The sequence below is a fragment of the Zeugodacus cucurbitae genome, chromosome 5 (genome assembly GCF_028554725.1).
Source record: "Zeugodacus cucurbitae isolate PBARC_wt_2022May chromosome 5, idZeuCucr1.2, whole genome shotgun sequence".
Taxonomy (NCBI): Eukaryota; Metazoa; Arthropoda; class Insecta; order Diptera; family Tephritidae; genus Zeugodacus; species Zeugodacus cucurbitae.
This window is the reverse complement of record NC_071670.1, coordinates 63,280,742-63,352,830: the sequence shown is the minus strand read 5'-3', so window position 1 is coordinate 63,352,830 and position 72,089 is coordinate 63,280,742. Positions and strand designations below refer to the sequence as shown.

General features: G+C 37.6%; 2 protein-coding genes across 3 annotated transcripts in view; both read left to right on the top strand.

The window, feature by feature from the left end:
• The window catches only part of Cyp6v1_1 (probable cytochrome P450 6v1), a 2,763-nt gene extending 587 nt beyond the window's left edge, over positions 1-2,176 (top strand). The window contains exons 1-3 of the mRNA XM_011178906.3: positions 1-404; positions 506-1,309; positions 1,379-2,176. The exon at positions 1-404 is cut by the window's left edge and continues 587 nt beyond it. Coding sequence (XP_011177208.1) covers positions 1-404; positions 506-1,309; positions 1,379-1,657 — 1,487 coding nt within the window. The 3' untranslated portion in view covers positions 1,658-2,176. The remainder of the gene's footprint in view (positions 405-505; positions 1,310-1,378) is intronic.
• Positions 2,177-55,035: 52,859 nt separating this feature from the next.
• On the top strand, positions 55,036-57,634 carry LOC105208843 (segmentation protein Runt). Of its 2 annotated transcripts, none has more exons than XM_029038171.2 (2): positions 55,036-56,074; positions 56,341-57,634. In XM_029038171.2, exons 1-2 carry the CDS (start codon positions 55,471-55,473, stop codon positions 57,201-57,203), a joined length of 1,467 nt encoding a protein of 488 aa, XP_028894004.2. In that variant the 5' UTR covers positions 55,036-55,470; the 3' UTR covers positions 57,204-57,634. The 2 variants fall into 2 exon arrangements, with proteins under 2 accessions (XP_028894004.2, XP_011177209.2); XM_011178907.3 differs by having other exon boundaries at positions 55,036-56,083.
• The last annotated feature ends 14,455 nt before the right edge of the window (positions 57,635-72,089 follow it).

Here is a 72,089-nt window from a genome sequence, read left to right as displayed (position 1 = left end):
CGCGTCGTACATATGTCTACTGGCAGCGACGACGCGTCAAGTTCGTGCAGCCCGTACATCTGCTGGGCAACCTGAAAGACGTGCTGTGGCTGCACACATCGTTTCCTTTGCTGCTGCGCGACTACTACTTCGACGCACAGTTCAAAGATGAGCCGGTGGTGGGCATCTACTTGTTCCACCAGCCGGCGTTGCTGATACGCGATCTCAATTTGGTGCGCACCATTTTGGTGGAGGACTTCGTCAGCTTCTCGATGCGGTTCTCCAAGTGCGACAAGCATGTGGACAAGCTGGCGGCGAACAGTTTGTTCTTCGTGCGCAATCCCGAATGGCGTGAGATACGGACGCGGCTTTCGCCGGCATTCACCAGCGGTAAGATCAAGCAGATGTTTGCACTCATGGAGGAGGTACTTTCACATGTTCAATCGCCTGTATTTTTCGACAATACAATCAACATACCAAAGCGTAAATTTATTTTGTTCTTTATTTGCTTGTCTACTCACCACAGGTGGGCTGTGATCTTGAAGCTTATCTGCAGCGCCTTACCGCCAACGGCAATCAGCGTCGCAACGCTGTGGTGAATGTCAAAGAGATTTGCGATCTCTACAATACCGATCTGATAGCCAGCATCGCATTCGGTTTGCGCTCGTATAGTTTGCGCAACAAGCAAACGGAGCTCGGCAGTCATTGTCGCGACGTCTATACGCTCACGTTCGCGCGCGTCATCGATTTGTGTGTCATCTACTTTCTACCCAAATTCGTATCGCTATTGCGACGCCATCTCTTGCCACCGGCACACTCGGACTTTTTGCGTCGCACGGTGTTGCAGGTGCTCGAGGAGCGCGAACGCAATGGCATACTACGTAATGATCTCGTCGAAATGTTGTTGACGCTGAAAATGGAGGCGGCGCTCAATCAGGATCGCACACATTTCACACATCAAGAAGACTATTTGGTCGCGCAGGCGGCCATGTTCGAGCTGACCGGCATCGAAAGCTGTGCCATGACCATGACATTTGCGTTGTACGAGCTCGCGAAGCAGCCGCTATTGCAAGCGCGGCTGCGCGCCGAGATACGTCAGACGTTGGGAGAAGCGCTAGATATTACGTATGACAAAGTGCAGGGTATGCATTATCTGGCGATGATTGTGGATGAGACACTGCGCAAGTATCCGAATGTGCCGATATTGGAGCGCGAATGCACGCCGATCAATAAGAAGCGCTTCGTTGCGCTACGTCCGTATGCGGACTGCTTCGTGCGCCGCGGCATGCCCGTCTACATATCCAATCTAGCGATACACCACGATCCACAGGTGAGCGCGCTCTTATATTATAATTTAATTTCTATATCTAATTTGTCTGCCTCTTCTTCTCTCCACCAGTATTGGCCCGAGCCGTCGCGTTTCGATCCTGAACGCTTCTCGTCCGAGAACCGCAAGCTGCATATGCCCATGTCGTATCTGCCCTTCGGCGCCGGTCCGCACAATTGCATCGGCATGGCCATCGCGCAGGTGCAGATCAAGCTCGGCCTCATACATTTTCTGCGCACGCATCGTGTGGAGATTTGCGAAAAGACTGTCGACAACATCGAATTCGATCGTAAGTTCCTGTTGTTGTCGAACCAAAGCGACATCTATCTGAGCGTTGAGCGTTGTTTGTGATGCGGCAGGAAGCGCTCAAGCTGTCACAACTTTGTGCTTATCAGTTTAAAACTCTTATGGATGATAACCGAGCACACATTCAAGTGCGCGCGTGTGCGCATCTCCAGCAGCGCGCCCGCGAGTTAATTTGTGTGTGTGTGTGCGTCTGTGTCTTCAATGAACCAAAGTAATTTCGCCCGCTAAAGCAAGAATTTATGCTAGCTTTTTAAGTCAAATGACCAGTGTAAAGCTCACCGTTGTGTCGCTATCAATGAGCTTTCCTATTTGTTATTGTCGCTTTTACAACAAACACACCTACATATCTACAACGTTTTTACTCTTCCGCTATATTTGTTTATTATTATTATTATTATTATGATTATTGCTGCTATTATTATTAATAAATGTTTGTATAAATTTTTTATTAGCGCTCATGTGTATTGTATTTGTAATTTTTATTGTATATACAAAAACAAAAAGAAAAACAAAAGTGAAAAAATAAAAATATTGTTAATATAGCATTTTTTTATGAATGAGTAAGCCACTTCTATTATTTATCTTCCATTTCTCCACTCTTTTTTTGTTTGCCATTTGTTGGTACGATCACGCCACCGATGACGTTGCCAGCGCTTATCTTTAAAAGGGGATTTCGATGACAAGCAAATAGCCATTTATATATGTAAATATGTTAAAATGTTTGTTGTACAACAAAAGCGTGAAAATTGTAGCGCGGGCGTGTATGTGTGTGTGTGTTTATCTATAATTGCTCATTTCATTGTTTGCTTGAATGCGTGTGTGTATGTGTGCGCCTAGTTTTTATGTTTATCGTTTCGTTGACTTGTTTTTTTTTGTTCTTTCTTTTTTCTAATTTTATGCGCTTCGCTGTATAGCAAGCACATTACTTAATTATTTCAAAGGTCGCAGTAAGACAAAGTTGTTGTGAATGATTCGAATTCTTGACGCTCAACGCGCTACACTCGGCATATACAGTACGATAGACAAGGGAAAATAATAATATTAAACGAAAATACAAGATTTAAAAAAACGAGCTACAACGTGTCAAGGCCCTCGGTATAGAATACGAGTATCTCAGTGACTATGCTTACTTTATTTACCAAAAACATCATTAATTCTTTAATAAACTTTTCTATAAAAATTCAGAGAGAAGGTTTTCCTTATATTAGTGTGTCTCTATCCCAAAATTGGATAAAATTGGATAATTATACCTCTAATTCCCATATACCTTCAGTCGACCCCTCACAAAACATGCAAACTCGACTTTCTTCTTCTTCAAAATATATGCAAACCCGACTTCACACATCACTTGATCCTTCAAAATTTAAGCTATTCCGAAGTCATTTGATCCCTCAGTATATAAACAAACCTTTTTTCATGAATCCCTCAAAATATAAGCAAACCCGACTTGAAGTGATGCCTCAATGTATAAACAACCCACTTCACTTGACATTAAACAAACCTGACCTCATTGCTCTCGACCAGAATGTAAATAAACCACGGTCAAAGGTCATTGTCCTCAGCCAGAATGTAAACAAACCCCCCCAAAGGTCAATGACTTCGACCAAAATGTGCACAACCCCCCCCCAAAGGTCAAAGACCTCGATCAAAATGTAAATAAACCACGGTCAAAGGTCAATGACTTTGACCAAAATGTAAAGAAACCCCGATCAAAGATCAATGACCTTAAGCTAGGGTTTGTTTACATTTTTTTGGGGTCACGTGATGCCAGGTTTGTTTACATTTTGTGGGATCACGTGATAACAGGTCTCGTCATATGCAAAGTGCGAGTAAATATAATGTTCGACTACGGTTCCTTGTATTAAAGGTGTTAGGCTACATCTTATTATCGAATTAGTAAATGTATGAACTTTCACAATATGAAACTGAACTGGTTAATAAGGGTCACAGTATAAAATATTTTCGGAAAGGCTTGCGATTTAATAAAATAAAACAGGGTTGGTTGGTTACTAATATAAAAACGTGCTAGAAATGTTTTTGTCGGAGACATTTTAACCGAGCATAGACTGTCCAATATCATTTCCAGTCTCTACAGAAATTAGTATAAAATTTGCTTTCACCAATAATCTTATCTGTGCGAATGAAATTATCAAAGCCGAGTAAAAGTATCCCAAGATTTGCCTCCTCTTCCACAAAATGAAATAGAAAAGTTAAGCAGCTATATTTTAAAATTTAAAGTAGGCCACTTAGGGCATAAATTATATAAACACATCCACATACTCAGAAAAGTCAACAAACACTCTCCCAACAGCAGAAAGTTATAAAAGTAACGAAGCAAAATTTAAATCGTTGACAAGCATGTAATGCAAATGATAACTACGAGAGTAAAAACAACGAGCGTTATTGAAAGACATTTGTAAAAAAAAGTGAAATGATAGACATAACAAGTTGATAACAAAATCTATACGAGCGTAACTAATCTCCATATATGCGATCTACGGTAGTACCTGAAGGGGCCTTGTGAAGAGCGTATAATGATGACATTTGTAATAAAAGCAAAAGGGGCGAGTGGAGGGTAAGTCAACGAGCATACGTTGGTAGTGGTGCTAGAAACGATTCTGTCATGTGATCTATGCGGCCCATGATACGAATTTGAGAGTTTGCACCACCTCACGTTACAAATATACCAACGAGTAGGGTAACGGTAAAGAGGATGTCACATGTATTACGTAATGCAATCATAACAAGGCTATGCTGATAGGTACAACAAAAACCAATTGAAACTCAACAACGGCGTTAATAACTGTCACAAAGGATAGGTGTTTAGGTGGTATAACGAGGAGGCATGGTGAAAAAGATCTCCATGCAAGGCGAATAATGTAAGATTTTTGGTTTCAATTTATTTAGGGGTTATTTTGGTATGTTGAGATGATAAACGTGTTTTCAAGCCGGGATCTACCACGGTCGACTACGGCACTAACAGTATGTATGGGGTCTACTTCATATTTTTTAATGTTTTTTTGAGACAATTTCTTCCAGCCTCACTCTAAATAGAGGTTACAGTTGATTTTAACGAAACCGACATTTAAGTATAACAGACACCGAAGTTCCTACTTTTTAGTCACTTAGTCTAAGTCACTGCAGGTCCCATTAACTCTGTCTAGATGTTTCAGTTGACTTTTAATCTACTCAATTATTAAGTTGAATACACTAATGACTAAAGAGAATATTGCTAATTGACTCAATTAAGGTGTTATTTAAATTTTTTGTATGGTAATCCCAACTCGTATAAAAAACGGTCCATATCAGGAAAGCTGCTTTATCATAATTGATTTTCATAGAAGTCAATTAGCATCTTTAAATCAATTAATATTGAGTAATCGAAATCAAGTTTAACCAATTTAACAACAAAAACGAAAGAAGAACTCAGGATGAGAATTATTCGGAATCAGGGTTTTAATAATGCTGATTTGGAAATTCTGGACCTGAGATTTCAGTTACTGACATCATTAGGGGGTTAGGCATTTATAGGTCAACTTCAGTGCATTCATATCGAACTTCACCTTAAAATACCATCTCACTGAGAGAGCGGAATAGAGCAACACTTAATATTCCATTTCTATGGTCTTACGAAGGAAATTTCTCAAACTCTTAGAGAAAAGGACTCTCTCTCTCTCGAATAAAAGGACTTTCTAATTAATAATTTCGCTTAATAATTTACCTTGATTTATTTCATGTAAATAATATATTTGTCACTTTCTGGTTCCTTTTTCCATTTCCATTTGCGGATCCTTAAACAAAAGTCCGCCTTCCAAGTGAAAATTATAAAATAATAATTCTTCGAAATCTTGCCAAGTGAAAATGTCCAAACAATTTGACAAAGCGAAATTTCCCAAACACCAGTAGCAATCACAAACAGCAGGCTCTACACACCTTTACCGTTTTCGCTAACTGCTTGCTGCTCACCTCTGTACACACTTCCCCTAGCCGGCCGCTTTGATCTTGCGCCGCACAAGCGAGAAATTAATTGCGAATTCATTTTCGTGATGATTTGCACATTTCCACTGACAACTCATTTAGCAAGCGATTACAATTGCTAATGGTTTCATTAGCGCGAACAAAACGTTTTCAACTCTTTTTACACTCCGCTTTTTTAGCGCTAAAATATTTTCCGAAAACGGAAAGGGCAAACAAAAAGGTTTGTTGCTAAAACGATGACTTGGAATTTGAACTGCAATGTCTGTCTGTGTGTGTTATAACGGAAAAATTGCGTATCATGCAATGTGTGTCAGTCGGTCGAGCGGGGGCAATGCGCTCTGGGACTAGAGTTCGGCGGAAGGCATGATGCTCGAACTATTTCACTTTGCAAATAAACGGTTCTCGAGCTCTTAATGATCTGCATTTATTATTGATTTCTTTTTGTTGATATTTTTGTTTTCTATTTTTTGGTGAAAATATTTGGCTACTGTGTGGCCGAGTAGCCTTAAATACATGCATTGTTTGCTGGCAACGGTGAACGCCTAGTAGCTAGGAACCGCACCACGACGGAGTGCGGCACTTTTGAGGTCGAGCAGCAGGCGTTCGGCTCGTGTGGCATTTGCTTAAGAAAACTTTTAAGATCTGTTTTAGGTGTTAAGGAATTGGTAAAGCGGCTTGTTTGAATATTCTGGATATTATTTGTATAGTAGCTGCACTAACTGTAAACATAATGAAAAAAGTAACGGAGAAGTGGTAATATTCGAAATGAAAGAGTGTTCAACTCTCTGTCTTAGAAAACCCTTTGATTTCTGGTAGCTAATTAATTACTATGACGAAGAGAGATCCCAACTCAGCTGAGGGTTTGAGGAATTCCATTCGTGAGACTTCAGAGGTTGGACATAAATTAATAATTGTTCTTGTTGTAATGGTTATCGTAAGTTTAGATTACAGACCATAAAGAAACTGTATACACTAAGGTCTAAGGTTCCTTGTAGCCTTGGCAGTTCGGGTAAGTTGAGATATATTTCAGCGAATGGGAATGGAAAGATTGAATTATGATATATTGATTAAATGGAAGAACTTATATTTTAGTTTATCGAAAGAATTTTGGAGGCGATAAATTTTCAAAAATTCCTTAGAATGTCTACAGCTTTACATATGCCTTCATCCACAAGTGATCGTACCGGAATTGTTTCAATGATGTATCCCTTAATTGAGAAGGCCTTACCTTACTAACACCAAATAGTTTGTTCTAATAGCTGTGTAGTTAGATCACTGAATGTATGTCTATCATGAATGAATCGGCCAGTCATCTAGCAGAGGTCTAAGATCATTTCATTTATTAAATCTTAAATCTTTTTTTGTCCTGGAGAATCATGCAGATATGCATGCATGTACATATGTACATATATACTATTTGGAAGGACTAACCGATGTTTCGAGGAAGACTTGATGTCAAAGATAGTCCGCTCTTGGAAGCTTCGAGATCATATTTCTGAAGAGAGTGTTTAGTACGATTATACCATATTAGATTCTTGATTATATAATATAAGTCCAAAAATAAAAAGAAAGATGCTTGAAGGTGAATGAAACTGTTTTGGGATCTCTCAAGATTTATAACTACTAGTCTGTAAACTGGTGAGACTGATGCTATCAAATGTTAAATTATTTACTAAAAGGAAGGATATATTCTATATAAGGTACATAAGAGAAAGCAAATGCCGCGTGCCAAATTTTAAACAAACTGAAATGTTTTATAATATTTCCAACAATCTCTTCTATAAAGACTGAAATCAGTTACTCTCCCTTCCGTTTCGTTTTTTTTTTTTTGCCCGATGTTCTTAAAAAGCGCCAACGGAATTCCGCATAATTTCGCTATTAATTTGAACTACTTACAGACGATTTGGCGCACAAATTAAATCACCGTCGAGCCACCGACAGTCACATCAAAAAAAAAAAAAAAAATAAAAAAAAAAAATACAAGGCAGAAAAGCAACAAGAATTGCTATTTGATGTTTCACAACAGACGGCAAGCAGGCTATCAAGGATATAGCATTACATTTGAGGAGCGCTGAAGTTAACAAGCAAAAAAAAAACGTGTGTGAGATGAACACTAAAAAATTACAAAAAAAAATGCAAAACGAAATGTCAAATTGACAAGCAACCGTCAACAGACACACAGAAATTACAATTTACCGACAAGCGGGTCGGTCGCTTGGCTGGGCTGGGGTACCCAAGGCAACTGGGGTGCTGTAAGGCAAGATGATAACAAGGATATGACGAGCATGATAGCGTATAGTCTGTTGTTACATTTGCAACAACAACAGCAGCAACAATAGTAGCGGTGCCTGTGGAAATTGTTGCGCCAGCGTGTAGATGAAAAGCCACCGCCGCTACGGTTCATTGACGAGCCAAATTGGTGCTTCCTTTTCGTCATTCTTCCTTTAGAGGAAGAATACTCTTCTTTTTATGTTTTTTTTTTCAATTTAACATGCTTGCCGGTTTTTGGAGCGCTGATGACAGGCAACATACACGAGCGATTTAAGGTGGCACGTTGGCTGAACTGGAGGGAGAGTGATTCAAATGTAGATAATATATGTAAATATATTCGAGACAGTCAGTCAGTCAATCTGCCTCGCAGTTAGACGTACGCTCAATGAGCCATGTGTGAGTAGCTGAAGCGGCCTATCAACGCAGCTCCCAATAGACCTGTTTGACGGTGTCGCTTGAACTCTTGAGTCGGGGGCTTTACGTATTTTTTTTTTTTTAAATCGTCGATTGGTTGCTTAAATCACAGAATTACACACTCGTAATAGAAAAATGAGCGCCGCGACACAGGTATATTTGGTTTAACAAGAAAAATTTATAAAAAAATACAATAACAGTAAAAACAAAAGACGGCGAAGATTTCGTAAGCAAAAGGTAATGTAGCAAAAATATTATTTGCAGGCTGTGAGCGCACCTGTAGACATACCTACATCCATATATGCCCCCGCCACTATGACAATCCTCTCTCCACCATATGATATGGCACAAACGGAAGTGCCTCATATCCATCAGATATAAGGATTACGTAATTGTATCCAATATTGTAATGATAACATTGCAAATGCAGAAATCTAGCTACTTGAATTACATTTGAAGTTAGTGAACAAAACGTAAAGCCTAGATGCGGAGCTCTGACACTCGGCTTTGTTTTGTCGGATTAACGATTTCGGTAACTCAAAAGGATTTAACAATTGTGTTTGTTTTCGCTCTTTATTATGCGCATATTTCCTGAAGAGCTCTTCGGTTGTATGAAAAGTGAGAAAGCGGAAGATTTCACTGGCGGTTTCGTTGCAGTTTGAGTATCTCTTAAGGAAGTGGCAGGTTTTATCGTCAGCATATTGATCTCGTTGTGTACTGCTTCTTTACTTATACTATCAGATTCAGAAGATGATTTGAGATCATATTGAATGTTTTACTTTACTTAGATCATTTACTTTGGTTGTGAAGGCTAATACACGTTTATATGGAGCGGAGATGCAAATACTCTGTTCATCGAGCTCGGAACTACACCTCGTGGATGCTTCAAAGAAAAGAAGTTAAATGTAGGAGATTAAGGTTAAGTCCAAACTTTATCCCTTTTGTCTTTCTTCAGAAGAGTAAATTTCTCAGTCCACCTTAAAGTAGATCTACATGCTCCGAGGAAGATATGTGTCCTTATTATCTAAGAGTATAATTAAAAGGCAGCCTATAAAATATTTAAAAAAAAAATTCTGATTATTTTATGCGAGAAATTGTGCTGAAATATGCCTATCCAGGCTCCTAATATTTTTTAGATCACCTTAATGGAACTTCCTACAAGGCATCCATGCTTCTTTGAACACCTACAACTTACCGCTTTCTTTGATGATTTTCGAGTCTACAAAATCTCAGACCTCACTTAAGTATTTTGTTCCATGAGAATATAGAGCTCAAAAATCATCTTTCATTCTTCTTTCTTTCTGGTATCTAATTTTAACTAAGAGCGCAGCTATCATTACCTAAGGAACATCTTGATGAGTTTTATTTTATATTTCAAGTTGAAGCTGGGGGTTTCTTCGCAATATTTAATTTTATCTCATTTTTGAATTACCATCTAAGTTATGAGAAATGGCAATACTTATACACCCGATCCGATCGCCGAGAGATCTGAGAGTGTGTTTTGTTTTCACCATATTTTGCTCGGATTTACTTTGATCCATTCTACCCAGAACTAACTTTTAAAAGCTGATACCATCGTCACTAGAAACTATTATTTTTGTCGGGTAACTTTTCCAATATCATCTCCATATGCCCCAATATACCATATCAAATATGTATCTACTACTTACATTCACTTTATTTCTCTGCAAGTGACTTTTGCCATTTAATGTGTTTACGGTAAGTAAATCGGTTCTCAGTGTTTCCTCAACATTTACGATGTTTACGCCAATAATTTGTTTAGCTACATTCGCGATTGTTCGTTAATTTCGTTTCGTATATTCCGCATTTGTTGCATTTGCCATACATTAACTGTAGTCCAGTGTATATACACTTGCCTTTATATAAAGTCCCGGCGCCGTTGCGTTAAGTTCCATTACGCCGGACATCAAAGTGTTCTCTTGTTTGTGGAGAATTTTTATTTGATTTTCGCCGCCAAATCCATCATAAACGCCACCGACTTTGTCGTCACCGCGCAATTCACCATACATCGGTTGCACATTGGTGGAAGCATAAAAACTGGGCTATAACGTAAACAGTGGCGGTAATTGTTTGTTTTGGATTTTTGCTTATATAGCGAAAATCGTTCTTTTTCGCAAAGTGTTTTTAGTGAATTGAGATATAGCATTGTTCTTGTCTTTGGAAACTTAGTTGATGATGAAATGAATTTGAAATTGAAATTTCATTTTAAAATCCCAATAACTTGAAGAGACATTGCCAGAACTTGGAGAGTAGCGAATCGAACAAACAACTGATATAAATTAAGGAATCAGGTTTCAATCAAGTTGAAAGAATGTAAATGGGCCTTTATGGAATTTATTCTTTAATTCACTTCATGATGATTTGTTAGGTATGATTCTAACAAGAGATAAACCCTTCGAAGACCAAAAAACTATGCAAAGCATTAACTTTTTCAGAAGATTATATATACTATTTCCAAGAAGACACTCTTCATTAAAGCAGACTTTAACTCATCTCTTCAACGAAAAGAACGCTTAACAAATTCTTCCGAAGATCCACTAACATTGCTATATTGGTTCGATGGGACTAATATGGGTCTAACCGTCGGAAATTTTGTTGAATTTTTTAACTGTTATTGAAGAGAGGACAATAAATCATCGGCAAACTTCTTTCCATTAACTTAAAGAGACACCTAGTTGTTTGAAAACTATATCTTATCTATATTATGAATCAAGGACCAACTACTCCTCTCTATATTTATTACCATTCAGATACTTTTCATTAAACTCTCCATTGCAGACCCTATCTGACAATTTTGTATTTTGGACTTTTCTGTGAAGCGGAAATTTATTTGGGGCCTTTCTAAATATCCGGAATTTTTTTATAAAGTTTTTGATAGATGGGCACATTAGACCGCTACTTCTGAAAGTATCGGCGATAAGAATTTTTCTAACTGTCGAGATTTTTTTGAATTTTCACCTTAAGGGAAAGACAAAATCAAATCCGTCTAATAATTAATTCTTCTCACATATGAGGTCTAGCTCAGATTCACGTTAGTTAAATGAATGGAGAGAAACAATGATTTTGAGATCGTAGGCTGTGAGTGCAGTCTCATACTGTCATGTATTCCATTAGTTAGTTGAATGTCGGATACTTTCAAAACGGTGGAGCGTACTGGATCTTACGAAGGATTGTATGAAAGTATTCGCGCTAAAGGGTTGCGTATCCAGGGGTTACAATCAACCTTGCGATTAAAGGAAGTCAAAGATAGTTCATATAGCTACAAAACACTTTATCTTTCGCTATTCAGTTTTCGCCAGGCTAGAACTGAAATATGTAGACAGCACTAGTTTTGGCGAATCAGAAGAATTAGCTCGAATAGACATCAATTGCCTCAACGAATTCGTAGTTTTGTCTTTTGAAAGTCTGGGATATTTATATTTAGGAGTTCGCGGTATTATACCAGATCAATCTTTTAACATAACCTAACCTTGTTCCGTTTTTTTTTCAATTTATTTTTCAAAAATAAATCAAAATGGTTCGAGTTTCTGCTTTCCAAGCGCATATTGTCTCTCCAAACCCAAAATATTTATATAAATTTCCTTTCAGATGCATTTCTGTGCCAAAAGAAAGCAAGTAAGAGCGGAGGTCGGTAGAAAAAAACCGTTTGCTAACGACTTTTCATAGTTTTGGCACTTGGATAATTTATTATTGCACATTGCATCCTGCGAGCCTTTCTTCCACAGCCAAACACAGCCAAACAAAAAATGAAACACACACACTCACACATTCTCATTTTGCAATTCAATTATGCTCAGCCTCTTTGGTTGCTTTTTTTGTACAATTTTATTACATTTCATTTGGCACTCGCATTGCCGTTAACCAATTTTTCGTTGTTGTTATTTATGAGCATGTTGTGGACCGTGTGTGTGTGTGCGTGTTGAGGGGTACAAAAGTTCTGTAATGACATCCTTTCTTTTTTTCTATTTTTCAATTTTCCCTCGTTGCCTCGGCTTCTGTTTTGTGCGTCTATTGAATCGGGAGTTGAATTGAAATTCGAAATTGGCATCCACCCTGTCATTAGTGTGAACAATAGTGCACTCACGCACACACCAATAACAACAACCACAGCAACCATACAGTGTGTGTATGTGTGCGTTTGGGTGTAGCATTTGAACTCGAGCCCCTTTTTCGGCGTGAATGACATGAGGATAAATGTTGTGATTTCTTAATTTTCTGTTTTTATTTTTCACCATTACATTTTAAATTCGAAATCGGAGAATGTGTTCATCGCCAAGGCTTATTACACTAATCACTCTGATATGAGGGATAATATTAACATTGACTTTCTGAATGCTGCGCTTGCATGCATCTATAAGTGTGTGTGTGTTGCATGTTCGTCGGAGTGTGCGTGTGTTGTGAGTGAGCAATTCGGAGCGTTTGATTAATGATGGCCGTAGTGAAGTTTAAGTTGTTTGTACAGCAAAATTAGTGGGAAACAAAGTGCGTATGTGTCTCCGAATATATTACAAAAAAACAACAACAACAACAATAAAAATAGCACAATATGTTGTTTGGTAAGCATTATCATTGGTTTTTGGTTTTAATGCTTTGGCTAACGGTAAAAATTCTGCATCGAAATAGTTTATGAAAAATGGTTTCTGGATAAGGAGTAATAATACTGGTAATATTAACGTCCGAGGATGAACTGGACCCTTGTGAAATCACAGGAACGAAAATAGAGTCGTGTGAGCAGGGCAAAGTAACAAAAATAAAACGTGTATAATTCTCCTTAAGAAACAGTTTTTGCTAAGAATATCCCTCCAAAGTCTCTCTATAGATCCGAGAGTAAGTGAGACAAATGAAAGTGTTAGCCTTTATAAATGATTTGAGTCATAATAAAGTGATTTTTGGACTCACAATCAGTTCCAAAGCAAAACTATAGCCCTGAAATCTCTTTAATATATATCTGAGATCACAGAATATCTTTGTGTATAATCGATTGACGAGTGTTCGGAAGTAATATTTATGAACGAGTTCCAGTAAGGGTTGGAGAATACAACAATCGATCGACTAAACAACCCGCTAGTCTGAAGAGTTTATGTCTTTCTGATGAATTCTACTGCTTTGATAGTTGTATGCCAGATGAAAAATGTCTATCATTCTCCAACCGGGAAGAATCTAATTCAGCAGGGTTTGACTTGGAACCATTGAAGCTTGCTATTTCCAAAACTCAAACAACAGGAAGACTTCACAATCCAAACAATCTTCACAAAATGTTTATGCTTCTTTTGCTTAATTTAACCTATACCCACTTAATCACTGAGAAAGATTAAAAAGATTTCTAATTAAAGACCTGAAAGAAAACGGATAACTCTCAATAAATTAAAGTTCTTAAACATAGGCATATCTGTTGAACAATGAAGAATGGCGAAACGAACATACAACTAGTTTAAGTCAAATAGACTGCTTTATAAAGGTATTCACACCGACAAATTTATTGTTTCTAGAAAAGCAAGGTTCATGTTTCTGCAATCCTAGAAGTGCTGACGGGACACTTCCCAATAGTCACGCAAGCTGTCACAGCTGTATGGAACTAGAATAATTCAGGTTCTTTCTCCTCCAAGTTCCAGCTTTCACCAAGCTGAGGTCGAAGCATCTCGGTAGGCATACCTTAGGCGAACCCAGTGAACTAGCTCGCATTGCTATTAGCCGAATGTTGTGAGACTCTAAGCGCTTTGCCTATATGTAAGGTTTATCTTGATCCAAAGGAAGAAGTATTTTCCTTGGTATCACAAAGGACTAGCATTTCTAGTCGTCTGAGTGGGATGCGCTGAGACTTCGAACGCAAGAATAAGACTGCTCGAAGAGAAGGAGACGATGATCAAAGATAGAAGAGAAAAAGGGCTTATAGAGAATCTGAAATAAGTATAGTTCAATAACTATAATTAGGTTAATAGGTCTAAAATTTTCATTGATTGGAGTAAAATCCATGCACTTTTAATAATAAAAAGCCTATTTTCATAATGAGTTATATAACTCGAGATGTCAAACTCTATTTGAAGGGAGATCCCAAGCTTGTATAGAGTATTTCGCACTACTGTCAAGTCTGCGGTAGATGCATTTCTGGGGATATTAGGTTTATATCTTGTTACAATCGCTGTAGAGAAACCGGATATACTAAAATTTTTTGACGGTTTAAGACTTAAGACAATAAATGGCTATAAAAGCAACTGAGAGAGGTTAGCTTGATGAGTGATGCTTTTATTTTCTTTCTAAAGAACAAATAGTTCAGATATTAGCAAGCAAGGGCCTATAGTATCTTTTCTCATCAAGTAAGACATAAATTTGCTACAAAATATTACACTAACTAAATGTGGGAAACGAACCCTTCACAAACCCCACGATAGCCACGTACCAAACATGCTTATCAACGATTTCGTTATTTTACAAGCTTATTGCCAATTTGTAGGAGCATCTAAAATACGTATTCCCAAACTTCAGTCCCAGAACACACTTCAATATTTGGAAAAAAGAAGGCATTAAATAAAACAAAATACCCAATCACACGCTGTCAATGGCAACGGCAAGCAGCGTTGCAGATTATTTTGCAACAAATTCATTTCCAGCAATTATTCGATGCCATCGAGAATGCAATGCGCAACTAATGTGGCAAATTGACCCCGGCTATGAGAACACTATGCTACCCTCTTACCAAGGGGCTACCCGCGTCATGCCACATCAGCGAACGAGCCACTGTTGTTGCAATAAGCGACAGCTGAGCGATTTTTCGCATTTTTTTTGCTTGTTTCCTTTTTGGTGATTTCTCCACACCAACCGACCGACCAACCGATGAGTGACCAGCAAACGTTATTGATTCGCATGTTGTCAGATTATTGTTATAGCCATTGATGATGTTGATGTCGCTGTTGTTGTTGTACTCAGTGTTTACGCTGTGCGAATTGATGACGTTATTTGCGCCCGTGTTTTTGCCATTTTTGGTGAGATTTTTCGCAATTGTGCTTATGGCAGGAAATCCCTTTGCTGAAGATCTTCAATTAGTCCTTCAGCCGAATGTCAACGAGACACTCGACTTTTGTGCCGACTGCTGTGGCGCATCTGTTAACGGGAACAACGGGACAGCTGGGTAGTGGAGTGGAGAGGAGAGGCGAGGGGTAGGGGTTAGCCACTCGCTGGTGGTAATGGCCCTGGTGGTGTAACAGCACAGGGGTGGCGTGCGGGTCCGGGGGCTGTGTAATCACACGAGTGGCAGTTGAATGAGAGTGTGTGAGTATGTGTTGCATTGCAAATCTGTGCAGTCACTCGAAATCATCATAATTTCAATTGATGTCCTGTTGCGTTTGTTTTTGTTGCACCGCGCACAATATTTACCTTTTAAATAATTGAAATGTATGAATGAAAGCCGGAGTGTGAATGCGGCCAAGTTGTTGGCCACCACCGTTGCTGTCATGCCACTTGGACGCATTGCTCAAGCAACTTGCAAAAATTCACGAAAACAAAAACAAAAATATTACAAAAAAATCTCATTCAATTTATAAATGTTTATGTCAACCAGCGACGCGCTGCACATTTGCCGCTGCGCTGTGTCCCGCTTGCCGCCCGGCTGGTGGTGGCTGACATGCTGCGTTTTTGTGCCGCCGGAAGTGTTGACTTCATTTGGCGCTTCATTTGCCTCATTGCATTGCGCGACACTTCAATTTTCCTCATATTTTTATTAATGTATACATTTATTTGAGTGTGTTCCATTATTAATATTTACGCCAAAGTCACAGCGTGTTGCAGCTTCTTAATTTGAAGCGAGTGCTGCACGCTTTGTGTTGCTTCAGTGATTACCGCGTTGAAGTTGTTCTTCCATGTTGCTGGTAATCATGTGAAGTGTAATTTGGTAATGTGATTGCTTAAGATTATTTAAGTACTGAAATTTGAATGCTCTTTAAGCATATTTGTCCTTCTATTAAACACAAACTAACTGGAGAATCTTACTGGTCTAATAAAATAGCTTATGTTTGGTCTAAAGATTGAGGTTCTCACATATTACTAGACCAATATAAACGAATTTCCTATATTCAAAAATTATCTAACTAATTGCTGATATTTCTTTTGTAGTTTATTTCCAAGCTTATCGAGTATATTATTCTAATCGAGTATATTATTCTACATAATTTCAGTAACCAAGTCGATAAGACTGTACATGACTCTTTAAACTTCCGGATTCGCCCCGATCACATAAACCCCACATTTATGGAAATGGTTGTAGTTCATACCCATATCGTTATCCATATTCGTTTCCGCATGACCCATTTCCGGTTCCGGCAACCTCATATCCGGTTACCCCATGAGGTCAATGACCCCACCCTGATCACGTGATGACATTTCAAGATCACGTGATATTTCTGTTTACAGGTCAATGACCCCACCCTGATCACGTGATGACATTTCAAGATCACGTGATATTTCTGTTTACAGGTTAATGACCCAGCCCTGATCACGTAATGTCACATCAACGTCACGCGATATTTTTGTTTACAGGTCAATGACCCCACCATGATCACGTGATGACATTTCAAGATCACGTGATATTTTTGTTAATATTTTTGGGTGAGGTCAATGACCCCACGCTGATCACGTGATGTATTAACAAGATCACGTGATATTTTTGTTTACAGGTCATTAACCCCGCCTAGATCACGTGATGTCAATTCAAGGTCACGAGATATTTTTGTTTATTTTTTTGATTGAGGTCAATGATCCCAGCCTGATCACGTTATGTAGTGACAAGATCATGTGATATTTTTGTTTACAGGTCAATGACCCCACCCTGCTCACGTGATATCATATCAAAATCACGTGATATTTTTGTTTACATTTTTGAGTGTGATCTTTGGTGTCCGATGTCTTTCTCTTGGATTATGAAGTGAGCTTGAATATTTGTAATATTTTGACGATTTTCAGTTTCAGATTAAGATTCTCCATCACGGATTCTTTTTGACACACTCGCCTGTGAACTATTTCCAAAAAGTTTAAATTATAGCAATAAATATAGCCTATGTTACTCGAGGTGAATGTAGCATTTCCAATATTCCTGCTCCATTGAAAAAAATTTACGTTACACCTGTAACATAAGTTTAAGTGTAAGAATTGTAGATCTAGATCTTTATAGTATTTGACTTCGTCTTTTCATTGGAGAATTTTGAGAAAAACTTTGCGCTCTAGTAGAATAAAGCTACAATATGTTCGATGTATATACAGCTAAAAAGAATGCAAGACAATTGGTAAGATCGTCCGAATATTTCTAAAATTACGAAATTTTCAAATTTTTTATAATAGTTTTATTTGTGTTTTATTGCCAAAGAGTAGTTTCTAAGAATAGGTTCCGAGATATTAAGCAGCCAGGCTTTGCCTAACACTAAGTATATAAGAAAATTCATAAGAAAAAACTAAAAAATATAAAAAACGAACATTTGGTAAGTATTACACGATCATACATAACGGTTTTCGGCGAATTTTTAATGTTGTTTTTTAGAGAAGCGTGACCCTTCCGAGTATTTCACGCATCAAATTACAGACTTTTTAGCAATTCTGCATTGCAAAAGAGTGTCTACAAACGCGGTAACGGCGGTTTTGTAGACACTTTTCAATGTTTCTTCCGCAAAATAGTAAAAGTCAAATTTTGTTTATGCAACGCCGCTTAAAACGGCAAGGTCAACGCGCAAAGGCTTAAAAAGTCAAAGAGTGAAGTAAAAACACAACAAAGCAAAGGCAATTTTTTATTAACTCCTTTGAAAGGCGCAACACACTCGGCGGAAAAACGCAAGAAAATTAATTACCACGGCCTTGCAACGCGCTCTGTTGCACCTTCTGTGTTGTATAATGTTGCGCTTTGCCTGTAAACTAAAAGTTGAAGAAGAATTCTGCAATAAATAGAAGTCTTCGCCTACAAATTACGGTAAAAAGTGTTAATATATTCGCAAAACTGCCGTTTTTTTGTCAATGGAAAAAAACAAAACAGTAAAAAAGGATAAGAAAGGAGTAAGGTTGTTGCAGTAGTTGAGTGAATCCTTTCTGCCACAACACTTTCTTACTCGTTGCTTACCACTTTCACAAAAACAATAATAAAAGGCAGACATTTTACCTTTTAGTCAGATATTGTCTTAAAATACAGGAAAAATCAACAACAACAATGAGGTAGCGAAATTTGCACAAAACATCAGGCGTATTGCAAAAATGCTGTGGCAACAACAAAAAACTGGATAGAAAGACAATGGCGTCACAGGCAAGCGCAATACGCGAAAGACACACACATAGTCGCTCTCAGGCGAGATTCGCAAATTCACCAAACTCCTTCGCCTTGATTGTCACGAAATCCTTTCGCATCCTTCCAGCTGGCTGAATGCTTTGCTTGACTGTCTTGTTTTTTTTTCGCACTTACGAAGGAGTTGTTGCATGAATGCGCACAACAACAACAAGAAATACTAGAACAATGTTTAGGAAGTGAATTCGCAATAGTCTTGGCTTGTAAGCGTTCAAACGTTAGTGTTGTTGTTTTTGTCTTTTTATTATTGTTACTGTAAATGACAATGTTGTTGTTGTTCCTGCCACCGCTATTATTATGCTGTCACGCAAAATGTAAACAAATGACAGGATTATATAAACAAAGCGGTAGCAGCATGAAAGAGCAACAACAACAAAAGTTAAGGCAACGTAAAAAAAGCAAAAAAACAACAACAACAAAATGCGCAAAAAATATTGGAAAGTCCAAGGAGTGAAGGAGTACATAAGGCGCGCAAGGATTACAACACAATGAACGCTTGAAGAATTTATATAAAGAAAACAACAACAAAAGCGCACACAAAAATACAACAACAATAAAAAGTTTGCGCGAAACACTCGGCGAACTGTAAACACGCTGAGCGCATTCAACCGCGCTGTCACCGGCTCCCAGCAGACTCTATCAACAGGATAATCGCGTTGTTAACTCTTTTAAGTACAGTTAAAAACAAGCACATACACTCTCTCTATCTCTCTCTCTCTTGTCTGGCGATTGTAGGTGTTGTGTGCTTAATTTGTGCAAATCTATATTTGCATGCGCATTCACTAACAGGTACACGAAGTTCCACGAAATGTCAGCGGCGAAAGGATTAAAACGCTCGAACGGTCCTTGAACGCCGCGTTAGCGGATTTGCAAACGGTAAAAGACCACAAAATGCCAGTGAGTGGGTTGAACGTATGCAAAATATAAATTCGGTTGACAAAACGAAGACAAACCGAAACGCCCACGCGGCCTTCGGTGATCGCGCCGAATTATCGCCGGCCATTAACTCTTTGCTTTAATACCATAAACACAAACAAACAAACTGCGTGGATTTAGTGCGCTCAGCAATAATTTCGCATTAAGCGGCAGCGCCGAGCATCTACAACAAACGCCTACTCTTACAACAAACACAGAGCCACACACAGCTGTAGGTGGATGTGCACCGAGTTTAGTTTTGTTTGTAGGCGATACCCCTTCCCCTTTAGCCGTCGATCGAATCAAAGGAAAGGATTTACTTTTAATCTTAATCCTTTTAGTTTGTTTGCCTTTGCGCCCATCTAGATTTGGGTCACTTTGCCAGACAATTAGTATTAAAGTCATGCGGAGCGCGCTAAAACAAACTCAAGGCATATACTATGTGTGTGAGCTTGTTGGTGTTTCAACATAAGTGTGTTTATATAAAGGTGTTGTCAAAGGGGTGTTTTAGTTTGACTCAGTTTAATTTGATTTTTGGGAATTTTGCAGCATTATTATTATTATTTAGAGTAGGTATGTTCATTTGTAAATACCGAGATACCTATATTTGTTTGTGGCGTCGACTGGCAGTAAACATTTGGCGAAGCCATCAAAATTGCTGAAAAAATAATAATTCTGAATCTACATATATATATGGTAATTAAAAACTATAAACATGAACTAACCACAACGTTATTTGGATATTTTTCGTGAAGAGTAAACTACTTAGCACAGGAGATCTAAGCAGAAACGATCCAGAATTCATATATAATAGATCTCTAAACTACTATTGGGAATATAGTAAAATATATAAGGTTTTCTTGAATAGGCCTTTATCAATATTATTTCAAGAATCATTGATAGACCTGCTATAAAAACTAAAATTTTTCAATTTACTCAGGTATTTATGATTCATGGCTGGGAAGGTACGAAATTGACTCTATGTACTTATATCTCATCTAACCCAAAAACACAATAAATTAAAATATATGATCAAAAGTCGAAAACTAACAATGGACACAAATATACACAAAATCAATTTGGCGTTAATAATAAGAGAAGTAATTATGGATACCCTGAAAATAAAGAGATAAATAATAAGGAAGGTTGGCAAACATCTCTCTTCCGACTTTTTGCCTTTTGCATTTCTGGTCTATGTATAAAGCGCTACAGAGCTCGTATCAGGCAATACTATACATCTCTGAAAGGTCTTGACATAACCTACAAAACGACGCTATGCATGATTACTTTGGATATGGCGTTCAACAGTTATAAACGTGTAAACATGGAGTTCACTAACGCCGAAACTCGCGCTATTGAAGGAAAACTCCTTCGTTAAAGGCAAATCCGCTAGAGAAACGATGATCACTTCGAACTGCGCAGGAATGGTTTCGACGATTCAGAGCGGGTGAAAACGACGCCATGGATAAGCCAGTCGGCGGAATAGCTCTGACGACGAATACCGATCAAATCATTGAAAACATCTAGTTATACCGGCATGTGGCTTCTCATGACATCGTCCAGGGGATGGGAGTTAGTCACCAAAACATTTTAAACCATCTGCAGAAGGCTGGATACACAAAAAGCTGGATGTTTGGGTGCCGCATGATTTAACGCAAAAAACCGTCTGGACGGAATCAACGCCTGCGATATGCTGCTGAATCGAAAGTAACTTGACCTATTCTTGATGAAAAATTGATCACATACGACAATATCAGGCGAAAATAGTCGTGGTCGAAGGCCGATGAATCGTCCCAAACAGTGGCCAAGCCGGGATTGACGGCCAGGAAGGTTTTGCTGTGTGTTTGGTGGGATTGGAAGAGAATGATCCACTATGAGCTGCTCCCATATGGCCAGATTCTTTTATATTTCTCGAAATAAATATTTGCTAAAAATATATCTGTGTTATCAGTTAAATATGATCCATTGCATAAGTCAATTCTTCCCATATGTTTTATTTCTAATTATATTTAGTTTAAAAAAATTATATCCAATCTTTTTTAGCAAACCTATTCCATAGTTACAACATCGCCTAAGGTTCTTCGAAACATAGCTGTTAAGAATGGTAAATACTTAATGAAAAGTTGATACAACCCACTCGTAGAATTTTGAAGACTTAGGTTTATTATGGGAAACAGTAGCTACTACAGTACTTCTTCTCACACTTTTGTGAGCCTCAACGCAAGCCTTTCTATAATTTTCGATTCCAATCTGGAATTCATCACTCGACCTATATTTTTATGTTATTTGTTAAAATTGATTTTTAAAGAGCTATAGCGAAATTTTGTTCTAAGTTAGTCAGAATTCAAGTATAAGGAATAGTTTTTATATGCAAATACTGCTCCACAATTGGCTTTTAATATTTGTGGCATCAACTAGACAACTTAGTAATATTATAGAATAAATGAAGGTGCCCATAATACTACACCCTTTATGAGTAAATGATAAAATGTTATTTTTAGATTTATTCACACACTGGTGAATATCTATATGTATTCATATGCAAGTAAATCAGTGTATAAGCACATGTACAATAAATATAAGCGCTCTTAAATAAAATCAAAGTGATTTTTTCCTGCGTATACGAGTATAATAATGCCAATTTAAGTCAGATAAATTGTGGTATTACAAGCTGATTTGTGCTTATCGTTCGAGTAGACATGTGTGCGGCTGAAAGACGCTTATATTTTATCGCAAATCGCATGCCAACAACGGCATAGATAAGTCAAAGCGACGCAAGTGGCTGGGAACTTTGAGTAGCTCAAGCGCTGCCTTAACCCTTTTGCAGCTTGAATTGATTTGTCTTTGTTGTTTTTTTTTTTTGCTTTTTTTTGCTCTCATTTCATGCGACTGTCAATTCCGGCAGATTTATCGCCGCAAAATTCCGAGCGTTAAGCGACAATTTCAAGCCGTATCCGTGAAGGCAGTTAAAAAAGAGTTGTACGCCGCAACAACAACAACAACCAATGTGTATTGTATTTGCTTATTTTTTGTTGGTGTCACGCTAAATGCCTAAAGTAAATAAAAAGCGCTGCTTTACAGGCGCGCTTTGGCAATTTATTGGCGAACGAACGCATATTTGCACGCGTGGCGCGGCGCAGCAGCGCGCTTGACGGATAATAAGCGTTTTATGAGCGCGTTTTAACGGAATAGCGAGTAACGAATTGCCGTTATTTTATTGCTATGCGCTGACTTATTGGCGCACCGACTGATTGATACGCGCATTAGAGGGAACTAAGTGTATATGTGAGTTCATGTGTGTGCGTGTGCTCTTCGGCCTTGAAACGCGTTACGCATATATGTCGCGCAACTCCCAGCAAGTGCGCAACCCTTTCGCCAGACACTATCATCCCCAAAAGCAGACTACGTTGCGGCGCGTAACCCTTTTCAAAGCGCTGCGGTGACACATGTCCTGGGAATAAGAATTACGCACACACACAACTAGTCTGAGATGTCGACAGGAAACGCCGCCTAACGCTCTGGCTGTTTTCACTTTCAGCTTGCGCTTGCAAATTGTTTTAATTCCTTGGCATGAATTAATTATGAGGTGTCGCCGTGCATGCTTGAGCTCCCAGGCGCGCCCATTTCCGCGGCTATATGACATCATTTGCTGCATTACGCCCCTGCAAACGGTGCTTCAACTCTTTAACAACAATTTCACCTTCAGACGAAGACAACAACAACAAGTAGCAAATCGGCTGCAGATTTTGAATAATTTATAACTCCACAGCCAAAGTTTCGCTTAGCAGATCCTGCCTCATACCGGTTAAGTGTAGCTAAGTAGAAAGCCGCACCCACCACTAACTCAGCGCTCCGCCCTCTACACTCCGTCCGCCCAAAAACAGCACACCCATTGCATAATTAATTTACATAACGGCACATTGCGCGCCAGGCCGAAGAAGGCTTGAAGACAGCGGTCTTTAAGATTCGCTTGATAGCGTTAGCAAAGTTTTGCCCGGCCCCTTCCATGTGCCTTTTGGGAAATGTGATGATTTAATAAAATAAAGGATTAACACCTTCGTCTTAAGTCTCGGCAAACCCATTTGCTGTCTTCGTCCATGTTTCATTGTGTGTCGTCTGTTTGTATCTTCTGTGGAAGGCGTCCAAACTTCAAATTGTATTTAACATGGGTTTGTCTCGTGTTTGTGTTTGCTCAGGGCCGTCGCCTCTGTTTTGTTTTGGCAGACAAAGTTTTCTTCGCGTTTCTTTTTTGGCTTGTAAAACTTTTGCCTACATTGCGGATAAATTAGTGGCTGTTAAGTGTCACTGATGGTCGCACCAATCACTTTAAACTCTTTGCAAACATTTTAAGCTCCACTTGTGTCTGGAGAGGGCGGTAGACGGGTGTTGAAGATAGGATAATTTAAAGTATTTAAAGGTTTTGTAGAATTATTGTGATTAGGATTATAGAATTTCAGTTTGGACAGATTTCAGATGTTTTTAAATACTTGTAAGGAATAAGAATCCACCGATCTATTGAAATACGATACGAAATATCTGAACGAAGCCAATTCAAGGTAGGTTTTGTCCAAGTTCTCTATAAAAATGTGATCTATTGTGGAAACAAAGCCATGTATCATGAAACCGCATCATAAAAATGCAGTTATTTTACTCGTCAAAGCTTTAAAAAAGCCTTGTAACTGATAGACGTCACCTTAAAACAGCCTCCACAGCAACAGGATTTGTAAAGGAGTATCTAAGGCTTGCTGCCATGTGTATGTAGCTAGTTTGTACTCTTTTGAGTTCCAATACGAAGGACCGAAATGAAGAAATCGTATTGACAAAATTTTCATAAACCGGTTGATTTTCGGTCGGGTTTAACGAAGCTTGATAGCTGATTATCTGTTGCAACAAGTTCCATAGACTAAATACTCCAGTCGCTGGGTTCAAATTCCAGATTAGTTTAGTATGGACTATATTTGCTCTCATTAGAGAACTTTAAGTCCACTTCGGGTTGTAGAATTATATTATATATTCTAAGTACTTCAATATCGAGGAAGTAAAAATGATGTTCACCAATTCTAAAATGATTAATAGTACAACGAAGGGGTGCTCGACTGGAACACAACGAAAAGTTAGAAGAAATGTTCGAAGAAACAGAATAAATCTTATGAAAAGAATTTCTTTAAGAAGAGATTGAGGTTACCATTAAAAAACCAAATAGAAATTAACTAAATCTCATCATAAAAAACTCAGCTTAAACTCAGCCTGTAGAAAGAATTCTACGGAATGCTTACCACACGGTGTGCGCTTGTGAACTCGCTCAATCTAACAGATGAGATTTTAGTCGGAAATTGCATTTTTTAATATTTTTTTATTACGTAACTTCTATAGAAATCCACTAAACAAAAACTAAGCGAATTTGGTTTGACTAAAGTTCTGACTTCTTACCAAAGAGTATTGTATACAAAAATCCAAAAACTAGGAAACCATTCTATGCTAGCAAAATCGAATTCTTCGAAAACCGTTTTAACTGCAAAACCGTTTTATAACCTTAAAAAACTACTTTACTTGCAAAAAGCGACTTATTTTTATTTCACTCTTTTGTTGCAAGGTCTCTTTTCAGTGCGCGAGACGGTTTAAAACGCAGCCTTGAATTGCATAAAAAATATTTTTCTGTTTCGAAAAACGTTTTTTACAAATTCTCGAAACTGTTTCAGGCATACAAATGCACTGTGACCCGAACTGGTTACCCACTTTGCGCGTGGCATTATGTGCTAGTCATTGTCTAATTTCACAAAAAAGTGTGCTACCATTGTCTTCGGCGATTTTTTACGCAATAGTCGTCCGTTCGGCCGCTAAAAAACCTAAACTGCTATGACCGCAATTGATTCGGCCGTACTAATGCGCAGGCAGCAGCGAAGATGGCGGCGCGGGTGCAATTCTGCGCGTGGCCTGTGGTTTGACCGTTTTTTGCGTCAACTCGCCGAAGTCACTTGCAATAAAAGGATATTGTGCTGCAAAAAAGGCTGCGCTAGTTGTCCTTCTTTTACGTCATCGCATTTTTTGACAGCTTCTACGAATTCTAATGCGGGTATTCGGTTGACTTTTAACAATCGCGTGCATTTTTTTAGCACGAAAGTTGTTTAGAAATGACGCCTGCGGCTTTAACTCACGCGACCACTCAGTCATGCCAATATTTGTTAATTGCCTTTTATTATTTATTTACACCGAAATGTTTTTTACGCAATTCTGTAACTGTGATTTTGGTTGACTTTTGGGCAGAACATTCAGTGCAGTTTGATTGAAGGTAGTTGAGGGTCATTCGAATTTTTTTATTTAAGTATTCATGTTATCGTCAAGGTCAAATTTAGATCTTTTGCATTCCCACTACGCAAGAGAAAGAGATTTACTAAAGGAATATTATTTTTTATCGGTAGATTGCAGAGTAGACTGGGTTGTCGATAAATAGATCGTTTATAGTGGACTGAGTTTGATAAGAAAAAAATTAAATCAAGTAAATGATAAAGTCAAATAGGCCACTGTTTCCAGCATATAAGTTGGCAGAAGATGGAACTGTTGCTTTTCAGGGCAAATTGATTTGAGGAAACAGTATTTGAAAGGTCGACCACTTGTGGCCTTTAAACATATTCAAAAATGAGTTCACTTACCAGAACTTTGGTGATTTAAGCAGCTTTCATATTGTGAAAGCTTCATTAAACCATTAAATATTTCATTCGTGTTTTCTAAGAAGTAGTGAATCCCTGACAGTTTTTTGTGCATAATATTATATCAGAACTGCTATGGTCTGTTCTGATATAATATGTATATGAGAAGCTTTTAAGATGAAGATGAAAGTTCAGTCGAAATCAACAAATATCCAACAGTCTAAAAGCATAGTGATCCTCAAAGTTTAATATTAGGGAGACATTTTATTTTGAAGTTATTTGGCTGAATACTATTTTTGAAATAATGTTCGGTATCCTGTCATAGTATAACGAAGCTCGGTGCTCTTCGATACTTCCTTGTTTCGAAACAATAATTTTGAAATCTATGAAATTGAAAGTATTCGTTAAAAATGCAGGGTCTTGGTAATTGTAAATAATTTTTCAATGAATAAAATATGCGAGAAAGCTCCCAAACGCCTAGAAAAATGTTCACGGCGGGGCAAAAAAATCGAGTTGGAACTTAATATCTATTTTTTCTGGCCAGTCTAATATCACCAAGCCAATGGAAAGGGTTCATCGACTCGCAGCGCTCTGCATAACGGGAGCTCTAAGAACCACCCCTACGGCAGCTCTTGAATGGATACTTAACCTGCCGCCGATAGATCTCTTTGCCGAAACCTATGCGGCAAAATCTGCGGGACGACTACTGGCGGCAGGAGAATTTACGTATAGAACTTATGGGCACAGCTCAGTGGGTAGGGGAGTTTTGGCAAGTACCGACTACTTAACCCCACTCATGAACTGGGAAAGAAGATTCCGAGTGGTACCCGGCTGGCGTAAGGGAATGATAACCTCGCGTAGCACATTGAATATCTACACGGATGGTTCGAAAATGGAGGACGGAGTAGGTGCGGGAATATACTGTTAGGAGTTAGGTGTAAGGCAGCCTTTTAAACTTCCGAACCACTGCAGTATCTTTCAGGCGGAGGTGTTTGCTATTGGGAAAGCCGCAGAGCTAGCCCTCAACACAGAAGCCGGCTACTCCAAAGTCAATATCTACGTAGACAGTCAAGCTGCAATCAAGGCAACAACCTCGGTTTGCATTTCGGCCAAAAGTGTTTTGGATACCAGGGTGGCAGTGGAGAGGGCTGCTAGGAACACGTGTCTTCACTTCTACTGGGTGCCGGGCATAAAGGCATTGAAGGCAACGAGATTATAGACGAAATTGCCAAGAGTGGCGTAAAACTGTCTTCCGGAAACGCGACCGACATTGGCAAACCCATGCACTGTCTGTACGATGATCTGGACAGGGGCATGAAAAGGAGAATCCTAACACGGTGGACAAATGTACCGGGGTGTAAAACCGCTAAAGCCATGTGTAAAGCCGTAGACCAGAAATACACCAAACTCATTCTGTCACTCGATAGAAGGGACTGCAGGAGCTTGGTGCGAATACTCACAGGTCACTGTCTGGTGGCGGCACATGCCTACAAAATGGGACTTAGGGATCGGGAAGACTGCAGGAAATGTCAAGAGCAAGGTGCAATAGAAACAATGAAGCATCTTCTGTGCTCCTGCCCTGCATTGTCAAGACAACGACTTCGCTACTTGGGGCCTCACAATATGAGAGTCTGGAAAAGGTATCATAAGTGAAGCCACAGAAACTTTTAAAATTTGCGTCAAGCGCAGGCATCCTAAAGGATGACTGCTCCTCGTGGACAACGTGACGGCACTTCATCTGGTATCGCAAAGGACCTAAATAGGTCTATGTGAGGCGTATTGGCCTACCCGTATAACCTAACCTAACCTAATATCACCTTTATACCAGTATATCCATAATATCTGGAATTAAAGCCAAGTTTTAAGTTCTATAATTAAGATTTACTGGGTTGAGATTCGAGATCTTAATTTTGTATAAAGTATGAAGATTTAAGGTGTTTTTGTACTTCCAGTAGTACAGAAAAATTTTCAATATTTACATGTATCTACAATGTATATTTGATTTTTCAAAAATGTTCCCACAGCAGCCGAAATGAAACCCTCAAATTTGTCATTCTACAATAAGCGCATCTCTTTATTTAACAACACATGAGCATTGTGTCCACTTAGAAAAAAATATAAAATAATAATTAAACTGAAAATATTAACAACAAACAACGGTAGTTATGACCAGCTCGTCATGTCACTCGTCATTGTCCACAATGACTGATGGCCGACGCGGGTTGGCGCGAATTATGATGGACTCGTCCATCATCACACACAAACGAGTATATTCAGCGCTGCAATTGTTTGTAATTTACGCCCGTTTTTTATGCGTTCATTTTGAACAATTCGAATATTTCGCTAAAAAAAAACTGTGTAATTCTATACATTTGACTATTTATTTAGAGACCCCATTTGATGTGTGCAACAGCGGTGACCACTGACAGGCTGCCTAACTGTATGTGTGCAGTTGCATTTTTGGCCTGCATAACGGCATTGTAATGCGTCGGCATTCATTCATTCATTGTTTTGGCGTTTTGTCAACGAATCAACGAATAAAATTTGTTATTCGGTCAAATGCTTGTGATGTTGGCTGCTGTGTTAGATTGATTGCTTTTCTCTTGCCACACAATAACGGTGCAACCAAGTGGCTGTGCAACCACTACACGGACACACAATCACACAAAAATAGCCGCCAAATATCTACTCGTCAATACAACATTACTCATTCGGCTGGCGGCTGGCGGCTGCTGGTTCTCCACTCTGCGTTGGCTGCCGTCTGTCTGTCTCCGGTTCGGCACTGGCATCGCAAATGCAGCGTAACACATTTTGTTGACATTTTAATTAATTTGACACTCGCAATATGGGATTAATTATATATATTTCGGTATTATTTTTATTATCCGCCCGATTTGAGTATTTTCACACTAGACACAAACTCTCCCCCCTTTAGTTGAAACGCAGTGAATAGTGAAAGTTACATTTGAAGTGCTTAACGGTACTTGTTAGTTTGTTAACAGTATTTGAAAGCAAACTGACAAACTAAATGACGGATTACTTCTTGGTAGTTATGTAATCAAAGTTGATTATTACGATTAAACCCTATATATTTGAGAGAGATTATTGAAACTTCCACTACTTATTGTTAGGTTATTACTACTTATGCTTTAATAATAGGCGAATAAGATGATTGAGTACGAATATTGAAAATGCGTGATATCCTTTGAATCATAGGCTCGAATATATAGCACATCACATTCACCTCGTCGCCCATGTCTTTGATTAGTTTTTAGGTTTATTTTAAATTAACTATCTTAATATTCCTTTAACATTTTTGAAAACACACAAGTGATGATGAGAACACAGGGTCACGCCTGATTTTAAGATCTTATGATGTCGAAGGGATTAACACTCATAAACCATTGTTGACTTTAAGATAGAGTCTATTGTTAATATCAAGTCTTTCGTTAAATCGGGTTTTCGAGAACTTGAGGAGATCTAACCTATTGCGTTTAAGATATTTACAAAATCAACATTCCTGATTGAAAATGACTTTGTTAAACCAAAGGTATTTAAGTCACCGTCCTCATTTATGTCAATATTTTTCTACCAGACCAAACTAGTTAGATGGTTGGATGGTCAGGAAATCTTCAGAACTTCATACAACGCGACTTAACTTATTTATTCACCAAATTAGAAACAGTCTAACATATACTCTAGATATAGTGTCAAATTACATCACTGGAGCGTCTGGATTATGAAATATACATATGTTGTTTCAAATTTATCTTTCCTTTTTTCGAACATTTGTATCTTATGTATTATCTGTCTTATTCCGAATTCTATAAAGAACTTTAAGTTAGAATTGATTGTAGAGGACTGTTATGGAGAATATATTTCTAGTTCTACTCATCGCTTGTTGAGTAAACGTTTTCTGAATACTCAAAGATGAAATGCCTAATGAAGCTGAAGCGAAGAACGAGGTTTCAGGATTAGGGAAGGCATTAAACTAAATAATGGAAGACAGATCGCGACCTATTAAGATAAAAATATTTATAGTTCGATTCAGAATTTCTATATAATAAAAAAGTGTAGTTATAAGATTCTAATACTTATTTGAAATAAAAATCTTCTGGGTTTTATGTACCAAATTTTAAGTATTAGAGAGTCTCACTAATCCAAAAAAAAATCAGGTCACTTTCGATCTCTTTCACTTTTTATTTTTTATGAATCAAAATAACGACATTTCCTTTCTACAGTTCATGCTTGTCACAGATGGCCTTTCTTCCATGCCAAAAAAAATATATCTACCATTCTTTACCCAACAATGCGGTCAAAAAATCAACCTAAAAAACCAAAGAAATATTTTCGCACAAAAAACACACTAGTTCGCGCATAAAGCACTGCTCTAGTTTTTTACCAATTTTTAGTGCATTTTTTGTTTGTTGCCTCGAGCAAAATGTGTGTCCTTCACGCACTGCTCATGGCAAAGCCAATAAGTAGTGTAAGTAATTGAGTCATTTATGACTAATATTACATAATAATGACGCTAACTAACGGTGAGTGGCCTTCAGCTTACATACATTTACAATAAAAATTAGTTTTCGGGTCCAATTATGAAGTCAACTATTCTTTTTTGTAGAACAATTTTGTTCTAGCGAAAAAAATGAACGCTAAACCATTGAAAAACTCACACAAAGGACGAAACACAAAAAAATATGCATAAAAATGTAGAACTAGAACTGGATCAGGTCAGCAGCATGCAAGAACTTGGAAAACAGCGTGAAAATGGACAAAGAACGAAGTGGCTGTGAGCGGCTGTCAACAGCCGGACCTCAAAGACGTTGCGCTGGAAGCGCAAGATGACGAATGGGCGACACAAAGACACGAAAACAACACAAACAACGGAACAAAAAAAAACTAGCACAAAAAATTATGCCAAAAAGTCAAGCAAAACAAAACGAATTTGCAAGGAAATGCAAAACGAACGAGAGCGGACCCACGGCGTTGGCGGGATTCGCAGAAGTGTCTGCGATTTTTGTTTTGCATGAGGAAAGCAAAGAAAAAAGTCAACGAAATTGTGGCAGCCCGCTGTTCGGTCTAGTTTTTTAAATGGCTTCTTTATGTGCAGTGCGCGGACTTGCCACACACGCATACTAACACACAGAGACAGAGTGTAGGCTGTGCGGAAATTATGCATGATGAGCGCGGCGGACGAGATTTTCCGCTCATCACAGCGATTTTGCATGTGGCAAATGCAAATACCTGTAAGATGGCGGTGGCCAGCAAAGAAGACTATGTTACAATGTGCGGCTTTTTGTTGCATGGAAACAAAAAATGTCACAACAAACTGCCGCACAATAAAAAGGAAAGAAAAAATGCCAGGAAACTGATCGCATATTTACGCAATGATGCTCTCATAAAGGCGCACAGATCCAGTGCCCCGCATGTTTCATCATAATTTCGTGCAACAACATTTAGTGGCATGAATGCCCGCTCGGGGCCGTGAAATTCAAATTAGCTCAGTGCCATGTTTTTTTTTTTGTGACGTAAGAATCGTTGTAAAGGTCGCAGCACAAAAAACTGCTCTAAATTTGGCTAAAAAACTGGAGCAAAAAAATGAGTCTGTGAGACACTTTTTAAACTGCGTGTCTTTTGTAGCATTGTTTTTTATTGTGGTTGGCGAAGAAAGTAGAGTTTTTTCTTGTATTTTTTTTGGTGATTATGTGGTTGCGGGTGTGAAAATATCAATTGTTTTTTAAAAAAATAGGTTTTTTTCGATTTTTTGTGGTTCGAGAAATTTTCTAGGCTTCTGTGATGGGATGCGGCAAGCATATGTATATAGTTAATTAAAAAAATGGCATATATTTTTTGTATATTTGGCGATAATTGTTACTAAATAGTAAATTTTAAATAAAAATTTTAGAATTTTTTAGTCACTGAAAAAAAAATTAAAAACTAAAAAATAAAATTCCGAAAAGAAAAAATAACATATTGAATGAATACAGATTGGTTGATCTAGAATAACTGATGATATTATATCTTTTATTTTATAAATATATTTTATTGATTTTTATTACATTAAATAATTTTTTTAACTAAATAAATTTAAAAAATTCTAATTTTTTTTTTCAAAATATAAATGTTTGTTAAAAATAAATGATTTGATTTTTAAAAACCTTTAACATTCAAAATTTTTTTTTTTTTCATAAAATATATCTAATTAGTTCTTTGAAAACGATTTTCATGCTACACAGCATATTTGCAAAATTCAATTATTTAAATGTCATTTAAAAGGCACACACATATTCTTAACAATACAAAAAATGTCTATATTTATATACCAAAATTTTCATTAAAACACCATTTGAACTGCATGCATTCATCCTATACACCAGATTATTGGCAATAAGTGACACGCTACCTGACTTCATGCAAATATCTACGCGCCTCTTGTTCACTTTGTCCTACAGAAAATACGAACAAGGCTGCTTTGCACTTTTTCATTTCAACAGAAACTTAGTCACACAAAAAAATAATACTAAACAACTAAACAAAGATAAGATGCACAAAAATTAGCACAAAAAATTGGCGTAGTTTACTATCTGTCCTATAACACACAGGGAGAGATCATCATAAAGCGAATTTCCGCGAAGGCTCGACCTAAGAACGCATTTTGCATGTTACGTAATTTCGCTGTGTCTGCTTTGAATATGGAGCTGACAATTGCCTATTGCTTCAAATATTGGACGGGACAAGGTCGTTCGTCGTTTTTGACACTGGACAAACAAAAAACGAACTAAATTTGGTAAAAAAGTAGAGCAGTGCTTTATGGCTGACTTAGTTTTTTCTTTCTTTATATTTTTCTTTTGATTTATTTATTTTGTTTTTGTAGTTCAATGGTTTTTTGTTGTGTCGACTTTTTGAACACACCGCTGAAAGCAATATAGATCTATTTTTTGTTACAATACATTTGCGAGAATGGCGTTTGTACCGTTACTTGGAAACATATTTTTTCGCTTTCTTTTTAGAGTTGTTGTGAATGATGTAAGATAAAAGAGGGAAAGTGATAGTATTTTTGGAGAAATTATAACAAAAATGAAATATTCCAAAATGTGAAATTAGTTCAATAAAATTGAAGAATATGGTTTATCAAAGGAAGAAGAATTTATATGTAAAGCGAGGTGAGGTGAATGAGTTCTTTATGAAAAATGGTTCCAAATTTCTTATAATACATGCCTATAGTTTAAATGAACTTTGTTTAATTATAATTAATATCTCATTAATTTATAAAATACTCTTGGAAACACCTTGAGATCTCATCAAAAATTAATTATTTCTGGAGCAATAACTAGAAAAACAGAGCTTCACAGCATCCCAAGCAGACCCACGAGCGCACTCTGAAAGCTTTTAACGAGCCATCAATTAGAATCAGTAGTAAAATCTACTCAGCGGTGGAAAGCATACATTTACTAAGTGCTCCAAATTATGAACCAAAGAAATGGCTCAAAGTTATAAAGCCATTGAGATGATTCGGAGAAACTCGATGGATATGGATGGATGGATGGATATTTCAACCAAGTTTGTGGAGCTCTAAGAAAGCTTTTGGAGACAAGTGGCTCCTACATATGAGCTTTAGGAAGTCTAAAATTTTCAAGAACATAATAAAACGTGTTGTATGTTATGTCTCATCACAAATCAAGCAATATACCTTGATGACCAATTTCTTGATAATAGCTGCCTAAATTGGTTCCTGAACGTACTGAAACATGTGAAAAAGCTTTAGAAAAAGCTTTTAGTGCAATGATTACATTAGGATTAGGTTAGGTGGGTTTCTGCAGCTCACTCTTGATAAGATCAAAGTTTCCTTAGACAAACTAAATCTTCTAGCGCCTTGAGTCTATCAAAATTATTTCAGAGACTATTAGTTTTTATACTAATACTTGCCTTGATTCCCAGATAATGAAGGTCGAGGTTCTTTTACCATAATCACGCAATATACAGCTCCAAGACGAGTCTTAATGTAAGCTAGAAGCTTCTTAAATTTCCTAAGATTCACTCTTGATCTGATCTGTTCTTCTGAATTTGATGACATTGTAATAGCGCCAGTACTGTGCTTAGAAGGAACCAAGCGTACCAACTTTGGGCCACAGGAATATCGAAGATCTCTTCTACCAGATTTCAACCTAAGAATTGTAATTAAATTTTTATTAGAATCATTAAGAAACTAATTGACACAAATGAAATTTAAATTCAACTTTGAAATAATCCCATTACCGTTATATTAAATTATGCCACGCAACAGAGTTCATTAAGCAACTTAATTACCGCCTACAATTTTAAATATATACCGTTAATAGTCAAGCACAAAGAACTATAATTTTACACAAGCTGATATGTATATATGTAAATGACATATGTATATAACAGTGCACACATAGCCGCAAAGCCACACATATTTACAAGCAAACACATAAAAACATACATATATGTATATATGTACAGTTATGTGGTAACTGTGCTTGTGTGTGCGTGCGATATTAAATCGTGTCAGTTAATCAAGCATTTTGGCCAAGTCAATATTTTTATAGCGGTTTTGTGAGTTGACAAAGTTTATTTTTGCACAGTGGCCTCAACGGCGGTCGACGCTCGGTCGGTTGGTTGGCTGGGCAGTGGGTTGGTTAGTTGCTGCTGACGCACACACCGCGCCGTTAATATACGGCCAAACAGTGCGACAGACAGACAGCCAGTCAGCCAGTGAAGCAGTCAACGAAGCGACAAACCAACCAACCACGGTTAACCAGATAAAAGGCCACAAAAATGCCATAAAATGCCAAACTAAAAATCACACACGAACACAGTGAGCTTTAAAAACTGCTACCTACCGCAATATTTGCGACACAAAGACACACCACATCCAATATGAATATATACATTTATATAGAGCCGTGAAGCTTATGCGCCCGACTCCCAAGCCATCCTTACTGGAGAGAGAAAATTTGTGTGGGAGACATTTTTTGTTGTGATTTTTTTTAATATTTCGCCAATTACGCTCCCAAAGAGCGCCAATTGGAGCTTAAGAGCACAAGCTAAAATTTTTATAAACTCTCTGGCGCCCCTGCGCTTATGGGGAGCTCTTGGTGTGGGCTAGAAATACCTTGTCAAGTTACCACAAGAATTATGGCCACAAAGCACAGTTAGACAGTTAGCTGTAGAGCATAACGAGCAGCAACCCTTAACGTGGTGGATTTAGAAAAGCAAAATAACAAAAAAAAAGCGGAAGGGGAGGGTTCGCTCAACTGAAAATTGCTGCGACTACTTGAAGTCCTTATTGCGCTGTGGCATTCGGCAAACCAAAAGCTGCAACCGAAATAAAGATTCACACAACAACAGCAAATAGCACATAAATGACAGGCAGTCATTGAAAGGAGGAATCCGAGAAGAAGAAGCAGCAGCAGCGCCCGCAGGAAAACGAAATTAACAGCTGTGAGCAGCGGCCGTGTGCCAAAAGGGGAGGGAAACCAAGTCGACCAACAAGCAATACCGCACATAAATGTTGCCCGTTTATTATTGCCCCTTTTGCAACACAGCACAGCAACTGTTGCCTGCTCTTTCGCACTAATTGCGACAGTTAGCTCCCCGCTAGATGTACTCTTCACAGGGTTTTGCGCTCTCTTTGCGGCTGTCATGGCGGCCACAATGGTGGCGGTTTGGCAATTGAGTAACGACTGTGGCATGTTCGACGGATTCCCCGCGCGGTTAAAGAAAAAAGCTTGGAAAAAATTTTGATTTTGCATAGCAGCGACCACCTGCCGGGCGCTGCCACCCGCTTTTCTCAACAGTTGTGTAGTAATGGTAATGCTTGCGAAGAGCGCAAAATTAAAAAATATGAGGAGCAAAAAAATGCATGACAGCTGACAGCGCGAATAGAGCGCGCGCTCTCAGAAAAAAACTCGAAAAATGACAGCGAAATAAAATATGTGCGGTTCAAGTCTCTGGAGAGCGCTTCCAGTGTCTCATTGCAAAGGCATTAAAATCATGCACTTGACGATAACTTTGGATATTTATGGTCTAGCAACAAACACAACAATAGGTGAACGAATATGCTGTACTTAAGAAGAGCGCGGCGCGGATTTTGAAGGAGGGAAAGACAAAAAAAAATGAAGAATGCACAAAAAATTAAAAATAAAAAAATCCAGAAACAAACAAAGAGTGTTGTGCTTGTCTGTATGTATTTGCGACAACAGATAAGTGCTTAAAACTGTAAATTTTCCCACTATTTATGCAGTGTACCCGCGGAACCAACAACCCCATTAAGCGAAAAGCCAAAGCCAAAGCCATAAACCGTACCAAAAACCAAATCAAACCAAACCCTAGACACAAAACCTAAATCCAAACCAAGAAACCGCCTCATGAGACAACAACAACACCACCACCACCAGCAACAACAGCACTCGCAGCGACACCACCCCGCCATTTGTCGGCAACAATAGCAATGTGAAACCAGTATCTGTGGCCTGCATTCACACAACAACAACAATAATGAAGAAGAAGTAAAGTCAAGCGCTTGAGCGTGCAGCAGTCTCAAACAGGAAGCGGCGTTGATGATGAGGTCGAGTGGCGGGTTTTCACAAAAATGCCAATCCTAGCAGTGTGAGGATCATAATAATGTTGCAAGCTCATATACTACAGTTATAATATGTATGTGGCAAGTAAATATAAACCCTTGCAACCGAACCAGATAAACGCAGCCGGTTGGTGGAGAGCGCCGGCAAGCACTCGAAAGCGAGGCGTATGCTCACAGCGGTCGTGCAGCCGTGCCTCAATGCGCCCGCCCGCCACCAGCTTGCCTGCTGCAACGCGGTGAAACGTGTGTTGCAAATATCTAATACGCAAAAACACCCTCGGCTTGCCTTACTTACCTTATGTGGCAAGTTTTTTTTTGTATGCATTTTTAGAAGCTACAGATGCAGATAGTAATGCGATTTCAATACTAAATATACATAGTTAATATATAAAGGGTGCCGCTTGCATGGCCACAATAACAAATTCTTTGAATAACTTATTTTCGGCCGGCCGCCAGGCGTCACCACAGTCCCAGCGGGCGCGCCACCCCTTCTTTCGGTGGATTTGGTTGGGCTTCACAATGCGCGGTTATCATAGTAACACATAATAAATATCTACGAATATATATATATATATATATTATGTATGTATATATAACAGAGATGTATGATTCATGAGCTCGTCGCTTACCGCGTGTAGTAACTGCTGAGGTGTACTTCTGTGGCGTTGCTGCAGGCTTTGTAATGTCATGTTTTAATTATTTTCTTTTAGAAACTCATTGAGAGTGATTTTTTGTTATTGCAGCAAGTACACGTGTTGAGGAAATTAGATTTACTACTATAGAAAACTAATAAATATCTGCTTATTCGATTTTTTTCATATACTACTCCACCTTTTTGAGAAAATGATGGTTAAGAAGACTTAAACAAATGCTTGCGAAAAATGTATTTGAGTGTAGCAATTTTTAAACCAACTACTTTTTTGAAAAATACATGCCGCAGAATACTAAAAAATTTAAGAAATCCGAAATTTAGAGTAATTTTAGACTTGTCGAAAATAGTTATTTTGGAAGTAGTTTTGGAACTAGTCTGATTTTTTTTTTAATTTTTTATTTTGACATATTTTATTTTAAAAACTACTTTTTACTTAATTTTAATATAAACAGGCAAAGTTTCGTCGGATCTCCCCACATATTCATATTATATATAGAAATACATATTCGGTTGATTGTTAAATAATGTAAATAAAATACTTGATCTAGATCTACTAACAACTATTATTGAAGGCATTACATAATAACTCTCTAATCGCTGAAAGACTGTCAAGGGACATTAAGTACTAAGTAAGCTTCCATGGAGACCCAAAAGTTCATTTTTTAAATTAAAACTTCGCTTAAGTTGAACATATCAGTTAAAGTTGAAAACACTAACTTTGAATCTCGAATGATTCTCGACACCAAAAAAGCTTTATAGCTATATTAGAACGTAATCATGTCATTATCGGTTTAAGGTCCCACACAGAGGGAGACAAAAACTAAACGCCAAGCAAAAGCATTGAACAGGAGAATGGGTGGGAAGAGGAGCTGCAGGTTAGTATCTATTGAAATCAATACTGGGAACCTCTCTGAAGAATAAGTTTGCTTTGAAATAGGAGAGGCCACAAAGGCATCTGCTCTTCAACCGCGAAGCTCTCGCAAAGTCCTCGACTCGTATTCTCAAAGCGAGTCCATTGTCTCTCAAGTCAGAAGAGCTCAAGAGTTCCTGAAAGTCTTGCACTTGAATACAATATAGTATGTATCATACGTATACGTATTTGGGGTCCCAATATACCACCGGTAGCAGAGTAATACCTGCTTTTTCCAACTGCCAATCTACATATGTGTCCTAAATATGTCTAAAAATTCTTCTACTCCATTTATTTCTGAGTTTTCCTGTCCAATTTAAAATAAAAATTAAGAATTCTTAATTTACTTAGGAACTACTTTGCAATTAGTAACATGGTGACGTATTTTGTAACTACTACCTTTTGATCCTTAGAAAGGTAATAAGAAAATTTCAGATTCGTTTTCTTTTAATATGAGGAACTTTTGAAAAGAAAATTTAGAAATTGATTTTCATCCAGATATAGAAACATATATACTCCCTTTTAATGAATGTAAATATGAGAATAATCCTGAAAAAACACCCCAGTTGAAATTCCATACTTAAACTTATTATAACACTATATTTCCACTTCTAACAACCTAATGCATTACCCAAAACTAAATTATCCCCTGCAAGGCTTAATGCAGAACGCAGTAATCCCCGAGAGTGTGCCCACAAACTGCGTCATCAAGCACTCAAGTGTCCCGTCGTATCATCCAAATGAAATCGTAAACAAATTTGCATAACGCACTTCATAAAGCATAATAATAACTATGGCAAGCATACATTTTGGCGCAAATACATGGCGAATATAGCGAAATGAGGGTCAACATGCTAACAACAACAACTATACGTAAATATATTTCCAGTTCGACGGCAGTAAATCATAGGGTGCGCACGCAAATGGTGGTTTCACCGAATTCACCAAGAAATAGCATGCCAGCGACCGTCATTATCTGAGCGCTGAAATTTGATACTTTTCACTGTTTGTATATAAATATGTATAATGCTCGCTTTTTAATAGCTCTCGGCCATCAAATGATTGGTATACAAATGCGCACAAGCAAATAAAGAAATATATATACAGGCATACATATATACCGATTTATTATGCGCTTATTTATGAGTATGAAAGGCATATTATTATAAGTAGCGATTTGAAGGGTGTGGGTTACACGGTATATATGTATGTATGTGGGTATGGATATGGGTATGGTTAGAAGGCGAAACCAAAATGGCTGCGGCAACAGAAGCCATCATTACGAAAAAATTTCATGACAATTATGATTTTTTAAATTTGATTTGAAGATCTCCATACATTTTTGTGTTTTTTTGCAACAGTGAGAGATTTATGTGAGACTATTTTCATTTCCCCGATAAATTGGAAACTGCAACAAATTGTCTCAAAGGTACACAGTCACTCCAAGCAATCCATTCATTCATACATATAGTCTCCTAACTGTATTAGACTAGGTGTATAGTACGGGGTCAGTACTGAAAATAACGGGAATTTTCGTCTGGGTCATTGTTACAGTATTGTTTTTGCAAACAGAACCCGTCTTTGTTGTTTTTGTAATAGCTTTACATATACTCCACATAGATTTGAGACGGCAATGAAGTGCCTTTCGACTTCCGATACAAAGTCTGGACAATTTCAAGAATAATTGACTGTTAGAATACCACAGTTACATAATCGTCTTTTTAGTCTCTAAAAACTACTATATCTAATTCTACAACTTTCAGAAACATTTCTAAGTAGTTGTTGTCAAGTCCGAGAAAGCTTAGAATATCAGTTTAAGTAAATTTTCAGTATCTAAAGCGGAATAAATTGTATATATGATAAAAACACACTTCGATTGGCTACTTTTGTGAGAGTTCTACTCTCTTGAAAAAGATACTACAACAACAAAGTTATCCAGATTTTTTAAAGGAAAATGGGAACACCATATAAATGGTTATAAACACTCGATAATCCATCTCTCCTTGATGCTGCTACTCTATATGACTTAAGCAAGTTGTTTGTTCGATTCGCCATACTCCAAATTTTATCAAAACGAAGATATATGGCTAATACCAAAGAGATATTGTTAAAAAGCTTATCTTGAATCACTTCAACACTATCAAATTTCAACCATAAATTACCAAAGTCATACCGGAAGTGATTTGAATGAGTGTAAATATGTCTATACATACATATATGTAATATATTACCGTTATTTGTAGCCAATCTATCAGTGCACCTTGAGCCATATTTTTGATACAATAAATATACAAATATACACATATGAGTCAATATAATATATATATAGACAACTCACAACCACTCGATAATAAGGCGATTAGCACATTCAAAAGCAATTATGTAACGAAAATATAGAACAACTCGAATATAATTGGATTTTTATATAGCTACAGATGTGTGGAAAAAATAATAAAAATCATTTTTGAAGAAGTGCAAGGCATTAAAGAAGGCAAATAACAAAAAACATAAGACATCCTCTTGAAAAATTACAAAAAAAAGAAATCGAAAAAACCAACAACAATATGGCACTTAAAAAATAGATAACAATGAACTAACGCAGAGCTCATGCTGTGAAACAAGCGCGTAGATACTTATAAATGTTTGTTGTTGCTGTTGTTGTAAACATGGAAACTAATATGTTATTGTATGCACTCGTATGTATGAATGTATGTATGTAGATAACGGCGTTGTTTATCGTACTTATCAAAATGGTTGTCATTGTTGTAACAGCGAACACAGCCTTTCGGCATAAATACATATAAATTTAAATGTGTGTGTGTGTTAGCAGCTAATACCGCCAAAGCCAACGGCAGCTGCGCCATAAATGTAAAAAAATATACATATGTACATATGTATATGCTTATGTAATAATGTTGCAGCACGTTCGTTGCATGCAACAGCACAACAAATAATGTCATTCATACAATGCAACAGTGTCGTAAAAGGAGAAGAAACAAGCAAATATGTTTATGCTTGTATTTGTAAGAATATAAGTAAAAACTCACACACACACTCACATACATATATTTATCGGCAATAAACGGCATTTACTTATATGCTACAAATTGTGTCAATAAAATGATTTTCCGCCTTTTTTCTATCAAATCGTGGCCTTTCATACTCTTGTTTGCTTTCTTCAGGTGTTGTTGTTGTTGTTGCTATTTTCTTGCGCTGACATGTGCCCCAATGGCATGCGTTTAAAAAACGAAGACAACGCCAGCTGAACGAAGAAGGAAAGTACATGTGCGTGTTAAAAAAATAAATATTTTTTTGTTGTAAGAAAATACAAGAACAACAATAAAATATGGTGTAGAAGTAGCTAGAAGTGCTTGTGAATATCTTAGCGAGAGTCTAATGTTGCAAGATGAGCACATGCCATACTTTATTGGTTTATGTAGGCATGTACATACATATATATATATCAAATTGTAGTATATAACTTTATGATTTCATACATACTTGCTTATTAATAAATTTATTAGCATTTACATGTACAAAATTTAACACACATATAAGCATATATATCCAAATTAGATGAACTTTTCATAGAAACAAATGTACTTACTTGTTTATATATAGATATATATAAGAATTTATATACAGATATATGTAGAATGCCAACAAACCCTGCAGGAAAACATAATTAGATATCCATTTGAAGTAACATCGCAAGACCCCAATAAAAAATATAAAAACAACAGTGTCGTATCAAAATTATGGAGAGTAGCCCAAATAGAATAGACCACTGATAATATATCTATTAAATACAAAAATTTTGCAAGAGACAACACAACTTTAATGATATACAAACTCTCTGACATTGAACTGTTTTGTACTACACAATACACGTAAATAAATAATTTTGGAAAAGAGACAAAGCTGGTAGAGTTATAGTTTTCATAAAAGGCTTAACTTAAATCAATATGAACTTTGCATTAGATTATTCAGATTTTCCAAACCTCTGCTAAAAGAATTCGTCATTAAAAATCCTTTCTTTCAGCGATTTTTCTTTTTTACCACCTATATCGACCCGTGAAAATATCCAAAACCAAATAGAATCTAATTTATATTGGTTTTGCATAAGAACCAAGTATTTTAATAATAGTTCAACGACTTAGCTCTTCCTAAGCAAAACACCAACAAACGTATGATAATTCAACGTCTAATAACACGATGATTATTAAGAATACTTTTCTTCTTCATCCTTAATATTCCTTTTAAAAGAGGATATTCTCACGATGCTTACGCGTTTTATATCACCACACCTACCGAATTTTTCAAGGATCAGAAACCTTCAATAATTCTTCTTTCATTATAAGATAATTTTTTTTTTTTCTTCATAAAATCGTTCCACCACCCTGAATAATGTTCTCTACTCGAAAATACCTGTTATAAGTATAATGAGATTGGCTCTTAATCAACTCCGATTAGTGGATGTGCAAACTTGCCTAAGTTTCTCATCCGTTTAGTAATATTCAAAATATCAAAACGAGACTATTACCATATTCACTCAACAAGCATTGATTTGACTTCCAGAATATAATATTTAATACATGGATTTGAATTAAGATAATTATATTATCCAATATCCATTATGGTTAAGATAAAATGTCCCGGAATGGACGGAAACGGAACATTTTGATCTCTATGAGTACGTACAGCTTTGAATACTTAAGAAGTAAGAAATTAATATTAATATTTAATATTAGGAATTGTTATTGTAATGAAAATATTTTACTCCATTCAAAATGTGATCAAATTCATCAATACAATATCTGATGCGAATCATTTGTCTTCCCTGCAGGGAACACATCTTCATCGACTATAAAACATACACAAATGTGCTTATCCCCGAGCAACTGTAACAAATGTTGCAAGTAACATACTGTGCCACAAGCCAAAAGAGGAACATAAAGTGCCAAAAAATGCAAAAAAAAGTGAAAAAGTTTCAAAGGACGACATGAATTAGCAAACAAAAAAGCTCCAATTTTTACACGTACACACACACACAACCCGTAAAAAGCTACCACACACACAGACAAACAAATATTTAAATACACAACGCAACGATTTGCGGGCCTCCACATTGTTGTCGTGTTGCGGCTTATTTCGTGGGAAGATGAGTGAAGTTGAGTGGCGGGCATGTTGCACGTTGCTTCTATATATGTGTGTGTATGATTTTAGGGGCACGCAGCGGTGCCACAAAACTCAGCAGCGGCAACGCAAGCAAATAAACAATAAAGTTCACCAACAACAACACACAGCATTTGTCAACGCTTGGCGTGGTAAAAGGGGTTTGAAAATAACTACAACAACAATTACAACACTCCACCGTGACAAGCACCACCTTCACCAGTACTACACACACATAGCGTTACCCCGCTATTAACGCCATCGCGCTTTGTAGGAACAAATACCCACAGCAACAACAACAACACCATTAGTACGTGTAGCAATCGCCAAAGAAGAAGTACAATAACAACCACACCACGCCGGCCACAGCAACAACAAGAAAAAACTCAACTATTCGTCACCGCTGCCGCTGAAATTGCACTCAAAAGGAAAACACCAAAACCTCGCTGCCATACGTCAAAACGACAAACGAAGTGGTCACAGTGAAGCAACAACAACAACCATCATACCAGCAACAACAACACACACTCTTAAACGTCTGTAAGAAAAACGCGCAAAAAGTAAAACGGAAGCAAAGCAAGACACGCACACATCAAACGGAATGACAGCAGCTGGCAGCAACAACAACAACAACAGCAACACCAACACCAAGTGCCAATCGGCCGCAGCACTCCACAGCGCGCTCGACGCTTGAGTTGTTGACACATTAGAAGGAAACAGCATGACAGCCGGAATGCGCCGGCCGCCATGAGCGCGAAGAAAAAGCCGTTGCATGAGCAAAAGCAGCGAAAAAATGCAAAGCAACAACAACAAATAAACAACCACACATTTCCAATGTCAATCGCATGTCACTCAATACTCGAAATGAGCGAAAAACACTCAACTCCAACACTTAAACTCATTCCCCTACAACCCCTTTACCGCACACAATTTTTCACATTCCTTATTTATCTTATTTACTGTAGCGCGCTGGAAATGCTTTATGTGTGAAAAAAATGAAAAAAATTTCCCTCACTCAAAATGTTGCGCTTTCCAATGGAAATGTGGGATATTTCTCGTTTCACTCATTCTTTTTTGCTTTCAATAGTAGCACCTTAGTTGTTGTTGCCGCGTTGAGCTACTTGTGGTGGTGGTTGGTTGGCTGTTTGGTTGTTGGTTTGTCTCGGTTGCTGGTGGTTTCTGCCTTCTGCTCTGGCCGCACACACAACCAACCCAAGCCAAACCAAACCAAAGAAACCACAATTCACTCAATGGGCGACACAACAACAACAACGCTGCCGCTGAGCACAGAGTAATATAGTGGTGGAGTGATGGTGAAGGTAGTATAATTGAAATAAATAAAAAATGAGAAAGGAAAAAAGTGGGTCCTGACGCAAATTTCCCATTTATGCTGCGCCTGTGCGTGTGTTGGTCCGCTTGAGCGACATACTATGGGGGTTTTTAGGCCTGCTTGTGGGGCAGGCGGCATTTCCTCAGCAAATAAAAAATATTATTTTACTCCAATGCCGTTTACGTATTTCCCCTGCGTCCAGGTAATCGTGGGTGCCATTTGGTGGCGCCTACGTTGTATGGGTTGATGTGGGGCGGAAAAAGTGGTAGATTTTTTATTTTTTCTACCGTAGATTCTCTTCTACACTTTTTAAGCTTTTTTATGAATTGTTGCGCTTTATACTCTCTTCTTTAATTTACATTTTTGAACGGCTTACTCTCTTAGAACCTTTTCAATTCGCAGTATTTCTCTTTTGAAATTGAAATAAATAAGTTAGATTTGGCTGAATATTTAGTTATTTGGACTTCTTATTGAACCAAAAGAAGAAGAATTTTCACAAGAAGTTGTTGTTAAACGTTTTTTATTTCTCGAATTGTGTTCTGATTCGCCAAAAAATATTTTGAAATCAAAATTCTATAGAATCCCTTAGAACCTTTCCAATAGCAATCCTATTTGTAAGATCCACAGAAACAAAAACATTTAAAAATTGAATTATATAGGTACAGTTTTATTTTTAGTATAGTTAGTTTCATATAAATCCAAAACTTAAATAAAGTTTTTTCAAGTTTCAGGCATATAAGCACACCAAAAATATCACAGTGGGATTCAATTATGAATAGTTAAAGATTTGTAAAGAAGATGTCATGTTCGAGTCTGAATATGTCTCGGAGAAAAATCATCAAACTATTTAAAGAAACATTTTAAATTCGAAGAGAGTCTTGACAAATCCATTTAAGTAATAAAGTTTAAGTTCCTGAAAAAACGTCTTTACTAAATACTGTTTTTCGATTTATTTTTCGAGTTATTTTTATTAAAAGCTGTTTACTTCTCAAATTGTAAAGAGTCGATGTAACAACGTCAAATAATATCTCAGGAAGGGAACTCAACAAATAGTACAACATTGTAGCACCTATAGAAGGTAAAGATTAGGTTAGGTTATGTGGTTTTCAAAAACGACGCACCTAGGCCTTTTGGAGGCCCATTGTGACACCACTGTGACTGTGATCCTTCACACTATAGAGTCATCTTTGAACCACCATGTGGTCTTAATAAAGTGGAAAAGTTCACATAATTTAATATGAGCAAATTCACCCACATCCTCGAGAAAACCGCGTCCAATAGTTGCAATTCTTTTCCTATACAGAGCCTTACATCCACATAGAAGGTGTGCAATCGTTTCTTCCTCTTCTTCTTCCTGGCGGCTTCTGCAGTAATCGTTACTAGGTAACCCCAGCCTGCTGGCGTGTCTACCAATCAGACGGTAAAGTATTAGACAGTGAATTTGGTTCTCCAAAGGTCATACTAAAATATTATTCGATGTCATGAGAAAAACTTAGCATAACCCGATTTAATCAAATTATTTTCGATCTTATTGGTTCAAGTGTTATCGTTTGATTCATCATTAAGCAATATGCTATTTTATGCCAAATATATTATTTCTATTTATTAGAAAAACGTGTAATGTCTAGAAACCAAAGGACGATAGTGTAAGTCCATGTTTAATGAGCTGAAATATCCAATATCCATTGCGTTGTGGTATTCTTGATGACAAAGTAAATTTTCTAATTAAAATCCTGCTTGGAAAGTGCCATTTAAAGCCACTCAAGCGCTTTTCAAAACAATTAACTAACCTCTTTTCACCTTTCTAATTCAAAAGGTGATCCTTAAAATCGTCACTATCAAATCAATACAGAGATTATGAGCAGCTTTTTTGAAAAAAGTTTACCATCGTTCTCAAGTAAGGTATCGGTACGGATTTCCATATTTATTATCAAGAGGCCTTCCAATTTGAATTTATATTATTTAACTACTATAATACAACTAGAGAAACTGCAAGGATAATTCAAGATATTGTTTTAGAAAATTAATTGCTGACATAATTAGCGAAAGAGTCGTTGAAGAAAAACAAATATTTCTATACGTACAAAACGTTTAAAACGTAGCACAGCGTACTGTTCCAGTAGTATTTCCCTGCATAAAGATCAATTTCAGAGCGTAATTACACATACCTGCTTACAAATTTGCCCAAATATTTACCAGCTTAAAGCATTAACCATCGCATTTGCGCGCTTAGGTATACAAATCGCCAAAATCAGATATTCAATCACTTACACAGCCTCAGCAACGCATACAAATATATCATAAATAATAGCAACAACAACACAAATGTGCGATCGAAAAATTGCAACAAACAATCCAAATCGATTACAACAAGTCAAGGGCGGAGTCTAAATGCGCGCGTCATGCCTTCATATTCCGCATTTATAGCGGTAAATTGTGATCCGCAACAACAAGCACTGATCGCTACGCCCATTTATGTTGTTGTTGTTTTTATTTCATTGGAAGCGCACACACACACTCATGAATGCAACCGCGAAGCAATGCGCTATAAATAGCTAAATATTTATGTGCGGCTGGCTGGCTGGCTGGCTATTGCCATACAAAACAACCCTCAAACTGCGATGGCTGGTGCAGAAGGCACACTTGGATCTATGAGTGAGTGTGGATGGGTGTGTGTGTGCGCATTACGCGATCGCTGTCGGGCAAAAGGTGTGGAGAAAGCTCGCCATGTTGTTGCAGTGAGAGCGATTGGTATTTTATATGTACTATGCATGAATGTTTATGAGAGAAAATCTGTATGTAAAATTTCTTTGAACGAGAATTTGTTGTGAAGCATATCTTCCGACGGCAAAAATTGAAGGTGAAGATCGTTTTTTGTCAATTTAACATGTATATGTATAGACTTAGAATAATATTATTTTTAGTTCTATAAAACTTTCAACTTTCAAAGAAATTGTACCAAATGACTGTTGATATATGCAGCAAGCAAATAATGTCAAATAATACTTTGCGAAAATCGTAAATTTTATAAAATTAAGAGGAGCAATAGTATTCATATCATTTTAGTCAAAAATCAAAATTAAAAGCGAATAAGCTTGTTACAGTTGTGGAAGTACGAATAATGAGAATTCGTAAATTCGTTCAAGTTACTAAGATCGCCACGGATCCTTTCTTTTAACTAAAAAGCAATTCAAGTGATTCAGTCATCCGTAGAATTTTACTTCGAAATGCATTCGAGAGAAGAGAGAAGAGCATGGCAGTCGATTTATTTTCGAATATTTTATGTGCAATGAAAAGGTGGAGCTTAAGTTATGACAGATAACTGAATCTCCATCCATATTGTGGGAAACTTTGTTTTTTTTCGATGGTCTTATGGAACCACGGAAGATTTTCAATGCATGTACCGTAAAATATAAGCTATATCATTATTATGAATAATGTTTTTAATGACACAACAACAACAAAAAGAAAAAATAAAATAATTAAAAATATAAAATAATAATAAAATTTGTTTTAAATATATTTTTTTAACTTTCAGTTATCACCAGAGTAAAACAAATAAGCCACTTTATAAGATTGTGCAGGGTATTTCCTAAATTAAATATTGAATATTATATGTAAAAGTAAAAATCGAGAAATTCGTATTTTCTTGATTTCTTGTTACATAATATAAGATTTTGGGTGTACGCCTCGGGAACCTTATAGCGCCTCGTTTAAAGGTAACTATTAACGCAGGTCAAGATTAGCTAGGTGTTCTGCTATACATTTTGGAGAAGCTGCCCCTTTTTTGCATTAAAAAAGAAATAACCTTGAGTGGATATTAGCTGAAGCGACATTAGTTTCAGAGGAAATATTGCACTGTGGTTTATGGATTTATTGTGTTCTGTTATTTAATAGTAGTTTAAATGAACAACATGGAATAACCCCAAGCTAATGTATTCAAAATGACAAAAGGACCGAGAAGGGTAATAAACCCCTTACGGTATTTTTCCAAACATTTCAACCTTGATTACATAAAAAATATGAATTATTAAACTAGAAAGGTTAACACTAATATAGGATGTCACATTATAGGAGAACGTAACACCTTTATATCTTGCAATTTTAAGAAAATAATTAAATTTCCAGCCACTTCTAGAATTTGTTCTTAGCTTCATAAATGCTAGAAAGTTGTTTTTAAACATTTTTGTTGCAAGGAGATTCTATGTGACTCAGCAAGTTAATTGTTTTGATTGGATTTTTTCGTCTTCTGATACCTCCTTCCTCCGAGTCGTGTTTTTTCGAATTTTAAAACCAAAAAATTTAAGGAAATTGTGTGTATGTATTATATAGAGTATTTGTTTCAAAAACTTGAAGCAAATCATAACTGTTGCGATTTCTTAGAAGCAACAGCACGCGAATCGCTGATTTTCTCAGGTAAAAGTTCGCATAAACCTCAGTGTCTTCTTCATATAATAGAAAACACCCACAACAAACAGACTATGGTTTAAGTAATTAACGGGATTGCGCTGGCTTTGTTGGGAAAGTCGCGAAAACAATGACTTCGGGTCATTCCGTTGAATATAGTAATGCTTAACATATGTTTTACATATACATATCCTGATATATTATATAATACACAAAAGCGTTTTTTTAACCACAAAACAATTTGAGGTTAGAACATCAGATAATTTGCATTTTGATTACTTCTCTACAGAAATTTGTCAAAACAACTAATTTAATGACTTCGTGGATATTATAGCGGAGTATGAAAACAAACATTCGTTAGATCGGATCTTGGGAATAATATGCAGATATTTGAAAAGTACCGAATGGAGTTTATATACAATTTTTTATATTTTATATTATATACATGGAAAATTTGAACTTCATCCAGAACGGTCTTAACCTCAACTTTAAACATCAACCGTAAATTGACCTGGATCGATAGTACTCATCATTAAGTTTTTCGAATCTTCTACCTGAGTCAATAATTTGGATTTCAAGGATTTCACTTTTCTTTGTTATTCAAAGACTAAAGCCATTAATTTCCATAGCTTTTAACACCTGCTGCATTTGTTTCTCTGGTTTTGATTGTGTTGTTTTTGTTACATTAAAAGACCCCAATGTTTGGATATTGTTTTGAAATCACAAAAAACTAAACACCTTTTGGAACTATCAACTCTTTAAAAGTTTACTGATTATGACACATTTTAAATGGAATTTCATCATACATAGCGTGTGGCCTGAAATTCTTTGAATTCGCCTATAAACTTCCTTTCAAACCCCACTATAACCTAATTTTTTTTTTTTTATATCTTATATAATAGCGGTCCGTTACATTTTTATACGAGTGCATGTGTTTCTAAATTGTTAAGGCATAACCATCTTGCTTTGGGGTAATTGAGACGTCTCAAGGTAAGTGATTGAAGGTCTATATAAGGCGCCATGTGTACCACCCACAAATTTCGGGAATTTTAGTATTACTTAGAACTTTCTTGCGATTTTTTAAGCAGATCCCATATATTACAGTTATTGTTACATAACAAAATATAAAAATTTCTCAACTTTTTGGTTGAAATAAATTAAAGCTTTAAAAGTTTGAAAACCACTGTCTTAAAAAAATATTTACAATCGAATTTCTAGTGCGAATTATTGTTAATAATGAAATTCTTTAAATTTTGCTTTGAAATAGTAGAACAGTCTTGTTTCTTATAGCTGGGTTCAATTGAGCCTAAATGAAAAAAAAAAACATTTAAAAGCTTTTAAAGTTTGGAAACCACTGTACTAAAAAGTTAAATTTAAGATAAAAAGTGGTTGTTAATATTGAAACTACTTCCAGTTCTTATAAAAATTGTTTTTCCTTTAAATAACATTCTTGAAAGCGTCATATTTATATAGAGATTCAAATTTTTTAAATTTTTTTCCAAGCTTAAAGATAGCAAATCTTTTAGAGATGATTAGAATTTTTTTTAAATAAAATATAAATAAAATAAATATTAAATAACCCAGTGAAGAAAATAGCATGAGCCTTGGAACAAATGGATGATGTTGTTCGAAAAAAGAAAACAATTTCTGTGAAAGCTGACTTTCTCTGAAGTTTCTGAATTGCAATAATTGAAAATAAGAATGTAGAAAAAAAGAGTTTTTTGATTCTAATTTATTTGCCATCCAAATTAATCTGTTTTGTTGAGAAAAAGTATTTAAAATTTTTATGAAAATTGATTTCTTCTGTAATCTTTTGTACATTTCTCTTATTTGGTTCAAGTGTATTAAAGTAATATTTTCGAAATTTGGTTTTTAAACAATTTAAAAAATTCTTGTATTTTTGAAAATACTCGCTTTACTATTTCCGATTACTTAATGTTAGAGTAGCACAATATTCCAAAATTTGGTCTTTCGGTACTCTTTCCAACATACTGTTTCCAACATAAAACAGATTTTCTAAAACGCAACCTAAACGGAAGACTGCAAGAAAGGCTAAAGCTTTACATTTTTAAGGAAAATCTGAATCCTTTTAAGAGCTGTGTTAACAAGTCATCGATTATGCATTCCTAATATTACTTGAGTTTCCTTTCTCCAACAAACATAAATCACCCAAAACACTACTCAAAATCAAAGCATAAAATGTCACACAGGAATTTTTCAATTTTCTCCAGCAATTATTGCAAATCCAAATAAAGACTTAACAACATTTTCAACACAAAAAAATCCAACATTCAATTGTCAGCACAGACACGCTTTCGCCATCAAGCGCACATGTATTCCAATTTGACACACGAAATTATGACCATTACGACAATTGTGATTTGCTGGCTGCGCAACGGACGGATGGACGACAGTGCTGCCGGTACAGAGACGCTATGGACGCAGCGACCATCATCAATACCAATAACGGTGCTATTGGTATTGACGCAGTGACAGCACCGTGCCGGTCGAGCACTCGCCAGCAACTGAGCGCGCGCAGCGGAGATCAACGGGCCACGGGCAATCGGACCGTCAGACCAAATAGCCCACCAAAGAGCGTTACGAATCGCCTCCTTAACGGCTCTTAAAGAGCGCACAAATTCCTACCTCCCGCGCTGGCTACGAAGAAAACTCAAAGAACCTACAAACACACAGACACACTCACACCCGCAACAGCATACCGAGCGAGCGTGTTGTCTATAAGAAAAACCTGTGGAGAAATGACAGAAAGAAAGAAAGAAAGTAATGTTTTTGGGCAGTGAGGACGTTGTCTTTGTCGCACCCACGCAGCAATTGGCCATTGGAAGCGGCCGCAGTTGAAGATACTGACGAGTAAGGTAGCAAAACGGCAACAAGAACAACATTTATATATCTTCGTGTGCGCGCTTATTGCCGTCTTATTGAGCGTATCCTGTTGGCAGCAGCAACTCGCGTATCCCCCCCGGTGGCAGAGTCACGCGACGCTGCGGCGGCTCGCGACATTTTGGTTGGTGCCGCCGCACCATTTGTCGTCCCTGAGCGCAGCACCCCGTCGCTCTCGCATTGCTGCCGTACAGCCATCCATCTAGCCAACGAGGCTTCCATCCGCTGCATACCACGCGCGAAGTCCTTGGCTTCCGTGGCGCATTCGGCCAGCTGCCCCTCTTTTTTATGACTGACGCGCTTTGCCCTGTTAGTTAACTGTTGTTTTTTATTTGGCTTTCTTTGCTGTGTCCATGTGTGTATATGTATGCTCGTCTCAGCTCGGTTTGTCACCTTCTTGTTTTTGGCCAATTTGCTGTTGTGATTCCACAATTTCCGTTTACCCCAAACGTTGGCGTCACGCCGCATCGGTATGCCAGTATTACCGAGTTCGGTTTGTGTTTGTGGAACTCCTCAATTTTGTGGAGATTTTGGTTGAATTTGTTTGTTGTTTGATTGGATTGGATTTTGGGTGGACAGCTGTTTGTTGCCTTACAGTTTAGAGTAGTTGTTGGTTCGATGAATATACTACCAGCTAATGCACTCGGTTAAGTGGTGTCGAGTGAAGTTGTTGTTGTAATTGTTTTTGGTTTTAAAATTCGGTTTTATTTTTTTTTCCATATTTTAAGTAGTCCTTTGAGGTTGTCACTCTTTTTGAGTGTGTAATTTGAATTATTTATTGGGTGTCTTATGGTATTGCGCCCTTGTAAGTCAAAGCTTCCTTTTAATCAAGACTTTGGAAGATATTTTAGAGTTTGCATTTGAATTTTCTTTATGTACTATAAAAGCTTCTATCTATATCAGCTTGAAATCATAAATTCGTAATATTGAATATGACTGAGCTTTCATTCCAAGCAATTAACTTTACTTTTTAACTTTTTCGAAAACCTCTCAATACAGCTTTTTAATATTAAATTTTCCATTGTTTTGACAGGTTTAGTAAAATCGTTCGTGTTAATGATCAGCTTTCGTGAAAGCTTTATTCAATGAAAGCTCCTATATGTGAAAAATTCCTGTAGTGAAAGCTCCGCTTAAAGAAAATAACATTTAATGGAAGTTCTGTTCAATGAAAGCTTCTTTCAATAACTAGTTAGCTGACCATATATGTAGCTAAATTATTGATAAGGAGAAGTAGAAGTTATAAATTTTGATAAAAAAATAATAATTAAAAAATATATTTATAGAAAGTATCGTTTGATGAAATTTTCTTCAATGAAAGCTTCTTTTAATGGAAAATGGATTCAATTAACGCTACTTTCAATTACTTTTTAGTTTAGCATTTAAATACTATTTATATATAAAAAACAAAATGTGCAATTTTTTGGTAAATTTCATTAATTTTCCAGAGCTTTTGTGGGTATCAGGCTTGTTTTGTGAAAAGCAGAGTCTAAACAATTTTTAATTGACAAAAGATCTACGCAACCTTCAATATCATGTATTTCTTGTTTACGCTGCATAGAGATTTGTCGCACAAATCTTGAGACTGTGATCTCCAACAACTTTCTTGTCAACATAATTAAGACGCAAATTAGAAAATTCTGAACAACTCACTTATGCCCGTCTTTATCATATTTGAAGGTGTAAAACTGCTGCATGCCACCGTAGAACATGCAACACGCTGAAAGCAAGGCATTTAGCGCGCACAAGGCTGCCAGCAGCAATGGCCGGTCAAGTTGTTCCGATTACTGGACCCAGGCGCGGCTGGGTGCCACTGTGCTGAGTTTTCACATACATTTCGTGCACAATTTTCCGCATTTTCCACCCGCTGTGGCGCAACGGCACACTTGCTGCGCTGAGTCCTTCGCACGCACACTTATATATTTCAGGGTGTATATATGTACTTATACATATATATGTGAATAAGAGCGTGAATTTTTTAGTTTCGTGATTTTTTTGTTGCCCCTTCTTCAAGTCAAGCCAGCGCACGCACATCTTTATGGCCCCGCTGTTTTTCCACTCTGTCTTCTATATGATTTTCCAATGTGTTGCACTCCCGCCTCCCCTCAGTTTCTGTTGCGCGAGTGCGCTCTCAACGCCAGTTGGATGGTTGGCTCTCAATTAATTCTTTTTTCTTTTACTTTTTACAATTTTTTATGCGCTGCTTGTTGTTGTTGTTGCTCAGTTTTTTTTATTTTTTTCTATTTTATTTGAGTCGGAGGCGCGCGTTTTGCGCTCAATTTTTATATTTTCCCCACTTTGGTTGGCCTACAACAAATACAAGCTCACCGAGTGTGCTCTTCGCCAGTGCGAGTGAGTGTGTGTGCAACACTGCCTTGTACGTGTGTTCGTTTCCTTGTGCAATCACACATTTCATGTTTGTGTGTGTGTGTGTGTTCGTGTGCTTGTGCGCTGTGGCAAGGCGATTGCTTGCCACAATGGAAAAATGGGAAATTTTTACTGCGGCTGTTGTTGTGGCAATGGTGGTTGTTGATACCTGCCACCAGTCAGCTACATAGCCTTGACTGTGCTCGTTTGTTTTTTTGTTGTGCTTGTTGTTGTTGTCTGCCTTTTTGCCTTCTCCTGCGCCGTTTGACGGCACCCTTAGCCGGCCAATGAATCGACCAACAAACCAACCACCGCTACAGCAACAACAACAAACTTTGACATGCCACAACAACAGCAGTGGTAGAAACAATAACGCCAATAACAACAACGCAGGAAAAAAGGAAATTCTGTGGCGCGTCTGTGTATGTGAGTACATGGTGCGTCGAGCAGAGCGTGCGGCATACAATTTTACTTCAAATACTGGTGACGATCGTTCCGGAGAGTCAGTTCACTCAGCGACTTTAACGTGTTAGGAACGTTTGCCTTCGAGCAAAGACAAACGAGACGTGGAAATTTTAAAATTAGAAATCAAACGAACGCGTACCGCAAACGACTTGGATTATTTCCGAACGTTTTCGAGCACTTCAAGAAATATATTTTCGAAATTTAACAAAAACGAAAAAAGTGCAAGTGTTTAAAAATAACAACAAACAATGTCTTAGCGACAAAGTGTAAAAACAAGAAGAAGAAGAACAAGTGTTTAAAGCAAAAGAATAAAATTAATTACAACAAAAAGAACTTTTGTGCAATCAACGAACAATTTGGATTAATAAACAACAACAACAAATACAAAAACATTTAAAAACTGGCACAACACAACGCTTGTGCAACCAAGCTGCAGTCCTTGCCACAATTTGTTAACACACGCAAACTCAAAATTCGCGCACCCACAATGCATTTACCGGCTGGTCCCACAATGGTCGCTGCGCCCGCGCAACTCGCCAACGGTCCAGCGCCACCCAGCGCGGCCGCTCACACCAACAGCGGCGCCCCCACACATGTGCCCAGCTCGGCCAGTTCGACGGGCTCCTCCACACCGGATAACAGCAATAACAACAATAACAACAGCACATCCGCCAAATTACCACCTTCCATGACAGATATGTTCGCCAGCCTGCACGAAATGTTACAAGAATATCACGGTGAATTGGCACAAACCGGCTCCCCATCGATCCTCTGCAGCGCTTTGCCCAACCACTGGCGCTCCAACAAGTCGCTGCCAGGCGCCTTCAAAGTGATTGCTTTGGATGATGTGCCCGACGGCACATTGGTGACCATCAAATGCGGCAATGACGAGAACTACTGCGGCGAATTGCGTAATTGCACCGCTATAATGAAGAATCAAGTGGCGAAATTCAATGATCTGCGTTTTGTCGGACGTTCGGGACGTGGCAAATCATTCACACTGACCATCACAATTGCCACATACCCTGTGCAGATTGCGAGCTACACGAAGGCGATCAAAGTGACCGTGGACGGACCGCGGGAACCAAGAAGTAAGCAAAGTAAGTTTTTAGTTTGTTTTCGCTTCAGTTGGACACTTTAGTTGCTTAACCTCATTTCACTTTGGACGACTTAAAACCACTAACAAATTTACGTACTCTTTATCGACTGCTTTTACATTTTACTTTCAATTTTCACATTAACTGCTACCCGCTTTCGTTTTATCTGTTCTTTACTTCTAACTTTTTCTTTAATTTGTATTTACTTTTCCTTTGTCTTCATTTACTTATACGTATTTTTCTTTTTTGTTCTTCCTCAGGTTATGGCTACCCACATCCCGGCGCTTTCAATCCTTTCATGTTAAATCCCGCTTGGCTCGATGCCGCCTACATGACATACGGCTATGCGGATTACTTCCGCCATCAGGCCGCGCTACACCACCCCGCCTTAAAGGGCTCACCTACATTACAACAAAACGGTAACTCGGGCGCCACCGTCGTACCACCACCACCACCACAAGGCCCCACCGCCGTCAACGACTTCCACTCCGCGCAACTGACACCACCACCAGTTAGCGCGCCCACAAATCCCGCACTCGGCATGATACCCTCACCGCCCGGCTCCTCATATGGCGTTGGCATGCCACAATTCCCCTTCAATCCTGTGACCGCCGCCGCATTCCATCCATACAACCTCGCCGCCGCCGGTCTGCGTGTGCCCAGCCACAATTTGCACAATACATCTATCGGCAGTTCGCACGGCTCCACAGAACACATCAGCCCCGTGCACATAAGCCCCGCTTCGTCGCGTCCCTCCTCGTCCTCACCACCCGCACACGCACACAACACCAGCACCACCAGCAGTCACAACAAAGCCAACACATCGCTCGAGCAATCACTATCCGATGCCGATCCCGATATCGATTCGGATGATGAGCAAATCGATGTGGTGAAATCTGCTTTTGTGCCCATACTACGTCCACCAATTGTGCCGCGCTCGCTGCCCTCCGCCATGGAGGAATTGGAGAAGGCATCGCAACAGAAGTCACCACGCATGCGTTGCGAGCTGAAAGCACCATCCGCAATGAAGACGCAAACCCGTCAAGTTTCGCCCGACATCACAGCAGCCACCAAGTTGAAGGCGGCAGTGAATGCCACCAAAACCGTCTGGCGTCCCTACTGAAACACTACGCACTCCGCCGTCGGAGTTGTTCTGCAAACAATATGGAAAGCAGCACGCAGCAGCGGTACCACGCATTGAGCAGAGTTGACACTCTGCTTTGGTGGTGCAGCAACGGCTGTGGCGAAACTGAAGACGCGCCGCCACTTGTCGCCACTTGGCAGTGGTAGGCATACGAAAATGCCGACGGCAAATGCGACGTGAACGCAAACGTTGGACGTGGTTGATGATGTGAGATCTCTCTAAGGCTCCAGCGCTCCAGCTTTACCACACACGCACCTCTCCCCGCACGCACTTGTGATAAAGTTTTAATATGATTTTTCATGATTTTCATGACTCGTTTTGGAGCAGCAGTGGAGTATAGTTGAAATAATTTGTGATATAGTGTTAAGTTTTTTGAAATGTGGTGAAATGACGAAAACATGCCATTGTGGCATGCAACAAGGACATCAGCGCGGTCTCTGATGTCGCTGCAGTTGCGGCAACGCTTTGGTGGCATGGTGGTGGAATTAGCATATTTAAGCACCGTTTTACACAAATGTACCTACTTCCTTCAAACACAACAACAACACAAAAACACCCAAAAATAACAAAAAAAAAAATTAAAAATAATGTTAAAAATCATTTGTAAATCTCAGCACAAAAGAAATGGAAAGGAAAGGTCCATCGGATTTGGTAGTTGCCGAAATTCAACAGCGCACACAACACACGCACACTCGCCCACACATAACTGTTTGTGTGGGCGTGCCGTCGGCGCTTTGTTGAATTACTGCAAATACTCGATTTAGTTTGGAGAAATGCAAACATAAATTTGTTAGTGTTGTCGGGCACAGCATTTTAGTATCTAGAATTTTTGATTCTTTAAAATTGCAACCAATTCGATGTTTGTAAATATTCTTTGTATAGTTAAAAGTTAAGTTGTAAAAACCCTCCGTAGAAATGTTTGTATTATTTGTAAATATGTATTGTATGTATGTGTGTTTGTTTTTATTAGTCTATGAAATTAATTTTATTTGAATTTTAGTGATTTAAGTTTTATTACAAATGTTTAGCCTTAAGTTGTTGACCGTAGAAAAGAAGCGAAGAAGAAAGAAAAAACGCAAACAAAAAACAAAAGCAAAACACAATTAACTAACGAATTTCTTGCGAGTAGTAAAAAGAAAAAGAAAAACTGAAAATATATATTTTTCCAAAATCATAAAAATTAATCTAAATGTGGTTTTTAATTAGTGAGGGGTGTTCTCTGGACTGTTGTTCTCATAATACATAAAAAATATTTAAAATTTTTTGGAGTTCTTTAATCAATTCCAACTGCAATGTTTTGTTGATTTGGATTTTCGAAATCGCTTTATCTGTAACAATTGTGCTACTAAAGCTGTACTCTGTATGAAAGAAATCTGTCGAATACTCTCACCTGAAAATATTTCTTTTGATAATTATATTTTATAAATGCGTAACCTTTTCTGTCGGTATTGAAAGAAAAAAAAATTAATTGAAAAAATTAAAAAAAATTGCACATTTTTATTCCAAATATTTTTATTTAATTTATGGGGAATGTACGAAGGATTTTTTAGATCTCAACAATAATCCGGATGTTGCTTTACAATAACCTTGCTTTTCAAATAACCATATGTGGGGAGGGGCGAGTTAAGTGTGAAGGTTTGGATCGCAATTCAAGATGGTTTCCTTTTGACATCAATCCTTAGACCATATATCAAGCAAAGTGGACGTCTACTAACGAGGTCTTCTTCGTTAATTATATTTACTTTCAAGGAAATACTGTATCTGATATTAAAACTGGGAATATCTATATGTGGAATACATGACAACAGGCACATATATACGAGTACTATATGTAATAGGTATATATTAGGGTGGTTTCTTTCTTTAAGATCCTTGTTTTCTACAGCTACTGGAGGATCTGATAGAGAAAAAATATCTATTGATTCTCATATTCGTACTGGATTTACTACGGATTTAAGGTTTTTATCAATTATTTTCTTCCAAAGCTAGCACGAGGAAGATATTGGTAAATTAAGTATGCCAAAGGAGATAGACATGTTTAGTTTAGTACTAAATGGTGGACTCTCATCGGCTGAGTAGATTCAAGTGGTGTTAAATAACCTATCCTTAACTGTGAGAAAATATGACTTGTCTTTTTGGTCTCTGGCATGTGGTTATTTAGAATAACAGAGTGTCCGAAAGGGCATGCCAGCGCTATACGAGTATAATAAGTTTTTTGTATATAAGCAAATTCTTCTTCTTCTTCTTGACTGGCGTAGACACCGCTTACGCGGTTATAGCCGAGTCCACAACAGCGCGCCACGTATCCCTCCTTCTGGCAGTTTGGCGCTAATTGGTTATACCAAGCGAAGCCAGATCCCTCTTCACCTGGTCCTTCCATCGGAGTGGAGGTCTCCTTCTTCCTCGGCTTCCACCAGCGGGTACTGCATCGAATACTTTTAGAGCTGGAGCATTTTCATTCATTCGAACAACATGACCTAGCCAGCGTAGCAAATTACTAAAGCTATATCAACCAAACTTGTTGAACACATTATCCTTTAGAAACTTTTTTATGTTAAGAATATAGGTGAATCGCATAATAACCCACTTCTCATAGAAAGTTTATGTTGAAAAGTACTAAAAGTGCGATGAATGTTATAGTCAAGGGAGTACATAGAAGTTATATACAAATAGTATCCAAATTTGAGAATTGGCGTAGCACCGCGCACTTCTGGGTGAAGAACATTATCTTAGCAACCACTCGAACAATTACAACAAAATTTTGTACATCACATTTTCCTGATATTCGGTTGTTATAGTATTAAATTATGCGACATCGGTTCACAATGACGCATACTTTTACAATACCACAAATCTTAAGTCCAACTGATTCGTTCTGCAATATATAAATCAAGAACAAATAAATATATCGAAATAAAACAGCGTACAAATATTACACTGACGGTGTAACATCGCTCCTTTAAAAGTTGTCGAAAAATCGGTCTATAACTTTTCAAGGCCCCACGGATACTGGACACGAGGACCTCTGTGCCTCTAGTTATTTTCTTTACAAAAAATAACTATAAATCTTTCATATAGTCTTTAGAAATTCAGAGAAAATATTTTTTATTATAATATAATACCTATTTATACTACAGACAAATCTGGTCATTATACCTCCTAGCTCCCTAGTACCTAATATAAGATTATTTAAACTTCCGGGAAATTTTATGCAATATATTTATGTAGATCGCTTGATATGTGAAATATCTCAGCAAAATATTCGGTTAGACTCGAACTTAGTTCTATCTTACTTGCTTTTTTTACGAAATTATTTCTTGAGCATTTTTTTTTATTTTTTGCTTGAGAATGAGTGAACAGGCACATATGTAAATACATATATGTAAATTTAAATTTTTTGGTAATAATTAATGTTTTAAGTGAAAATTTTGAACCCACCCTAATGTATATACTCGCATAATAAGTATGCCTTATATACTAAGAAATATCCTTGAAACAAACAGTTATACCATGAATGTGGAAAAAATCAAGCATTCATAAGCAAACTCTTGCAGTTAGCAAGCATGTAAGTGAAATTTTGTACCATAATGCCTGGTGACCCCCTCCACCGAGGGTCCAACACCTCATGCGATGTGGACATTTTTCACTCGACCACAGAGCATTACTAATATGAATGCACAATAAATGAGCGGTAATGAATATAGATAATCACCAATTATTGAAAAGCCATACAAATGCAGCTATCGTTAACGGCAGCGAGCCGCAGGCGGGCGGGCCGGCGGAGGTCATTAATGTGTTAATTTCATGCGACAACAGCAATTTGACATTTAACCAAAATGTCATGCCACCAGAATGCATTGATTTCGAGTCACCGAAAAAAGGTTAGATATAAAACTAACAACAAGCGAAAGTATAGAAACACATGAGCGATGCTGCAACAACGACGCGCAGTTGGAGATGCGGGCCACCCACCTGCCGCAGCAAGCGGGGAATTGTGTGTGTGTGTGCATGTTGAAGAATCGCACAAATTTGATGCAATTATTTCACACAAAACGGCATAACGACCTCAATTAGCAATCGCTATGGCCAATATGGCGAACGCTAATGGCCATCACCGCCAGCAACAACTGGTCAACGGCGCTCCATTAGCCATTTAACAAATAGTCAATAGAACTAGACATCAATCGCTGTGTGTCTGTGTGTGTGTGTGTGAGTGAGAGTGTGTTTGAGTGTTCGTGTAATTTATACTAACTAAAACGTTGGTATCGGAAAAATGACATGGTTAGTTAGCAATTTAAGGCGTAACGCAATAAAAACCACAGCGTTGGCCACCCTGTTGTGGCGCTGTGAAGAGAGCAAGACCCAGCGAAAACCACACATATCTAGTTGTATAGCTGTGAAATACAGTTATATATAACTATATATATATATATATATATATATATTCAACATATATATATACACCTCTGGTCACCATATAAACCAACATTTGGTTACCACTGCGGTTTTGTAGGCATTGTGACAGCGTAGAAGATTACAAAAAAAAACTATTTTCTGTCTTTTTTTGTTGGCAGAGGTACGTCACACACAGCGTAACCTTGAAATCGTTGATATCATCAATTCATTATTCGTATGCATGGATGTATGTGCTCCTGTCGTCGTTGTCCTTGGCTATTGACCACTCAATTGCGGTTTTGTTGCGGTCTGAGAAAACTTGCTTGGATTTTGATATGTTGATTGCTTGTTTAGATTCGGAGGGATTCTACTTTTTAAAATGGAACAAAGTTACAAAATCGGTTTAGTGAAGTGCCTGTGATTTATATGCTAATTAAGAATATTTGAACTTGTGAAACACTTATAGAAGAAGAAGAATTTGTACTACTTGTGCTGTTTTAAATTAAAAGAAACTTACAAAAGCGATAAAGTGAAGTTTCGATGATTTATATGCTAATTAAGAATAGTTGAACTTGTGGAACACCTCCAGAAGTATAAAAATTTGTAAATATTTTGAAATTTTAAATGAAAAACAAAGTTGAAAAAGCGGTAAAGTGAAGTTTCGATGATTTATATGGTAATTAGAGATATATGAACTTGTGGAACACCCATATTTAGGCTGATTATTCATTCCTTCTTACTCAAATTTTGAGTTATGTCTAGAAAAAGAGTTGCCTACATTATGAACAAACTTTTCTCATATAAAAACATAGAGTTATGCGGTAAACTATATATAAATCTGAAAAATATAAGTTTTCAAAAAAATGCTAAGATTCCCTCTGATACCTGAATTTATTCAATTTTTGTAAATAAGAATAACTGTTTTAAAATCTATCAATAGCTAATTTCTGCAAATATTTCAAATTTTTTCTGGACTTACCTCCAAATTAAAATTTATTTTATTTATTCGTAATACAAATTACACCTAAAATCTACATTTTCTTCATTAAACTCATTTTAAATAACTCTAAATGTTAAACTTTCTGCTTAAAAACTTAATTTCCAGCATTAAACGCCTCAATAAGTCAACAAGAGGTTGCACTTTTAGCAAATACACTTCACGCCGAACTCCAACTAACTACTTAATACACGAAAGCTTTCGGCTAAAGCTAACAAAAGCTTGTGCCCACTCACGCCAGGGCACTGAAAAATAATGCATTAACTGTAAATACAAATCTACTTCAACGCTGACAATCCGCTGTCGCACATACACTCCGCTACTCACTCTCCTTACCGTTACAGCGTCATTTATCAACAGAACTCAGTGAATCCTTCAAACCGCGGACAATGGTGTTCCTCGAATATTCTGAACTCACACCTACCGCCCCGCAGTCACTTGTTTGTAAATTACTGCCAACATTTTGATATCAGTTTTTAACTTTTTTGCACTTTTTTTATGCGCTGATACTCACACAGGTTCTGTGCTCAACTTCATTCAAATGCCAGTTTTAGCTACTGCTTTTGCTCAATACCATTGATTTCTGTACCAGTGTGAAACACTTTTTATTGTTTTTTGGTGTATAAAGAATCGAATCATGAATTTTCATTCTCTAAACCTAAAAATATGATGATAAGGGAAGTTAGGTCTGATAAGTCTATGCTAACATGCCAACGATTTCGTGGTTATCATGGATGACGGTTCCGAACTGAAATTGATTGCAGCTCCTGAGCTCCTGCGAGCTTGTAAAGAGCTTTTGTCGAATCTACGTAGTACCCCTTTTCACACTTTCTCAACTTTGGAGCGGTCCAAGTCTTCAAGTACGTTCACTAAGCCTTCCCCTTGGTCTTCACCACTGGAGTGTTCAAGAGTCTGCATCCAACGGACGACAGGTCTTAATTACAGTAACAGTTGTTCATCGTCTCCTCTTCTGCAATATACATAAGTAATTGTCAAAGTAAAGATATTTAAAAAAAGAGTCGTCGGGTTGGGCTCTTCTGTATCACATATAGCATGAGCATGAATAAGAGAATGTCTCTTACAAGTAATGAATCCCTCTTGTGTAGTCTTTTTACGAGTTAGAATAATCCAAACTTCTGTAGACTTGAGTCAGGTCCAACAGAGTGTGGCTTGAATGGAATCACTCAGATATATTCGGATTAGAAGTTTAGAGATAGAACTATTAATGTAACGTTTTGAGATCCATGGCCGGATAGAAATTTTTGTCCATTCAGGTTTATTTTACCCGAAAAAATTGTAATACCGTTTGCTATACGTTCAGAAATAGTAAACCTTCGAGTACACGTTTTGCATGAGAAACATTCTTCTAATCGAAATAAGCAGTTTGAAGTCCTAAGGCCCGTTCAGTTTCGAATTACATCAAGTTGGGTGTTTGGTCCATCATCTATGAGAGTTCTTAGTGAAAATTTTGGAGTTTTATTTCGAAACTCAATCAAAGACGTCCTCTAATATCCGGTTCCACACTACCTTAGCGCATTCTTACTCGTTTGCTATAAACTTTTTTAGCTCAAAGTCCTCGCGACTTTTTTCATTTTTTTCCAACTCTTCCTTTGCATTTGGCGATATTTTTATATTTATAATTTCGCTTTTGTTTTTGCTTTGTGACATTTGTGTTGCAACATTTTGTTGGATTGTTTTAATTGTGTATTTGTTGTATTCGAATGTGCACACGCCACGGTGTGATACATAACCGTTATAACTGTATAAATACTTTTTTTACAGTTATTTGTTATTATCGCAAACACTTGAAGCATTTTTCCGTTTTGCTAAAATCTTGCCAACGTCCGGCGGCAATTACAACAACAACAACAACCTAGTGCTTAAGCGACAACTAGAACGAAGCGGAGTAGAGTGGAGTAGCTCATTGCTCATTGATCTACGACGAGTGCCAACAGCGGCAGCAAAAACAACAGCGTTAACAACAACAACGAGTATTCACCGTTCATAGTTTATTTTCCGTTTCCAGTTGCCATTCCGTTCAGCTCGCTTCAGTTCCACTTCAAGTCCATTCAAATTCAAACGTAAATCGTCAATTTCAAAACCCCGGCCGTTTGAACACACACAGACACAGACAGCCATTTATATGGAGCTAGTGTTGACGCGCATTCGAGTGCGGACGCAGTGAAGTGTGGCCGAGTGGAGTGCAGCCAAGTGGCGGTGAGTTTGTTCGATTGGCTCGTTACCATACTTTCGCTGCCACGCCGCCACTGAGCTCACTGACTGCCCGCCAGCCAGTCTTGCCACATTCTACTTATTTGCACTGCATTTTTCCGCGCTTTTCTTTTATTTGTCATTATAATGTTTTTGTTATTGTTTTTTATTTTGAAAATTTATTTGTTTGTCGTTGCACTCGTCTATTCCATGTATGTGGCTGTGTGTGTTTGTTTGTGCGCCGTGTTGCAAGCTCAAGTGTTGTTAGTGACATGTGTGTCTTATTGCCGCCACTTGTGTGACTGACTCGTGTTGCTGTGACGAGCTCGCTGCTCGTCGATAAATATTGCCATCATTTGGTATTTCTACATCAGTGGCTGCAATCAAATACGGCAGTTCTTTTTTCTATTTTTTGTGTATTTCTTTCTTATTTATTTGGCGATTTAACCGCTTTTGAGTGCAATGCTTGAAGCTTGTCGGTATTTTGCAATACGTGATTGAAAGCCTGAAATTTACTGAAAATACTTTGTTTAATTTAAAGTTCAGCGAATGCAACTGATGCATAGAAAATCCTGTCCGATGGACCTGACGGATTTTCATCTAAACTATAAATAGTAAATAGTTCAAAATTATATTATTATCGTTTATCATCAATCCCATTGAATTTTATATTGTTGTTGTAGCACCATATGTAAAATCAAACCAATTGTATATGAAAACCACCCACACGTGAAGCCAAATCCAACCCTACTTGATCTTGCTAATGGTCTTATGTTATCTTTGTTTCCACCAAACTCAAGAGAGATCTTTTACTAGAAATTCAGTCTTTTAATAATTTTCAGTTGTTTAAAAAATACTTTTGAATAGAATGATTCTTCATTAGATTTCGAGCAGGCATGGTTCGAGGTATCGATGTGTTTCCATGAGTGATGGAATTTCCTCAAATCTGAAGTACACAAGTTCTCTGTGTTTTGATTTGGTAATTAAAAATATTTCGTCTTGCCTCTGTTCGCTTTGCTTCCTTTTCAAATATGGAGAAAGCGGCATAAAGGCTTACAGAACCTTTAAGTTGAAAACTTACATTTGCTGCAGTGGGATATGCAGGAAATGATGAACCATTTTATTATTAATATACGAGAATACAATACAGAGAGAGTTTACAATTGAACCAATGAAGTCACTTTTTCAGCGACATAATTATTTTTCTGGTTTTTTGATGGTGTAGTCTTGGATTTTTCTTAGGTTTATTCCTCTTTCAAAAGTTCCCTCAATCAATAGAACTCAACATATCAACAAATCGGTAAATTTGTGCATTAGATCAGAGTTGTACTCACCAATGATAATTTAATTCATACCATAATGATTTATTTGAAAAAAAAATGCTTGAGATAATACTTATTATGGCGTATATTTTCACCCATGGCATCACGTGCTATAAATCCGTGCAATCATATTGGCTTTGGAAAATCACTAAAAAATGCTTGAAGTTCCCCAACATCTCAGCTGTTGAAATGTTTCTTTCTGTAGCTGAGCAGTTTGAGAACCGGACGCTTAAAAATCTCTTGCCTTTCTAGACTCAGCAAATTCCGCTCGTATGCGGACTGCGCCCCACGCGTCGGTTGGGCGGGAGGAGGGTAATCGTTTGGGTTAATAATAATTGCACATATGGTCGAGTATATTTTATAGATTCATGCATAGCGCTATATCAACCTCTTGAGATAATATTTAGTTAATCTGTAGTCCCACATACACTCATTCGTTATTAATTTCTACGGAGTTTGCATCTTTTGGAATAGATTGGTGGTGACATGCAACAATTTTTAGAAAATGAATTTAAATTCGTAATTTTTTCGAGTTGCCATTAGCCATTACTTAACAGAACCAAATTAGTTAGAAAACTACCTTCTAAGTGTATTTAATACAAACATCCCGTCATCGTAGCCTATTGATAGCATATTCATAGCATGTATGTGTTCCATTCTGGTCGATTAACTCAAGATCTATAGCTAGCTGAAATGATTTTTTATCAAAACAAACTTCAAAAATACATTAAAGAAAATTAAAAGGCATATGAGGAGTTAGAAATCCAAGAGCTTTATAAAAATAGTCCGAAATATATCAGGGAATATTAAGAATAATTAGGTGTTCCCACGAAAAAATCCCTAACGCCAATCTATCTTTGAAATTATCAGAATACTACTATACTATATCAAGACTTGGAATGCCTTGAACAAAAAACTCGACCGAAAGTTCTCACAGTCACAATAAAGACCAAATATGTACACTGAACTGGCCTAAGTTTATTGACTGTCATTATCAATCGAATAAACGATATATTTTCAATCCTCTAACTCTTCTACTATATAGGCAAAGCACCAATAAATTATAAAAAGTAAAATAAGGGGCCCACTGTAAGGCCTTCGTAAAAAAATTGGCCCCAGTGCATAAACATCGTGTTCGGTTGATTGAAATTGAAAATTTATTCGAAAAGTAGGTATGAAGTACTAGGTCTCAAAAAATACGTTTCTCTTGCTTCTTTGATTTCATTAAAATCAGTCCCCTTCCATATTACTCACTTTGCAACAGACGCATTCAAATAGCTGTAAGATTTTAGAATTATTTAGAAAGAGGTTTCAAGACAAGAAATTAAGAAGAAATTAACTTTCTCGTTTGTTTTTTGTACTCCCACACCCCTATCCCAATACTATAGTTCCATACACATATCAAACCACCCACCAGGCAGCAATTCGATATGCCTAGATAAACTAAGAAGACCGTGATTTCTCTACAATCCGCATTAGAGGCGAAGAAATTCAAATGGTATAGCGGATTATTGACCATATTATGGCATGTTGCCACTAAGCCGCTGCTAACGCTAATGCTATTAAGTAGCCAATAGATACACATACACACACCTACATACATATGTGTAAATAGGCTTGTAATTAAATAAAATAGTTGAGAACAAATAAATAAATCAGCAACAACAACAAAAACAAAACGCACACAAAAAGCAGCGCATTAAGCATACCACAAATGGTTAAATGTGGAAAACCGCCGATGAATCGATGTGTGGAAATGTGGAAAATGCATTTGTGGCCAACAAGCAGAGACCAGTGGGCAGCAAAAGCTCACAATCAAGCGCATTTAGATATGTGTGAGTGTGTGTGGATAGCAAATAGAGGCCAATCTATTTGAGTAGGCGAGCGGGTTGTAGGTGATGGAAGGGCGCTGGGATTAGATTTGTAATTAGAGCGATTTGCATTGCGTGGCAGCAAGTGTTTACAATTTAATATGATTTGCATGGCATGCAAAGCGTCTGGCATGTCATTGGACTCAAGCGCAAGCTAAGACGCCACCTGAGGCCTGGAGACACTGAAGTTAGCGTGACAATTTTCCGTTATTTTGTGCGTTTTGGCGAAAGCGCAAACTTCGGCGATAATGTTTGAACTTCATTTTTGTAATTGCAACACTTTGTGGCACGCATACTTTTAATGAGCGGCAAGCGTGAAATTGGAAATTGGAGCGAATGTTTTGTTGCAAATACCAAATTACTTGAGCGTCACGCATGTTGCACAAAGCATTTATTTGCAACATAGCCGCAGTATTTGCTTTGCGAGCGAACTATCGCACACACACACGCTCATATAGAATTTCATAGCATACTTTTGTGCGTAATTACTTGCGAGTGGGAGTATGTTAGTGTGCGTGAGTGCAACCGCAATGCGCTCTGTACGCAAATGCGTATTCGAATGCAAATTCGCACATTTGCAGTGGCCATGATGCAACGTGCAACATGCGGCCGAAAGCCAAAGCTAACCGGGTGCAACAATGCAACGCGTTGCATGGAAACGCCGATAATTTATTTTGCGCTCACATTTTTTCGACATTCGAAAAACAACGCACAGCCTCCAAATGCAGTGCACGCACACACAATGAGCGCGTTGCAAGCACTTACTCACACATTCACCTATAAACTGGTGTTTGTGCGTGCTTGGCATTAAGGCTGCCTAGCAGCAATGGCGGCCACAATCGCGGTAAAGACAAAAAAGCGCTTTCGCATTGCACATTGAAGCGGCTGCGGCGATGGCGTCGGTGGGTGCACGATACGCACGAATGCTGCACCAGAGCAGCTGCAGTTAAACAAAAACACGCCGAAAAAACCAAAGCGTTGAGGCCGTGAATGTGCTATGCAATGCGATATAAAAATAATTGGAGCGTGCAGCAGTGGCCACGCAAAAATGACGCCAAACACCCAGTGCGAGCGCACATCAAATAACCGCTATAAGGCTGACATGACAGTTGCACTCGCACGCTTTTGTAGAGAGAGTGCGTGCTACAAAGGCGCACAACTTGGATGGACAATGATGGTAAATCAATGATGTCTGTTTGTAAAACTTTAGTATAGACATATATTTATTGGTCTATATTATTTCCATATATACTTACCAAAATCAGTTCCCTTGAACTATTTGTGCTTGACTTTCTTGATATTCGAAGCAGCATTCATATACTCATATTCATAGTCTTGCCATCAGAAGTGTCTTCAACACCTTCACGACAATTATTTACCCAAAAATCGTATGGGAACTCTAATCTTCTCTAACTGGAGTCAAAATGTCTCGGGGGACTCAAGCACGATTACTTTTTAACTCAGCATGCTAACATTAATATTGCGTATTTGATACAAGTAACAGTTCAGATAGCTTCTTCTGTGACAAACTATACTCCTACTTGATTTAGTGCCTCTGAGAAAATAATTTATTGAGACCACTAATAAATTACTTTGATAATGTAATAAACTCAGAGCAACCCGATAACCTTGGTGTACTTTTATGCTTAGGTCATACTTTACATTTACATTTTGTTGCCTACATTTCGGGGCGAAGAAAAATGTACGAATGTTTGAAAAATTAAGGTGGACTATTTCTTCACAAAAATATGGAACATTTGATGTTGTATTATTTTTTATTTAGAGCAGTATAAATAGTAGTAAAATATGCCTTAAGTGGAGCTTAAGAGAATTAAGTATAATCAAAGAGTTCAACAGAGACTAATAAACATTCTTTTTGTGAAAAGATGTTTTTTATTATATCCTCTGAAGAATTAACATACTATCTGTTTCTAGTGTGATTTCGAACCTAGAAAATCTTGTTTACGAAGGTATGTGTTGGTCTTATCTTATCTTTTCAATTTTTCGGAAAAGTAGTTCATAACGGATTTCTGGACCTGGTTATGCCGAAGTTGTGTGAAGATTCGATGGTTTTGTTTGTTCGGAAACCAGCGTTAATTCAGAATTCTAACGTTGTTAATCTTATATCGATCCATCATTGGACCCACAAATATTGCTTAGATCTGAGTAAACAATATCGTTGTAAAAGCTTCTCTCATAGAACGAGGTCAATATGATTCCAACATATGGACGATGTAGCGGTGTTCCATACATAGTAAGATTACACGAAATTCTTATAGATCGTAGTAATTTTAACAATTTAACTAATTGAAACTGAGATGTCACACTCGCTATGTCACTTTATTGAACCTCATTCTAAAGGAAGGAGATCTCACTAAGCGGTATTTTTTTTTTTAATGGAAAATGGTGGGAGAAATCTTCTGGGAGATGGCAAAATCGAAGATATATCATTTTGAGTTTCGAATTGACGGAAGGTAGACAATCGAAGGTGGATCAAGAAGTGGTGCTATATATCCCAAAAATATCTATGCTATAGCTGGGTTCGAAAATTAAAAAAATTATACAATAAGCAATTAACCGAAAGAGTCCCAACTTAACCCGCAACACTTTTGAGTGGACAACCACATTCACCTATACATGCAACTGCTGCGCTTCTGTGCAACATCAGCGCGTTGCATATTAGCAATTCAACCATGTTTGCCGAAAGTATAGCCAACGTTTAAAAGCCGCGCACTTATGCATGCTTCCTTCACACACGGTCATACCCACCACCACCCACAACCTCAAAAAAACCGTTAGTCCACCTAGTTGCCCCCCACAATTTGCTATTTCGACTGCATTTGCATTGATTGACTTTTGTTTGTTGTTAATTTGAACTTTTGTAGCTGGAGCTGCTGAAGTAGTCGTTATCGTTGTTGCTGTTGCTGTTGCACATTCAATGTAATTTGTTGCACACAGATTTTTTAGCAGCGCAATTTCGTGCCACAGAAGCTCTTCAGCGCGGCGCTTGTTTGCAATTAGCATTTCAGCGCATTTGCTGGCATTTCTTTTGTGCTGCCATCGCTTTATATTGTTGTTGTTGTTATTACTGTTGTTGCTGTTGCTTTTGTGCGTATTTGGCGAATTCTTGCTTTTGTTTTTGTTGCGTTCCGATTTTTTTTTTTGGTGTTTGCCGTTTGACCTTTTTCTTTTGATTCTTTCAGTTGAGCGCCACTGCTGTTTTTGCTGTTGTTGTTTTTCACCGTCTATTTTCGCTGTAATTTGCCGCGCGCTTGGCGAGAAAAACGAAAAAACCGCGTTGCACAAAAGCACGAATGTAAATTTTCATTAATTAAATGCATTGGTCTGGCGTTGCCGGATGGTTCGACGATTGATTGCACTCGTGCGAATGCTGAATGAACACTCACACACACATACATACCGTTATTTGCATTTACACGCGTGTGTGAGTTGTAGAAAATATGTGCGCTTGGAGCGCTTCATTTGCTGCGCTGTTCGAGTGTATTTCTGCCGCGCGCTCGTTTGTACGCTTCAATGCAATGAATTAGCTGCTTTTAATCAGGTATTTTGGCGTTTTTGCCTTCGATTTTTTGCGAGCGCTTTTGGGCGCCCTCAAATCAGCATGACAACAGCGCTTTAAGGCAAGTGAATTCAACTCTGCAATTATCTGTAATATGCTGTGTGGAGCTTACTGGCTTTAAATACCGTTTATAAGGCGCGTGGACCCAAAAAGGAACTTGCATTAGCACTTTTTCATTTAAGATCCTATATATCACAATCTACCGATTATGAGCTCCGATACTGCTAACAGTTGTCCTAGCCTTAAGCAACTCATTGCTCATATTCGATTGGGATATCAATAAAATTCTTTATTCCCGTGAGAGTACATTCGATTCCATTATGTATGGAACTCGATTTCTTTTGCATGGCCCCCACAGACAAGCTTGCAAAAGTCCAGTCTCCGAATCCAATTTTCGACGGTTTCAAGCATTTATCGGCCGGTACTGCTGCAATTTCACATTCGATATTCGTACGAAGTTCATTAATCGTCGTTGACTGGTTGGCATAG

Bases quoted from the DNA above. Each gene is read 5' to 3' on its own strand.
- LOC105208843 (XM_011178907.3), top strand. From the start codon at position 55,471: ATGCATTTACCGGCTGGTCCCACAATGGTCGCTGCGCCCGCGCAACTC. The intron at 56,084-56,340 runs GTAAGTTTTTAG...GTTCTTCCTCAG, and splicing joins GGAACCAAGAAGTAAGCAAA to GTTATGGCTACCCACATCCC.